Source organism: Hydra vulgaris, chromosome 06, assembly GCF_038396675.1.
Source record: "Hydra vulgaris chromosome 06, alternate assembly HydraT2T_AEP".
NCBI lineage: Eukaryota > Metazoa > Cnidaria > Hydrozoa > Anthoathecata > Hydridae > Hydra > Hydra vulgaris.
The window spans coordinates 18670464-18731411 of NC_088925.1; the positions used below are offsets into that span (position 1 = coordinate 18670464).

General features: G+C 28.5%; 3 protein-coding genes across 3 annotated transcripts; 2 read left to right on the forward strand and 1 right to left on the reverse strand.

Annotated features, from left to right (window-relative positions):
- Positions 1-2798: 2798 nt before the first annotated feature.
- On the reverse strand, positions 2799-5963 carry LOC100207854 (adenosine receptor A2b). Its single transcript, XM_065799447.1, has 4 exons — positions 5876-5963; positions 5511-5772; positions 3995-4157; positions 2799-3583 (listed from the first exon to the last, which is right to left on the reverse strand). Exons 2-4 carry the CDS (start codon positions 5731-5733, stop codon positions 2881-2883), a joined length of 1089 nt encoding a protein of 362 aa, XP_065655519.1. The 5' UTR covers positions 5734-5772; positions 5876-5963; the 3' UTR covers positions 2799-2880.
- A 19289-nt stretch (positions 5964-25252) lies between these two features.
- Positions 25253-26131, forward strand: LOC136081255 (zinc finger BED domain-containing protein 4-like). Its single transcript, XM_065798556.1, has one exon. The coding sequence runs from the start codon at positions 25253-25255 to the stop codon at positions 26129-26131; it is 879 nt and encodes a 292-aa protein (XP_065654628.1).
- A 6200-nt stretch (positions 26132-32331) lies between these two features.
- Positions 32332-60478, forward strand: LOC100200565 (general transcription factor IIH subunit 2). Its single transcript, XM_065799448.1, has 17 exons — positions 32332-32699; positions 39737-39814; positions 39954-39990; positions 41196-41285; positions 43547-43597; positions 49822-49876; positions 49989-50094; positions 50182-50272; positions 50359-50446; positions 50534-50610; positions 50853-50883; positions 55917-55962; positions 58319-58376; positions 58604-58649; positions 58768-58876; positions 59700-59739; positions 60143-60478. The coding sequence occupies exons 1-17, from the start codon at positions 32641-32643 to the stop codon at positions 60248-60250; spliced, it is 1170 nt and encodes a 389-aa protein (XP_065655520.1). The 5' UTR covers positions 32332-32640; the 3' UTR covers positions 60251-60478.
- Positions 60479-60948: the final 470 nt, after the last annotated feature.

Below are 60948 nucleotides of genomic sequence, written 5' to 3' on the forward strand. Positions count from 1 at the left end.
TAATGGAGGCAGGAGGAAAAGAGAAACAGCGTTTTAAAATTTTTAAATATTATAATTTCAATAACAAATAACTTTTTACTAGAAAACCAAAATTTATTAGAACTTTATTAACTTAAACTGTACTTATCAAACCAACGTTGGTTTGATAAGTATCAAATCATCCCAGTCTACACACTACATTACGCCAACGTTGAAAAAAGATAAAATGCACAATTGCATCGTTTGCTTGATAAGGAGGCATTTTAGCGCCTACAACCTTTTACCAACGTTGCGCCAATGTAAGACCAACTAAGTAAAACATCTTTAAAATGCGTCGCTAACTGTACCCAACTAGCCAACTTTGTTAGAAAAACGTCGGCCGTACGTTGAAACAACGTTTGAACCATTTTTTTTTATGTTGGGCCGGCGTGTTTTCAACAAAGTGTTCTAATATCAAAGCACTTGGTTTGGCTAACGTTGCGCCTACAACGTAACAGTAAGAATGGGCCAACGTATTGCCAAAAACGTTGAGTAGAACAATGTCAACATAATCTTAATGGATAACCAATCATATGCCAATACAACACCAACCTAAACATTTTGTTAGGCCAACTTCGCCGCTACAAACTTAGACCAACGGTGCACCAATCTAAGGTCAACGTAATATAAAATGCATTATGACTATGTGTTCCCAACTGTAGCAATTTGTTTGGGCCAACGTTGCACCAACCATTTAAAACCAAGAGTAGGCCGACGTTTTGCCAACAAAGCTAAGAATATACAATGCCAACGTAGGGACGATGGGCAGCCGATCATATGCCGACACGACGCCACCCTATGGCCAACCAAAGAGCTTCGGTGGGCCAACAATCACAAATACGTTGGGCTAAAGTTGTGGTGCTCGGGTAATAAGTAGGTGTAGAATTGTTGTTATGTATTAGTTAGCAAAAAGGTACAGTATGTAACTATCCATATATTGCAACAACATTGCAAGCAAAAAATCTACGATATTTAGCCATCAACGAGCTTTAAATTTGTTACTATATTCTAGTTAGCTACATACCTACAATCTGTAGCTATCGATATATATTAAATAATATAATATTGCTAGCTACAAAGCTGCAATTTGTAGCTATGTAGCTAGCAATTTGCCAGACTAACGGGAGACTTTATAATAGTTTGTCTTTTTAAAAGATGCTGCTGTTTTTTAAAGACCTCATTTAAGTTTTGAGAAGTTTGTCCGGCGCTAAATGGATAAAAGAAATTGGTCTATATTGTAAATTTTTATTGTTTCTTGAATATTCATTTAACAGTAAAAAAAGTGTTATTCAACAACAGATTTTTTTAGTAAGTTATTAATTTTTTATAGATCAAAAAAACATTCTGTTAAAACAATTGATACTTCTCTTGAAATATAAAATTGCATCATAAAATTTTTTTTCAGCATATTAATGTTAAGGGTTAACAATAAAGCAGTTAAAAAGAGAAAAATTAACTCAAGAGGGCGTATATTGACTAAACTTAATAATAGAAATTTAATATGTATTATATAAGACAAACGTTATGTTCAAACAGTGACAGTCAAATGTCACAGCATCATTGAGTGAAAGTTACAATCTAAATTTAAAACCCCCTCATTTTTGGTATTTTGAAGGAAGGGTGAAATTAAGAATTTGACATTTATTCTAGTATTTTTTATTATATTCTAAGGTATTAATTGTTTCAAAAAAAAAAAGATATCTTGTTTATATATATATATATATATATATATATATATATATATATATATATATATATATATATATATATATATATATATATATATATATATATATATATACTTCAAAGTAGGTGTAGAATTGTTGTTATGTATTAGTTAGCAAAAAGGTACAGTATGTAACTATCCATATAATGCAACAACATTGCAAGCAAAAAATCTACGATATTTAGCCATCAACGAGCTTTAAATTTGTTACTATATTCTAGTTAGCTACATACCTACAATCTGTAGCTATCGATATATATTAAATAATATAATATTGCTAGCTACAAAGCTGCAATTTGTAGCTATGTAGCTAGCAATTTGCCAGACTAACGGGAGACTTTATAATAGTTTGTCTTTTTAAAAGATGCTGCTGTTTTTTAAAGACCTCATTTAAGTTTTGAGAAGTTTGTCCGGCGCTAAATGGATAAAAGAAATTGGTCTATATTGTAAATTTTTATTGTTTCTTGAATATTCATTTAACAGTAAAAAAAGTGTTATTCAACAACAGATTTTTTTAGTAAGTTATTAATTTTTTATAGATCAAAAAAACATTCTGTTAAAACAATTGATACTTCTCTTGAAATATAAAATTGCATCATAAAATTTTTTTTCAGCATATTAATGTTAAGGGTTAACAATAAAGCAGTTAAAAAGAGAAAAATTAACTCAAGAGGGCGTATATTGACTAAACTTAATAATAGAAATTTAATATGTATTATATAAGACAAACGTTATGTTCAAACAGTGACAGTCAAATGTCACAGCATCATTGAGTGAAAGTTACAATCTAAATTTAAAACCCCCTCATTTTTGGTATTTTGAAGGAAGGGTGAAATTAAGAATTTGACATTTATTCTAGTATTTTTTATTATATTCTAAGGTATTAATTGTTTCAAAAAAAAAAAGATATCTTGTTTATATATATATATATATATATATATATATATATATATATATATATATATATATATATATATATATATATATATATATATATATATATATATATATATATATATATATATATATATATATATATAAAGTATTAGGTACCGAGAACTATTATTAAAATTAAAAATAGGTTATTTAGTAGATCAAAGTTTATTCTGCTATTTTATCAGCATAGGATGCTTCTTTTAGTTTATATTCTTTATTGTATGCAAGCTGTTGATGTGTTTTTGAATTCTGCGTCTTTTTAATTTTAACTCCGGTTGTTTTATTTTTACTCCGACTTTTAACGACATTCGGTAAATAATTCTTTTGAATTCGTTTCGAAAGTTTTTGTCCATAAAGCTGTAAATAAGTGGATTTGCTGCTGTACTAATGACTGGAAGAATTTCAATAAAAATATAAAATATAAGTTGTATTAAAAGTTTCTTTTTAGATTTTAAATTTGGAAAGTATTTTGGATCTACAAATATCATACCATTAATAACGCAAGAAGGGAAGTAAGATATTAAAAAAGATAAATAAATCACAGCTACAGTTTTTGTGGCTTTTATTTCACGGTTTAGCTTGACAACATTATTTTTTATTTCCGTTAACTTGATAGCTTTTATGTGACGATGAATAAGTATCATAAAGCTTGTATAAGAAATTGTCATGATAAATAAAACAGGTCCATATATTCCAAAAAACGAGGTTGCATAAAATACGTAGTTGTCGTTAACACAAGATTTATTTTCAATAGATATGGTTGAGACGGTTAAGCGGGTCCAGCTAAATATGCATAGTATACCCCAACCAAAAGAAAATATCCAAATAGATATCACAAGCAGCTTAGCTTTCATTGAGGATAAAAGGTTGTTATACCAAAATGGTATTTGTAAAAGAATAAATCTATGTAAAAATATTAATATTAGTCAGTATTATATAGTTAATACAGCGGTTCAACTAACCGTATTAACCATTCAAATACATATAGTTAGTACAACGGTTTAACTAACCGTATATCAACCATTCAAATACATAATCAAAATTTTTTAACAAATTTTATTTCCGTAAAAAAAAACAAAAAACAACTTCTAAACATTATTTTTGAAAATGGTGTTTGACCGGCTGACTAGCTATAATAAAATTTATATTTTGTCATCAGCCAATAATATTTGTGATAATCATTCTGCTGATGTTTTAAATATCAATAAGGCATATGTGTATTATGAGCTGTTTATTGATTTATAGAAAAAATTTGGCAAAAAACAAGGGTTAATAATTTAAGAAACTGTTTATGTCAAAAGTAATATAAAATACCTGTCAATGACAATTGCAAAAAGGCTTAAAATATTTGCCACATAACCAATGGCGTCGCTCATGAAATAATAATAGCAAACCGATTTATACCAAACATTTGAATTTAATTCAAAGTATATCTTCAACGGTATTTGACTGATGCCAATCGTCAAATCAGAGAATGCTGAAAAGAAACAAACCACTTATGTTTTAGTTTTATCATACAGTAAATTGATTATAGCAACATAGTATAACAAACACTAGACCCAATATACTTAGTATGTCTTGCAAGTGCTTTAGTGACATTCATGGTACATCGTTCGGACGTCTTACAGGCAATTCTGCGAAATCTTTTCATTTGTAGAAAATATATTTTTACAAATACGATTTAGAACAAGTTTAAATCTATTTATGATGTTTCGAGGTTTACAGTCAACATCAGAATATATACTTAAAATTTTAATTTATGTATGTTATTGAAAACAATAAGCTATAAATGTTTTTTAAAACATCTAATTAAATATGTAATACAAAATTTTATGCTATCAATGTAATTACGTTTTTAATTTTACTTATTAATAAAAGTAAATTTGTTAGTACTAAGAGTCGTAGCTAATAATGCATTCTGTTCTAGATTTTGACGGTTTTCTTTCGAGCTTTTTTGTGCTGTCTTTCTACCTGTTTAACTATGTACTGCGATTCAAAATGCACTATTAAATAATGGCTGCTGGTAAAAACGCTTTATTTAGGTTCAATTGGTTTTTGCCAACTTTGGTGTTTTGTATTTTTAAGACAACAAGCTGGAGGAAAATTAAGCACAATGTCAATAGTAATAATAACTGTAACAGTAGCTAGCTTTATTAATTTTGCCAAAATTTGTTGTCTTATTGACTGTTTTAACACCTAACTTATAACTGCTTCAGTAAAAATACTTTAGAAAAGTTGTTGAGCACTGCAATAAGTAGGTAGACTAAAAGTAATGCAAAAGTTGTTATAGTAGTGAAACAAATAATACTCAAACGTTAGGCTATTAAAAAGCAACTTATATCCCAATGCGATGCCAATCGTAACTCTACGTTAAACCAATCTAACACCTACAACTTAATAATAACAATGGTCCGACGTAACTTTAACATAGTGAAACATTCACAATGCCAGAATTAGCTTAATAAGCTACCTATCATATTTTTGAGGCGAAGCAAACACAAGACCAACAGCAACGCTTTGTTGACCGAACAATAAAAATTTCTTCACCCAATAGCGGACTAAATTAAGCTAATTAAAAAAGTATTAAATGCATGTTCGTTTTGAATTAAAGGATCTTTTAAATTACTTTATCATTTGCTATTTTTGTTTTAAACTAACAATGTATTGCATTGTCGTTCTAAAATTGATGGGGATTTAATAGCAAATAGTACCCAATGTTACCTTAATAACAGTTAAAGTTTTTAATTAAGAGTTCAACAATTGTAATACTTAATATAAAAAATTAAATCATTTAACATCTAAATCTTCATAACTATAACATTAATATTACCTAAACTAACAATAAATATTGTAGCAATTCTTTTCTGTAGTTGAATTGAATTACGTGCAGCCATTATTACTAACGAATTACCAACGACTCCTAGTAGCAAGATAACTATAAGTAAGATGGTGAATATTATTTTCCAAGTATAACATTTTGATCTATATGACTCGTTGAATGTTGTTGCTGTATATTTGGCGTTGTTAAAACTATTGTGCGTGTTGTTTATCATAATTTCGAATAATAAAACGGTGTTTTAATCAAGAGGTATCTAGAAACAGTTAAAAAAAAGTTCTTAAATTATAAACAAAAATTGAAAAAAATATTTTAAAAAATCAATAAATTGAAAAACAAGACTTTCAAAAAAGATTTACCTTTAAAAATCGTCAAAAGATTTACCATTAACTTCGTCATGCCATTATATATTTCAATATTTCATAAAACAGTTGTTGACAGTTCTCTGAAATGAATAATTTAACGTTTTAATTAAAAATCATCAAACAAAGATATAGGAAAATAAAAGACGTAAAACAAATTTTTCAAAAATGTAGATTAACAAATATGAAGAACTTTTAACACTTGTACGAGATTTACGCCTTTTTTTGTTTTGTTTTATTCCCTTAATTTTTTAAGATTTTTTTGCTATTCTTCATTTTAAAACCTTCTTTTCATTTTATTAATGAAAGAGAAGCAGTTTTGAAATAAATTTCAAATAAAAGAATGAATTTAATTTATTTTTTAAAGCAAGTATCGGTTAGCATTTTACTTTTTTTTGTAAAGTATCACAACATAAGCAATTTTTATTTTCTTAATATTATTTCTCTTTGTGCAATATCTAATATAAGAATCTAGTGCAATATCTTTCTTACGGGCAGATATTGCACTAAATGTTAGAATGTACAATTTATGTTTAATAAATTGTACATTCTAACACTTGTTACGTACAAAGTTTTACATAATTTAGTAACATACTAACCACATACAATACTGCGTATTGGTATTGTGGTTTATCCGCCTCCGGCTAGTTGCCATACAGAGGCTACGTTGCCAAGATCCAAAAAGACGAGTTCAGCTCACAAAAAAGCATCAAAACCCGCTTCGTAGACCAAGTGTAAGGGATTTTGAGGAGAACGAAGAAGTTAGAGTGAAATAGAAATATAGGACAGTGAAAGGGGACAGATGTTGCACTAGATGTTATAATGTGCAATTCACACTATTTATAAGGTTACCTAATTAATATATTAGTATATACGTAGTCAGCATTGCTATAACCGCATAATGCGTAACGTTGCAATAGTTGAAAACAAAAACGCTTAATTCTCAAAAATTGAAATATTTTTGATAGATTGATACTACTTGTGGCTTTAATTTTAAAGATTATTGAGATTAGGCGAAAAACACCTTAAAAAGTACGCGGATTTCCAGTGACAGATCCAGGATTTTTTGGTGGGGGGGGGGGGGGGGGGGGGGGATGTTGATACCATAAGTGGTTAGCGTAATTTATATATATATATGATAAAAGATAACATTAGCGTAATTTATATATATATATATATATGATATTATATATATATATATATATATATATATATATATATATATATATATATATATATATATATAGATAGATATATATATATATATATATATATATATATATATATATATATATATGTATATATATATATATATATATATGATATTATATATATATATATATATATATATATATATATGATATTATATATATATATATATATATATATATATATATATATATATATATATATATATATGATATTATATATATATATATATATATATATATATATATATATATATATGTATATATATACATATATATATATATGTATATATATACATATATATATATATATATATATATATATATATATATATATATATATATATATATATATATATATATATATATATATATATATATATATATATATATATATATATATATATATATATAATATTGTTTAAATTTACCTTAAAATTTAAATGTTTTCTAAAGTTTTTGAGTGCGAAAAAAAATAAAGTACCAGAAAGTAAAATTGTGCGGCGCAATGGTATCTTTTTTGTATGGTTAAATCAAAGTGAAAAAAAAATGAATGAAACATTAGGCATTTCTTATGGAAGAATTTAAGATCAAGAGCGCAGATTATTTCAATAGTTTCAATATTTGATTATTTCAGGGTATTTTTTTTCTGGTGGTGGTGGTGGTGGTGGGGGGGGGGGGATACATACCCCCATCTTCCCCCCTCCCCCTCCTGGATCCGTCACTGTGGATTTCCGCTTACTTTTCAAGGTGTTTAAAGGTTACGTGTGGCGTAAATTTTATGAAAATATTTTATAAATTTTTAAAATGAATTCTTTTATCACTGAATGATTTAATTTAAATAACTATTAGATTTTTTTAATTTATAATACTTCAAATATATTATTGCCGAACTTAATAGTTTTAATAGTAGTAGTAGTAGTAGTGTTCCTTCGAGCGTGTTTGACACAAAACCCTTTGCAGCCATTGCAACCGAGGTATTGGCGAGAAAGAGTTGCAGCTTTGCTTTATAAGAAAACGTGAGCGAACGTGAAACTTCGTACGTAAACTTCATATTATGTAATGAAGCTTACGTACGTACAAATCGTACGTACGTAAACTTCATATTACGTAATGTTAAAACATCAACCTTGATATAATCTAACAATATTATACACTTTAACAAACGAGAAGATTTTTAAAAAAGCGAAAAGTTCTAAAAACATTAAAAACGGGGTATTTTTGTTGTGTATGTGTCCTGATTAAGATACATATGTTATTTTAGTTTTACATTTTAAGTTTTTTTCCAACTAAGCTGAGTTTGTGCAAGAAAAATGAGTATTCAACATGTTTATATATAGAATATAAAATCTATCGAACTGTAAAGTTGTTGTTTTTTTGCAATAAAGCAAGCTGATGATTTAAACTTGCCACGCGGCGACCCTAACTTTTTAAAACAGTAAGGGGGTTTAAAAAGTATGTTTCATATAAGAACATAATTCAAAATTCTAATTTTATACTTAAACTAAACCATTTTATTGAATTAATTACTTTTGAAAATAATTAAAAGTTAAAGTTATTTAATATTGATACAATAAGGAAATTTTGAGTTTTACAGCTATTTGTTGTCTTTGCGCAACAACGACAGAATTTAGATAACCATCAAAATAGTATTATACTCCATTATTTTTTGGCTTTATATACCTTTTGGTTGATCCCTTATCTTAACTTTTAAATAACAGATCGTCCATAAATTACGCAACGCTAAATTTCACTAATGAACAAAACAAAGAAGATCAAAACTTTCCCTCGCAGAGTAAAATGTTAAATAAAAAAGAATAGCTCATGAAGTTTAATGAAAATCGCCACCTAAAAGAACTGAAGATCTCCTTCTTTTTTAAAAATAAATTTAGCGTTGCGTAATTTATGGACAATCCCTTAGCGTTTTAGTCTATAGTTTTTAACGGCCTAAGTACTTCTTAGTTCTGCTATTTGGATAGCGTTGCATACAAACGTCTGTAAGTGTAAACGTCTTTGCATATGTTGAATTTACAAGCAGTATATGGAACAATGGGGAATAACAAATTTATGAAAATGAGAAAACTTTTGAATTTTAACAATTAGAAATCTTTTTTGGTATATTATTATTTTTTTGCCATATATATATTTTATATATATTGCTATATTTATTATAATATATACTATTACAAAATTTTTCTAAAAGTATTGCTATAAATACAGCAAGATTGAAAAAATTCAATCTTGCTGTATTTGTCTTTAATCCTCCAAAACGACACTGATAACAGCGCACTAGACCACTGAGCTATCAATGACATGCGGTTAAGAGAAAAACAAATGCTGAAAGGGTGCGCTTGTTAATTTTTTTGCTCTTAAAGCATTTTTTTAAAATGAGTTATTTTAGGTAATAATACCATCATAAAATGGGAATAATGTCCTTTTGAAATATACGTTTTACGCAAGTTTCTGCTCAGTTATTTAAATTCATTAATTTTTCCGCTCAATAAAACTCTCTCTCTCTTTGTATATATATATATATATATATATATATATATATATATATATATATATATATATTATATATATATATATATATATATATATATATATATATATATATATATATATATATATATATATATATATATATATATATATATATATATATATATATATATATATAATATAAATATAAGACAATCACGATATACTTCAAAAAAAAAAAATAGAATTTATCTATTTAATAATGTATTTGCAGAGGTTTAATTTTGAAGAAAAATGAAAATATGTCAAGAAAATTGTGCTACACTTAAAAGAAGATAAAATATAAAAAATAAAAAAAAAATCCAAAGAATAATGATCCTTGTAAAGCCTACCATATTTTAATTTGATTTAAGGAAAACTTCAAATACTACTAATAAATTATGCGATAGTCGAATTGTATGAGTTTACATCAACTTTTATTGAAGCGTCAAACTTTAGCGGTTCTCATGACAAGACCTATAAGTCTTCATTGAGTTTCCGCGTTTTTTATTTTTATTTAATTTCTATCATTACTTTAACATAACCTTCAATTGTAAACTTTTTTAACTTTATATATTTGTATAAAAATTTTCATGTAGTAAAGAACATAAAAAAAAAGCTTACGTTATTACGAAATAATTTATTTTCACACGATCTGCAAAAATAACTAATTAATAAAATAAGTTTGTAACGCGTGCGGATTTTTTTGGTAAAGTTAATACTTGAAATCCCGAAAGTGTCTAATAAAATAAAAGCTAATGTAAAAGATGGTTGCTTTTTAACTAATCAGGGTGTGGTTTTAGTCAAAGATTTTTTATATTTATATTTTTAAATATCCCAAAGCAGCGAACTGTTTTATGAATGTGCTATGAAATGGAAAACCCTGCTTGGTGTCACTGACCCTAAACTTTCCAGAAACAGGAAAATGCCAGATTATTTCAAAACAACTCGTAACCCACAAAAAACCTATCACTTCCATGATTCACAAAAATAACATTATTGCTAGTTGTATTTTGAAGCTTTCGATCTTATTATCAGTTTTATAAAACAGAGGTTTGATCAACCTAATTATAAGGTATATATTGATCTTCAGGAAGTTCTTTTCAAGTCAATAAAAAGGGAAAGTTGGAAAAATGTAATCAGTTTGTCATTTTTACTGTCAAGACATTAACCAATCTTTAGCTAAAACACAAACTGCCCTTTTCCCAAGCATTGCAACATCATTAGGTTACGACATCAAAAAACTCACTTTAAAAAATCTCATCTTGATTTTCAAGAGTTTGGTTCACACTGAAAGAGCTTTACTGGCCAAAGTTGTAAAGATTGCCAAGCTAACTCTTGTCATGCCAGTTACTAATGTTCTTAGTGTAAGATTTGTCTCCGCTTTAAAAATAGTTAAAACCTACCTTTGATTGGCAGCAACAGGCTCTCACCTAAACAATTTGCTGGTTTTTCATACTCACGTGAAAGCAGTGGATAAAATTGATTTGGTTGAGATTGCAAATGAGTTTATTAATAATTGTCAAAGACGAATAAACATTTTCGGAAATTTCAGTTAGCGTTTTTGTAGTGATAAACAATGTTTGACACAAGTATTACATTCTTTATTTGTTTCATAGATGTGGAGTTTGATGTTCATTAAATATACATTGTAATTAAAAATCAAAACTTTTCGTTACCCCCTCCCTCCTTTAAAAAACTATACACCCCCTAATATCAAAATTGTGGTTACGGCTCTGGCATAACACACTGAAACCTAAAGCTTATGTTTTGCACAGCTAAACTGGAGAAAAATTATCATTAGATTATCAAGAAAAATTTTTCTAATAGAGAGTCAAGAGACTGAATTGTCCATTTTTGTAATTTTCTAAGAATTTAAAATGTTATCCAATATGTAACTGCAAAACTATTAGACAATGAAAGACCATTTGAAGAGCATAAGAAAATTGATAAAGATAAAGCAATTGAGTACAAACAGTGTATCTCAATAAATGGAGCAGAGCTTTTAAGTTAATTTTTACATTAGGTGAATTTATTGAAAGTCTTTGTGAAAAGTTTGAAAACCAAAGACGTAACTTTAGTTTGGAAGCCCCAAGGCAAACTTAAATAATGAGGTCCCTAATACGGCACTTTAAAAAAAGGAAAAACAAATCTAAACTAATATATTTTGCTATTAAACTTTCAATAGATAATATTGCTAAATATTTTAGTCTTTTGGTTGCCATATTATTTCGTAAATAGCTCTTTATTAATTTCACGTTAGAAAAACTTAATTCATTGGGTGCTGCAGAAATTGGAAAAGTTAAGTAAAGCATTAAGACCGTAGTAGTATTGGAAACTGATGCCTGTTTTGAAAAGACATCTAATAAGACTTATATATTTGCATTTTTTTAACTTCTTTGACCATATTATTGTGATTTCTTTCTACTAATAATTCAAATTCAAAACTTAGAGTGAAAAAATATTTCTATTTTTTTTTTAAATATTATGACGAATCAAAGTTTTTAACTGTTACTAAATTATTTGGTTCCAAAAAGCTAAAAAATTATTGTGAAACTATTTTTGATTTAGATTTTTTTCTAATTTGAGATATAAGCAAATCGAAAGTTTTTTTTTTATAAATGTTAATCATAAAAATATTTTCTTCACTTTAAAATTTTCTTTTAAATAAGGGTTATCAAAAATTAATACAAATTGATATTCGTTTAAATTCAAAATCAGTTGGTATTTCATACACTTCCGCCATTTTATTTGCGTCACTTTAAAATAAATCATAACTATTTTTATATATTTTGAGTATGTAGATGCATTTTTTCAGTGAAGAAATGATTGTCATTAAATTTGTATACTTTTTTGAAGAATTAGGTATACTGTGTTAAATTTAACTAACAATTTGTAAAATAATTGAAAATTCAATGTTTGAAATTGATTTTTTTAAAGCTCCTTCATGTTTTTCTGTTTTTTTAGGAGTCAAAATAGTTTTATTGAGTGCTCTAAGTACATTTACAACTCATATTTAATAACATAAATAAATTTCCATCTTCCAACCTATCAATTTTAATATTGTGTTGTCACTCTCATCAGTAAAAAAAATAATATATCTCATCTGTTAATGTTTTCTGGAATTTGTTTTATAATATCAATTATCACCAGATTTAAATTATGAGCCTTACAAGGAATATAGTCTGCATTTGACTGTAACTATTTTATTTTCTATTAAACACCAGCATGTATTGCTGACATAACATTTGCGCCGTCATACCTTGGCTCAATCAATTTATCAATTGATGCTTGTCTTTTTTCCATAGTGCACTAGTGACACCTTGTGAGGTTACTTCTTGAAATCCAAAAAATAACTTTTATCATTAACTTCAGATAGAATTCCCTTGTCGTCTTATTTAGTGTCAATATATATATATATATACTTCACTTAACACATCATTTTTTGTTGGGTCAATTGTTGTATCTGTAATGATAAAAGATAATTAAGCAGGCTTTATTTTTTTCTGTTATTTCTTCTTTTACCATATCGCCGAGACATTCGATAATATCATTTTGTTTCGTGCTACTCATTTGTTTTATTCTCCATTTGGTTTATTTATTAAATGTTTCTTGAAGGAAAGCAATTTCTTAAAAATTTCCAATAAATGATTTATATGATAATTCGTTATGACCGCAAAATGCCTTGTTACTTCTAGCTAATGTAATGTTTTTCAAACAATCCATGCAAAACTTCTACCCAAACCATTTTTTGTTTTGTTTTATGGTGATTTCCTATTGTTTAAGGAAATAAACTAGATAAATAAGAATTTTTGGAGCACTTAGGAACAGTCATAGTAAAAGGATGAGACTTAATTGAATGACATGTAACACGAAAATGAATTTTAGTAAATTACATAAGAAACGCTAGCACCTTAGAGCACCGCCCATTATAGAATTTAGCGCCCGTTATAGAATTATATTTATATAAAAGAGAAAAAGAAGCAACATTACGATAATGTGATAATGGTTGGAGGTTGGCTGCAAGAGCAGGTCCAACTATGTTTACAATGCGATTTTATACTTTGTCTAAAAGAGAAAGGGCATCATTAGAATATCCGTCCCAGATATGGCAACAGAATTCAATACAAGGACTGATTTGAAATTAATAGAGATAGAAAATAGAATCCGGAGTAAGAAAGTTGGAAGCGCGATAAAAAGATGCAACCTTATCAGATGTTAATTTTGCAATGGATTTGATATATGGTTTCCATGAAAGATCGGAAGTAAGAGTTAATCCTAGAAGATGAAGAGTAAATGACTCATCGAGTACATCACCGTTCATAAACATAGGAAGATCTAAATTATTGCGATGACAATTAGCTGAAAAAAATTGAGTTTTATCTGAGTTAAATAGCCACCGAGAGCCCCATGCTGTAGCAGAAGTGAGATTCTTTTCAAGCTCAAATGCCACCTCCAAGCAATCATCATCAGCAAACAATGCCACCTTAGACGTGAGAACATCTATAAGGTCGTTAATGTAAATTAAAAAGAGTTTTGAACCAAAAATAGAACATTGAGGAACTCCTGAACCCTGAAGTTCTTGGCAAACAATTCAGCTTCATCTTAAGATGAGGTGACAAAATCTGAACCATTCAAAAGAGGTGGAATAACAGATTTACCCTAGTTATAGATGCTGTTAAAGAATCTCTAGAAGTAACGAAAGCCTTATTTTTGAGATTAAATACGAGGTTTTGTGACCTGAGAATAGCGGGCTTTGGCATTTGACGTACCTTTTTTACAATGGTTTTTATCAGCACTAAACAGACGTTTGTTTTCTCGAGAATTTTTTTGCTGGTAGATATAAAAGTAATGGTTTCGATTGGAAATTGCAGCAACACAATGCAAGGAAAACCATGGAGAAGAGTGAGGCTTGACTTGGAATTGTCGAGAAAGAATGAAAGATTCCATGCCAGCCTGAATCCAAGGAGTAACGCAAGAAGCACATTTGTCAGCAGGAAGACGAAAGATTTCTACCAAAGGGCCATCACGAAGAAAATCATGGAAAAAGTTCCAGTCAGCTTTAAATTTTTTTTTTTTTGTCATTTAGGTGACCCAAGAAGACCTTACAGTCTTGTCACAGAGCACCGCGGAAGTACATTTAACTAGGAAGTTTACGCCTCCTTCCTTACCGTGACGCGAATATGTGTCCAGAGTTCGTTTTGAAACTGGATTTCCTGCTTCTAAAACAAGCACTTTAACCACTGGGCCATGGCCACACAAGTAGCTGTAAGAGGTACGAGAATTAGGGAATTTTGATGATAAAGAAGAATGAGATAATGGTTTTATAGAGATCAAATCGTGATCAGAAGCACCTAAGGGTGAATGTGGAGAAACTGAGCACTGACTAGGGTTAAAAACAAGACATAAGTCAAGTAGAGGAGGTAAATGATTCGGATTATCTGGAAAGCGAGTCGGAAAATTGACTATTTGTGTTAGAGATTGAAAATGGTAAAAGTTGTGGGCCTTCGAGCCTACAGAGTCATTGACACTGGAGCTAAGCCATTCAGTGTGATGAGCATTAAAGTCACCAACAGCACTAATATCGACTGAAGGATAAAGAAGGCTTGCTCAATTTGATCAGAAATAATATTGAAAAGAGTGCAGTCTTGAGATGAAGGAGAGCAATATAGAACAAAGTGGAAGGCAGTAGAGTAAAGTGGTGCTAAAAGAAAGTACATAAAAGAATAGTCTGTGGATTTAAACCTAGTTTGAAATATGGCCTCAGTACAAACAGGCATACCATCCATGCGCAACATAACTTTGTTATTACACTGATATTTTATAGCTGTTGATGGAATCAGCCTCACTGAGAGCTACAACAGAGCTTAGGAAACCTGACTACCAGCCGGCCTCAGAACTTCTAAAACTCATTAAACTGAGATTTAGAACTGTATCTTCATAAGAAGATAATAGAATGAGTTGCCTAGTAATAAAAACAGAGACACAAGCAAAACCTATGCATTAAGTCATGAAGATCCAAAATTTAATACCCTAAACTGAAAACAATGTTTTATAAATACATCTACGCAAGCCAAATAGATAAAGTAAAAAGGCTAATCAACAGTTAGAATCTGTTTATTCCTTAAGTCTTTGTCTGGGAAAATAAAAATGGCAAGCTTGGTAAAGACCGATTTTATGCCTTTATGAAAAGATGGTCGAAAGAAATTTCAACAAGAAAAGCGGATAACTTAGCATCTAAAAGAGCCGCTTCTTATACGCCAGAAATAATTGATTGTTATTTTGAACGCGTTGCCAAGCAATATCAACAGAATGGTATAACTTCTGGGTCGCATATTTGGAATTGTGATGAAACAGGTTTTTCGGGTGATTATTGCAAAGCAACCGTAGTGTGTTAAAAAGGGACAAGACGTGCATTTAAACTTACTGGCAGCGATGAAAAAAATCATTACACTGTAAACAATTGCTGCAACGCTGATGGGCGTTTTGCACCACCATTTGTGGTATACAAAGCCAAAAGAAACTTTTGTCCTGACTGGGCAAGAGGTGATCAACTTGGCGCCATATATTCAATTTCAAAATCAGGTTGGATGGAGCACGATACCTTTATTGAATGGCTGAAAGAAGTATTTATAGCCAAAACTGAGAAAATTGGTGGTATATATATTTTAGTATTAGATGGGCACACATACTACTCACATAGCTTTGGAAGCGGTATTGCTGTGCAAAAAACACAATATAATCTTGATTTGTTTACCAGAGCGTTCTTCACATATTCTACAATTGTTGGATAGAGGCGTCTATTGTCATGTCAAACAAGTATAGAAAGAAATTCTGATAAAGTATTACAAAGACTCAAAATGTAAGAACTTAGATAAACAAAATTTTCCACCGTTGCTCAAACTGCTGTACGAGAGTGGTAAATGTTTTACACGCTTGCATGCAATCACTGGTTTTCAGTACACTGGCTTATTTCCACTTAATAAAAACAACATAAATCATAAGGCGTTAGCAATCCCCTAAACGTTTAATCAACTTTAGCAACCTCCGCAGCACCTACACCATCTTGCTTAGATACAGCTTCATCATCTTCAACAGCCGCCACCGCACCCATTCCAACTACACATAATTACCATCTTTCTCAACTACGTTGGAAGCGTTGGAAAAACAGTATTGAGATAGAGTTGAAGCAGTTTTTTCAAGCAAGAAATCAATCACATTTTAAGAAATCGAAGCAGTGCAACATGTCAAAACTTGGCGGAAAATGTATTTACCGAAGAAAATGTGATCGAGTTCCTCAAACAAAAAGATAAAGAAAAAACAACAGAGGAAGTCGTGAAAGTTGCTAAACTTAACACAAAGCGTAGATTCTCTATGCCAAGTGCTCAAATGCCTGAGCATAACAATGCTGAGCAACCTCAGCAAAATAATAATGGAGAACAAGTACCAGCAGCCGAACAATTAAAAGTTGCAAAATGTACAAAGTTTAGAGTACAGTTACACACAGAAATGTTGCAATGCGAAAATTCGATGTGTTGGGAACAGTTGTGCAAGGAAACATGTTTACCAAAGAAATATATCTAGTTGGAACTAAATTTTTTTTGTTGCAAAAAATGTAAAAACCTTAATGTAGTTTACTAAATATAAGTTATGTTAAAAAAATAATTAGAAAAAAGTTAAAATTTAAAAATTTCGATGTTTTCTCAAGTGTGCGGTTTTATCAGAATGTCGCCTAAAACCGCACAAATATTTTTTCATTTAATATTTTCGATAATTTTTTTTTTTTAACATATATTTAGATTATCTTATGTAGTTTTTTATTACCTATCTAATAAAAATTAAAAAAATAGAAATAAAAAATGAAAAATAAAAAAGTTATTTAATTTTTATTGATAAGTGTGCGGTTTGACCCGGTTTTACTCTATATTCTTTGTACATGTTTTTTTATTTTTTGTTGTTATTTTCTTTGTACATCGGCCAGGTGATATTTCCAATCTTCTATGAGTTTTATTACATGAAAACAATCATTTCAATATTGTCAATGCTAAACTTTTTTCTTCTTTCCTATAGAACATTTCTACCAGTTGAAAATACTCGTTCCGAGGTAGCAGATAATGCAGGGATGCACAAAATCTTCCTTGCTAGTCTGCTGAGATGAAGAAATCTTATACGGTTGGTCTTCCAATATTCGATGATATCTGCGTTGTTGTTTGCAACTCCTTCTTCAACATAACGTACTATCTCGCATTTGGCATAAGTTAACGGACAATTTTTACTCAATGTTTTTTATTTTGTCCATGTAGCTTCTTTACAGCATTGGATAAATTATCATTTTTAGATCTTTGGTTAGAGTTTTCAATGCATGCAGAACTTTCACCCACTTCTCCTTGGCGCATACCAATTATGGCTTGAGTAGTGGTATCCTTGATATTTTCGTAGCTAGATATATTTCGATATTTTTAATGTTTTCTCATCAAGTGTGAAAATGATTGATCCCTTTTGTCTTGGATCAATCTTATGTTATGAACTTTATGAATACTTGTGTACTTTATGACTACAATCAGGAAAACGTTGTTAAAATCCTGCTATTTGAGCTTAAGTTATAGTCGTGTCACATGTAAGTGAACTTAGTTTTCCAATTTTAGCTAATCTTTTTTAAGAAGATAGGCTTTCGGTAATACCAAGTTGATTATTGGGTCTTTTTCAGAGCTGAAATTTTATCTATTGGATGAAGACATTCAATAATAACTTTAATGATATTACCTTCTTCAACAGTGGGCATCCAACCTTCAATTTTAGTTGACGTTTCTGCCATAATAGCCAAGCACCCTTTTAGATCAATAATGGATTTTAACAGCCTCAGGTCAGAATTCGAGTTGATAATTTCTGGATAAGTTTAGTTCGTGGTTGCGTATGCTCAATAGCAATTTTCCTCAAAATGCTTGTAGCCTTAAAAGAATGGCTGAAGCGCCCAACTAATTTGTTTAGTTTTAGTGAAATTTCTAACTACTCTGCAACACTAGCTACATCTTGTGTGACAATTAAATGTATCTGATGATCTGCGCACCAAAGATTGTTGTCGATAACTTCGCTGATGCGCATAGTTTTCATGTAATTTGAACCTCCATCAGTTGTTACTCATGTATATGTTTTTTTCTCCAAATTCAAGCGTTTTATAAAGTAATCTAGTTTTTCTACGATATTTTCGACATTATGCGCATCAGGAAATGGATCAAGTTTAACAAGAAGTCGTTTAAGCTGGAGACGTTTTGTAATAAAATGAAGTGTGAGAGATTGAAAAGCAAGATTATTACAAGGAGTCCAAATATTAGTAGTAAAGGCTTAACCCTCAAGGTCAATCTTCTCATTGTCAATAATTTTGTTCACATGATCACTGATAAACTTATATAAATTAGAAATTCTGTCTTGTGAAAGTGATTTAGATGAAACAAAGTTATACTTTCCTTTTATTGCTTACTTCATTATTTCATGAAATTATTTACTACCCACTATCTTAAAAAGTAATTGTTCTTGGACGATTCACTTAGTCAATGATGTAACTATATTTACATTTTCAATATGGTCTTTGGGCCATCGAGTAACAACACGAGGTGTTTTAGACGCTTTAGCAGTTCTCAGTTTGCCAGATGATGTTAAAAATTGAGCAAACAAACTAATAAGTAATAAGTTTTCTTACTTATTATATAAAATAAAATAACACTAACAAATTGTGATAACTACAAAAAAATTGTGGCTAAATTAGTAATTAAAAGATAAATAACGATAAATAATATAACAATTATATTATAATTTTATAAAAAGTACCAGAAATAAAAAAAAGAGGGAAAAATATTTTTTTCCCGTTTATAAACTTAGACATAAAAATTTAGACTAATTATATTCTGTAAACAAATAATATTCGTTGAACAAATATTTATTCGTTTAGGAAATAAAAGTAAACCAATATATTTGTTCCCGTTTACTTGTTCGACGAATATATATTTGTTAAACGGTTATTATTTGTTAAAAGAATATAGGTTTACGAATATATTCGCATCCTGCGAATAATATAAACGATTAGTTTTTACGAATATTCTTTAACGAATAATTTACCGAATATTGGTTCATCAATAATTGATAAACGAATAATCGTTTCACTCTAATTAGTGAGCGACAGTCGTAAGAATCAAGACAGCGATTTGGCTATGAAGATCGCTAGCATGATGCGAGCAATTAACTAGAAAAAATTGCTCTATTTTTTTATATATTGCTTGTTCATATTTATATCAAATACTGTACCATTCTCGTTACATGAGATTCATTTATGTGCATTTAATACTCGCAGGAAACTTTGTAAACTAACTTTACAGTACACGCTTTGACACGATACCAAAGCCAGAATTCTATTTATCCTAAAAATCTTTTATCATTTTTTGCTTGTGCTTATTTATTGAATTTTTTTAATTTTTATTCTTTCATTTCATTTCGTTTATCAATTATCGATATACCAATATTTGGTTAAATTATTCGTCAAAGAATATTCGTAAAAACTAACTAAAACAGTAGTTTAGGTTAGCTATCAAATAAATACAGACTTGTCGCTATGTTATAGTTAGCTACAATAATTCTATCCTACCCTATATTCCTATATTTATATACAAGATATTGTTATCGAACTTAGATAAACATTCGTGCGTGAAATCGTGATCTCATGGCAGCCATTAAAGCCGAGTTAATGGCGAGAAAAAGTCGCAGCACTTTTTTAATGAAAAAATGTGAATGAAAGATTATGCAAATATCTTGCAAATAACTTATGTAAACTTCAAATTATGTGATTTTAAAAACTATTTCAAGTGTTACAGTTACTTTTACTTAAATATTGCATTTCGGCCTTAATTTTAATTTATAGCATTTATTTGACGTTTATAAAGTTTTTTGTTTATTAAATTGTGTTAAAAATTACAATATGGATGTTTTAGTGACCGAAGTGGTTAGCTCGCTGCGTTTCTAAAGTTCATCGCGGAGGTTTAAACCCTTTCGCTTGCTCATTTAATATATATATGTATATATATATATATATATATATATATATATATATATATATATATATATATATATATATATATATATATATATATATATATATATATATATATATATATATATATATATATATATATATATATATATATATATATATATATATATATATAGAACCCTTAGATGTTGTCCGAAAGTTTTTTCGATATTTTGTTGACAAAAAGTAAAAATTAAAATGCAAGACCGGAATTTTTTTTTTTTAATAATGATAGACTGCCTGCCCCAACCAAACCCTCAGTCGATGTAGCAGCACGCCCTTGCGGGTCAGGCTATTTGTCAGTCGATGTAGCAGCACTCCCTTGCGAGTCAGGCTATTTGTCAGTCGATGTAGCAGCACTCCCTTGCGAGTCAGGCTATTTGTCAGTCGATGTAGCAGCACTCCCTTGCGAGTCAGGCTATAAGATAGTCGATGTAGCAACACTCCGCGCATGATTTACAGTAAAAAAAATAAAAATAAAAACATTTTATTAAAAAAAATAAAAATAAAAACATTTTATTAAAAAAAAATAAAAATAAAAACATTGTTTATATTGTTAAAAACATTCAAAATGTTATAAAAACATTCAGAATGTTTTTAAAAACATTCTGGTCAATTAAATTAGCGTTTTTGTGGTTTTTTTAAAAAACGATTAATTTGTAATTAAATTAATGGTTTTTACTTTCGTCCAACACGGAAATGTTGGACGAAAGTCAAAAGTAATTAAAAGTGACGTATGTGTTGGCGTAAGAATCACTTTTTTCCTTCCGCTCTTCCTAAAGCCAACAAACTATAGAACTATATATATACATATATATATTTCTTGGGGCACTTGTGTTTTGTCTTAAAGATATATCACTTCTTTTGTATTCACTAGAAGTTCTCTGTCCAGATTGTATAATTTAGTTAAATATGGAGGATTTAAACCACCAGGGTGGTCATGGATATGTGCTTTTTTTCCTCTTAACAGACCACTCACTTGAGGCTTTCTTCTACAAGCTGAATTGCAATGTACAATGTAATGTCAATGTAAAATAGATTATAATGCTTATTTTGCTGTGGTAAATTACTAGGTATAATGGAGCTGAAGTTGATTTTGTTATTTTTGATGCCTGTACGATTGATTATTCGAATATGGACACACCATACCATAGCAGTTTTTTTAAAATTGTTAATTACAACAAAAATCATTGACTATTGACAGTGTTTTTGTTTTTTTTTGACAAGATTTTGATGTAATAAGGCTGAGATTCCTCTTCTGAATCTGATTTTTCCTCGTGGAGGTTGTTTGGCATGCTGCTATCATGAGGAAGATTGTCAAAGAATGCATGCTGCTTTAGTTTGCAGAACGTTTTCAACACCTGCAGGTCCTCGAACTTGGCCAGGAATATTGGTAGTGGTTGAAGGTAATTCCTCTCCACGTTGGACTTCAACACCGCTTTAATATTTGCTGAAAGAGTATTTCTTCTAAGAGATACAACTGCAGACTCTTAATGCCCATACCAACTGTTACTGAAATGCATGAGCATATGATGGTCTATGGAGAAAACAACTTCCCTGATTGGACGGGTTGGCACAGTACAGATTGATTTGAACAGTGGTTTCAGGTAGACTGCTACTTTAAAAAAGCCTTCTGGTCCATTATGATCACATTGTAAGGGGAAGGCCTCACGCGGGAAGTCTTAAATTCTTCCACCCACTGATCAGGAATACCAATAGGGTTTGTTTTGTTAACCAAGCTCTGATCCCGATTGTATTCCATATAAGTGTGACCACGGATTGGAAAGGTTATTTTCACTTTGTCAAACTTTTTCCAAAGATGCACAAGGGCATATAGGAACCTAAAAACTGTCAAGTTTTCGTTTTGGCCGGCACAACCATCACAAAAGATTTCAATTTTCCTCACAATATGTGGAACACTATGTCAAATGGAATGATGAAGGATTGAAGGCACATCGTCTGATCCACGTTTGTCAACTGTTTTATTATATGTGTAGATATATACATTGATCCCTGTAAGCTCGTGAATGTTAGACGAGTGCAGGGACAGCTGGCGTTGATAAAATGCATCGTTGGTGGTCTAGTTTGGTACCGACAACTCCTTCTGAAAATCAAAGGCAATTGCGAGAGACTTTTGATCTTGTTTATCTGCGTTCTTTGCTGCCTTTTTTCGCTCATAGAATATTTCTGCTTTGCGTTGATGAAGCTCCTTTTCCGCAGAGAGCTTAGCCTACTGTATCTGTAAATCAGCTTCATCACCAAACGTCCGAAAAGCTGAGAGTCAATACTGCTAATTTTTGATTGAAAATCATCATAGGCAGAACATGTGTCAGACCTAGGGTACCAGAATGGAATATTAAAGTTCTCGTTCAATATGGTTCTGTAGAACTCATATGAAAAGGTAACACCAGGATGCTGCTTACAGAAAAGATTAAACATTTTTGTAATGTTGAGTGTTTCTTGCAGTTAGAGGTGACTAGACTTTTTTGCATGAGTAGTGGGAGTAATGCCTTTTGAAAGAGCCAATATGAACAATCATAAGCTCTCACATATCTGCTGTCAGCTTTCGGGCATGGTTGCTTTGTTTCCCTCGCTTACCTTTTGGTGAGAATCCTGTAAGAAACACAGAGGACCAGAATTGTGATACCACAGACAAAAAATTTAGAGCAGCAACAACAGTAAAACTACAAAAAGCACTAACAATAGCATATTACAAATTTGAGTTGTGAGGATTAGCTGCTGTTAGCATAACTAATTTTCGCTAATCCATTACAAATAGTTAGGGATTAGCGTTTGCGCTAACAGAAGTTCATTAGGGATTAGCAAAATTCCACTAGACATTGTTTGTTTTATTTTTCCTCTTGCTCAAACTGATATTACTGGGGAAGGTAGGGGGGGAGGACATTCATGTCAGCAATTCGTAGCTTGCTGTCAGCCTTTCATAATATCTTTTTTGCTTTTATTTATACAAATCAATGTTCTTTGTAATTCTATATTCTATGTACTCCATGTTTGTAAAGGTATCTGTTTTTACATTTCTTTACAATTCTTTTTCCCCTTTGAAGTTATCGATTCCATTTATTGCGACAATTAAAATTGGTAACTTCAGAGCAAAAAAAATTCGAAATTCGAAAAAATTAGTCGTTGAAATATTTCTGAAAGATTTAAATTTATAAAAATACATACTTAATTAAAAATTGAATTATTTAAAGTATTTAATTAATAAAACTACCTTATTAACATAATATAATATTTTCTTTGATAATTTAAATAAAGTTTATTTATTACAAACAATCTTTAGAAGTAATTTGTTACTTTATTTTCGCTTATTAATCAAATCATTCACGCTTATTCAAAATATCAAATTTTTAAAGTTGTTTATTTCAAACATAATTAAGAATATATTATAAATAATTTTCTAACGTTTAGCTATATTTATGTTAAGATATTACATTCAACTACTTTGCAAAAATTGTATAGTCATTCATAAGATTTGTTTTAACTAGATGGCAGGCAAAGGAAAAAATGATAAAAGCAGTCCAGTTTGGGAATTCTTCAAATTAAAGGATAGCGACAGCTCAAAATGCCAGTGCTTGCTGTGTCCCAGCATCTTGTCACGTGGTAAAGCTGGTGAACCTAAAAAGTTTTCAATTTCGTCTATGATAACACATCTTCGTTCAAAACATCCTAAAGAATACAACGAAATGCAAATAAAAACTGCTGACTCACAGAAGAAAGCTGAAACTGTAGCACTATCAAATGCTAAGCCTGTTGCAACTGCCACAACCATTAAAGCCATGGTTCAATACACAATTCCAGAACAAGTTGCACGCATGAAAATATGGGATATCAACAACAGCTCATCAATTAGAATTCATCGTGTCATTGCTAAGATGATTATAACTGATATGGAACCGATTCAGGTTGTTCAGAAGACAGGCTTCGTTGAACTGATGAGAGTTTTAGAGAGGCGGTACACTGTTCCATCACGGAAATATTTTTCAGAGCGATTAATTCCTGAAATAAACAACGAAGTGTGTGCTCAACTATTGGTAATACTAGATCCAGCAACTTCTCCATTTCTGTCATTTACCACGGATACATGGACATCAGGCAATACTGTTCAATCATTCATGGGTTTAACTGCCCACTGGCTAACAGAGCACTTTGAAAACATGAGCTTTGTGTTGGATTGTAAGCCATTCATTGGACATCATACTGCCCCTGCACTGATGACTGCCTTTCAGCAGATGCTTGACAAATGGAACATTGACGTTAGACGCTGTCATGTCGTACTTTGAGATAATGCGGCAAACATATCAAAATGTTTCCGTGATGCCAACATAGATAGCCTTGGGTGCTTTGCACATACTATTCAGTTATGTACATGATGGCTTGTTCAACCAGCGGGCAGTATAAGATATAATAAGTATTGCTGAGAAATTAGTTAGTCATTTTAGGCATTCTTCGTCTGCGACTGGTCGGTTCAAGGAGCTGCAGGCTGAACTTTGTTTACCAGACCACCAGCTGATACAAGACGAGAGTACAAGGTGGAATTCAACGTTTTACATGCTGCGTCGACTATGTGAACAGTGTCTTGCATTAACTGTCTACTGTTCAGAAGTTGATGGAACTTATTGCCCAACTGCATATCAATGGTCTGTGGCAAAGAATGTAGTTTGTGTGCTGGCTTCGTTTGAAGAGGCTACTCGCGAAGTAAGCTATGAAACAGCACATATATCACTGGTTATCCCTATTATAACAGCTCTGCGGAACCTGTTGAAAAATGATGGCAATGATGCAGGTGTAAAGACTATGAAGTCAACACTACTTAAGCCATTGGATGAGCGTTTTAAAGGCATTGAGGAGAAACTTCTTTATACAGTGGCGACGTTGGTTGATCCACGATTTAAAACTAAATTCTTTTCATCACAGGCAACACTGACAGCTGCAAAGGCAGCGATTCTGCTTGCATTCAATAAAGTTACAGTGCAGAGGGTATCAATGCAAGATGAAAGTCAATCTGAGCATGCTAAGCAGCAGATTAACAAAATTGAAGAAGTTCCAGCAAAAAAAATCCGGCTGGATAATTCTTCAACATCATCATCATTACCCTGGCGATGTATCGATGAAATTGTTCAATCTACGCCAACACCTGTACAACAATTGCCAACAAGCATTGAAACTCAGGTAAGCCAGTATCTGGCAGAGCCAGAAATAAACAGACTCGCTGATCCACTACAGTGGTGGAGTAAAAATATGCAGAGATTGCCAGCTCTGGCGACAGTAGCTCGCATTTATTTGGGTGCACCGCCGACAAGTGTACCGTCAGAACGTTTGTTCAGTGTTGCTGGGGAGGTCCTCAATGATCACCGCAGCTCACTCCTTCCAAAAAATGCAGCTCGTCTAATATTTCTTAAGTACAATTCGAAACTGATCAAAGACTGAATACTATTTAGTCTTATGCATCTCCAAGATAATTATTTGACAAAGTGTTTTTATTGAAATCTTCATTGTGAAATTGAAAACAGAAGTTATCTAAATCTGAAATCTGAGCTGTCATTATTTAAATCATTGATTTCTTTATTTTATGGATTTAAAATACTTAGCCTACATAAATATAAGTCTATCTTTGAAAATGATTTGCTTAATCTTTCTTGATACTTTTCAACTGTAATAGTTAAAATATATCAAGAAAAAAAACTTTTCAACTGTTAGAAAAAGTAAAAGCTTTTCAACTGTAAGAGTTAGTGCCTGGAACATACTCAGCTATTTTATTATCTGGATATCGCAGAACCCAGTTATTGCTATCAAAAAATTGGTTATGATATGCATGTTTTCTACTAGCAATTTCAAAAACCGTCTTTGCATTACCTTGCCTTGGGACATGTATAGGCAATTTACTCTAATATTAATTTCATACTTACTGTTTCACTCATAATTCCAACATTTATCGTAACATTTTCAATAGAACGTATTTTTTTTAGAGAACCTTTTTTTTTAAAACAGATTTTCCTATTTGAAATATATTTCGAGATATAAACAATGTTTCGCAAATAAAAATATACAATTGTGGATTTAAAATAAATTTTGCGATTTAAATATACACTTGCCGATTTGAAATATATTTTGCAGTTTAAACAATGTTTCGCAATTAAAAATATACATTTTTGGATTTAAAATATATTTTGCGATTTAAAATATATCTGGATTTAAAATATATATTTCTTGATTTGAGAGATATTTCTTTGATGAGCCTATGGATATACTATGGAAGCCTTCTCGACCTCCATAACATATTTTTCACTTTAAAAGTTTTTTCTTTGATGAGCTTTTTCGGTTTCCATACAAGAAAGTTGAATTGTTAAAATATTGTTCAAGTCAATTAATCTATAAATAAAAATAGGAAAATTAAAATGAAAAAAAGTATAATCTATTCATATATATTCATATAAAAGTGGAATAAACGATCAAAAAGCGTTATTGACATAAAAATTACCAAAAAAGATTTATTGACTTAAAAAATTGCCCTAAAAAAGTTTTATTAGCTTTTTTAATTTTGAAATTAGAAAATTTTGCAAAGTTTTAAATAAACATATTTTACATAAAAACATTTGAAATTCAAATAAAATCAATTTAAATGATTTCAACTCAATGTTTTACTCAAAAGTGCTGTCACAGTCTGTCATGTTTTAAAAACTCCTATCACTAAAGTGAAGTCAGATAAAGAGGCGTAATTTATTTTTATATATAATTGTTACACCTTTGTGTTGTTAAATTCAAGTTAGTTATGTATTGTTAGATAAAGTTATATTATAAATCAATATCACAATATAAAATGATATGGACGTAATGAACTAGTTAAGAATTTTTTAGTTATGAATGTTAATGAGAATTTATTTTTTTTAACAGGGAAAAGACTTGTTAATTTTTTTTTTCATTTTAAGTTGTAGAGAATTTTAAGTTGGATTTAAATTTGAAAAACTAAAATTTTTTTTTTTAATTTTATTAGAAGCTTTATTCTTTATAAAAGTAAAAAAAGCAGCTAAGTAAGCTAGAAAATAACAAAAACTTGATAAGCAACAAATAAATAAAACAACAACAGCGAATCTAACATCAACAAAAGCAGAAAATAAAGTCAAATGTAAAAAGTGCTTTAAAATTGGTTAATTTTTATAAGCTTTATTTACTTTCTTGTATGGAAACCGAAAAAGCTCATCAAAGAAAAATAAACTGTTTCGTCTTACTCTTACATTTTGGGAGAATGAAAAATGCAAGTTGTTGCAAAGGAACTACTAAATAAATAAAAAAATTAACCAATTTTAAAGCACTTTTTACATTTGACTTTTTTTTTCTGCTTTTGTTGATGTTAGATTCGCTGTTGTTGTTTTATTTATTTGTTGCTTATCAAGTTTTTGTTATTTTCTAGCTTACTTAGCTGCTTTTTTGCTGTCAGCATTTCTTAGCCTCTTAAGTATCTAAAATTTATTGAGGCAACCCCCTTTAAATCGTAGGACGTTTAAATTTTTTTTTTTTTGTCAATAATTTTTTTTTTATCCAACATATTTTGTCAATATGTTGGATGTGAAACACTTGTTGCAAAGCTGCAGCAAGCGATTGGACTGATTGCAATTGTTGTTTAACTTCTTTTTAAATTTCTTTTTGAACAGTCGGAGTCACTGCAATATTGAAGGTTGGTTGCAGGCAAGTTAATTTTGGAGTTAACTTTGGTGTTCACGCTAAAAAAGGCATTTTGAAGCTAAATGTGGCTGAGATGGTATAGTTACTGGTGCTGGTGATGGTAGTACTGACATAGATCTTGGTGGTTGAGATAATGAAGACTTGTGTGGTTGAAATAATTATTTTTTAAATTTGTAAGCCATTTGTAATTTTGACTGATCAACTCTATTGATGTCGAGAATAAACAAACTGTTATTTATAAATCTCATAACTATTTGCGTGCATGTAAAACCTTAACCAGAGTTAAAAAATTTTGCTTGCATATGACTAAAGCATTTTTTGATGATTGACAAATTTTATCGTTGCATAAAACTGACGAAGTAGTTTGCGCCAAACTCTTTTAACATGGTTAAAATTACCAGTATCTAGTGGCTGAAGAATCTGTGGCGAATGAGCTGGTAAGAGACATGACTCCATCAGTTGCAGAAAAGCTTTGACCAATCTTTCCCTGCCATAGCCGGTAGTGTGATGACGTCATGATAAATTCTACCAAAATCTCAATCACATAACTTAATCTAGTATCTACTCAAGCTGTTGCAACAATCTTGTGTTTGAAACATTGCCAATTGTTTCATCAATGGCGTGACACGCTTGTAAAGAGCTATTACTGGTATGCTGAATGATTGATCAGCATTGTTGAATAAAAGTTCGCGGCTTTGTACTTCAACGACTGCAACCACGACTTGCTTTACGGGGTATAATTTTTCTAATTTCTTTGAGGCATATTTTATAGGAGATAAGATTTGGTTATTATTATTAACTTAAAATTTATACAACGAACTTATAGATTCGTTAAAAATTACATGAAGAAGATTTTAAACACATTTTATTTCTTGTTTAACTTGTATTTTGTCCATATAATCAAAAGTAGTTTGAAAATAACATGTCTTTACATTACCAAAAACTTTTTTTGCTAGTGTAAAGTTTGCAGAGATAGAAACTACAGATATTATTGACAAATATGGATATGGTTGACAAATTGTACTGATTGTAAATTACTTTTATAAATTTGACGAGCGTCAGGTAAAAACCAATTATGAGCTCGAACAGTATAAGCTTAACTCTCATTATGTTACAATGAACTGTTAGATGCACAGTGATACCTTCAGACTAAACTTTTTTTTGTTAAATTTTTTTTTTTTTCTCGCAAAAATGTACATTCTTTTAATTTTTTTTTGTGTTGATTTGGAAAATAATTACAAATAGTTTATTTAAAAATATATAAATAGAGCATAGAACTTTATGATAATCGTTATTTTTAAATTCAAACAGTTATCAATTTTTTCCACATATAAATTTTTTAAGTGGTTTTTGTAATACATGAATACCACTTATTTAATTTTTTTAGTCCAGGGATGTTAGTGTGTATATTATAAGAGTGCGTAAAGATGATACAATTTAATTAAAGTTTTGAAATTATTTTCAATGATTCTTTATTCTAATTTGAGAAAATGTTGCTTGTATTTGAATTTGGAACTTTGAAAATGCTAACTGTATCTTCTCTTTTTTATAACATATTTGTAACTCCCTCAACAATATTTTGAACAGTTTTTTTCAGGCATGAAAATTCACAATCAAAGAATTTAGTTCGACTCCAGTTTATAAAACTTATTTAATGAACTAAATGATATGAAAACTAATGAGCTAAACTGATTGAAAGATCTTGCTGATAGTAAGTAAAGATTTTTATCACTCAGAAGTTTTACCAAAATTACAACAATAATATATATTTCAGAAAATCACACCCAAAAAGACTGCAAGCAACCACAAACTTAACTAGAAGATAACAGAAAACAAAGAAAAAAATAAAAGTGCAAAAAAAGTCTTAAAAAACAGTTAAATTATAAGAAAAAAATGCAAGTGAAAAGTTGTAAATGAGAAAAACATGAAGACAGAAATAATTCCATAGAACTGATGTTGAAAGAAATAAACTAGATATGTAAAACTTTTTAGAACTTGAAAGAACAGTTTAAGTAAAAGAGTTTTTTCCAAAAACCGCAAATCCACATTTCTAAGAGTTGGCGTTTTTGAGTGCCACCGCTACAAACTGTTCATGAAAAGATTTATTCAACACACTTAAGCGGATCAAAAGCGCTTCACGTATATAATTATACAGGAGAGAATGTTGCTTCAATCATTTACATTGAAAGTGAAATTCTCAAAAAAAATTGGCTGTGAAAGTCTGATTGTTTTGCTCAAATCAAATGTCGTCGAAAAGTGTTTCAAAGCTTAACAAAGTTAAACTGATATTTTGTACTTTGTGATTATGCTGGTGATATTCTAATTGTTAAATTGAATATCACCAGCATAGAGGCCTAGTAACGAGTTTTAATTTAAATTAAGAGTTTTCGGGGCTTCGATTTATTTTAAAGTAGAGGGCTCTAAATTACCATAATGTCATTAAAAACAACTAAGAAAAAAGCCTTCTTAAATAATAGGGTCCAGGGGATAAACCCCTCTTACTAAATCCAGCACCAAGCACTGCTTGAGGCCTATTCTTTAGAAAAAGAGGAGGAATAGCCAGAGATAAAGACGGTTTTGGTTGTCTATCAAGGACAACTTTTTGATAAATCAGTGAAAATAAGCATACTAGGGCTCATCGAAGATAAATCAAGAGCAATAACTCTTGACTTACTGCTTCTATCTAATTTACATTAAAACCTTTTAAATACAACAGTTAACAAGTTAGCAGTAGAACGGGAGGTATAAAATCTATACCGATTGTCAGAAAGTATGCCGTTAGGTAATAGTTAGCGGAATCAGGACAACCTTCATAGTTTTTTAAAATAAAACCACAGACGATATTTTCCAGCAGTTGGGAAACTAAGGTTCAATTAAACATTTGCCAAACAGTTTAAAGATTAAAGCAGAAATTTTATCTAGAACATAAGCTAAATAAAAGTTTAAGTGAAAAACTTATCTGAGTAAAAGCTAGAGAAAGGCAAAAGATTTAACCTTTAGAGCCAGCAAGTTCAATGGTACTAGAGCCTAGCCATTCAATGTGATGAGAATTAAAGTCATGAACAATATTGGCTAAGGATTAATAAGTGCTGAGTTCTACCACAGAGTTTGGTAACCTTACTAAACGTCGGGCTTCAATACAGTTGCCAGAATCCGGCTACTGTTCTGGACAGGTGTTAACGGCATCTGTCTGCTGGATGCCGTCAACACCTGTCCAAGGTGAGAATTTTTATTGAGATATAACCTCTAGTCTTTCCTCAACTATGAGCCCGAAACTGAGAATATTATAAGTCTTAGTTAACTTCATCCTTTTTCTAGAAAAGCGAATCCTATTAGGCTGTACGTCGCAATACAAGTTGTACTAGATTACAGTTACCATTATATAGATCCTTTTTTGCAATAAATATATACAGCAAGACTGAAAAATGTATTATGCTAGGAGGTGAATTTGAACCCTCGAAAATGACACTGATGACAGCGTACTAAATCACAGAAAAAGTGTAAAAAAATAGGTTGGTGTGGAATAGACTTACAAAGAACCGTATGTTAAAGGGTCCTGTCAGCCAGTATGTATAATTTCTAGAAAATAAGAAAAAAGTTATAATAGTAATAATAAAAAAATAATAATAAAATAAATGAACACTTTAAGATTGCGATAGTTGAGGTAGTTAAATTACTTTTCTGAGAAGAAGGTGTAAAACATCGCTCTTTTGTTTTCCGTGCTCGTTTTAACAGCCCCGGTGTTCAATCCAGCTTGTTGCTCAGTTCATGAAACCAAATGCTTACGGTAAAAGAAGTAACCACTAGAATTAAGGTCAAACGATGCTTTTAAAGATATGTTTTTGATTAAAAAATTTGATCTTCATAGCTATTAAAGTCTAACACAATTTTTAATAAGTTCCTTAAAATTACACAAATAAATTTTTTTTTTTTTGAAGTTCCGCCTCACCGAAAACTGAATCCGCCTTTGCGTATCATAATAAATATGCTGCGAGAATCTCTATTAAAACTGCGATATAGTGAAGCTTTTTTTTCTTCACAAAATTACATTATTGTCATCGTTTTAATTAAAATGCAAAGAAGTTTCTTTTAGAAAAAATTGTTAACAACTTTTTAGTTATTTTCTTGATTGTCCGCGTAACGAATAAAAGTTATTCGAATAACAGCAGTTACAAAATTTCGACAAACTTCGTGTGCAGACGCAGTACTGCTGGGCATTACAAAAAGCAGGTTGTAAATAATTACTTATCTAGAAAATGGGGACTGCTGAAGACGAAGCAAGTTTTCGCTGGCTAAATGAATATGAGAAAACATGGTGATTTTTACTTTTCTTTGTTGTGCTATGCTTTACTATTTGCTGTTGCTACATCTCTATTAAATTGCCAAATTTTAATTTAAGCTATAATTTAAAGATTTTAATTAAATCTACTCTTGCATACACAAAAATTTAAGTTTAAAAATTAATATATATCTATATCTATTTATCTATCTATATATATATATATATATATATATATATATATATATATATATATATATATATATATATATATATATATATATATATATATATATATATATATATATATATATATATATATATATATAATATATAATTAATTATTTAGTATGTATGTATGCATGTATGTATGTACGTATGCATGCATGTATGTATGTATGTATGTATGTATGTATGTATGTATGTATGTATGTATGTATGTATGTATGTATGTATGTATGTATGTATGTATGTATGTATGTATACATGTATATTTATACATTAGTAATGGATCCAGGGGGAGGAGATGGAAGAGATGCATCCTTGCCCCCCTCACCAGAATCTGAAAGTCCTAAAAATCTTAAAAAAGGAAAACCATTTTTTTTAGGAGAGGCAAATGTGATAAAAAAACCAAAATGTTTTTGCATCCCCCTCCCCCACACCAAAAATTCCTGGATTCATCACTGGTATATATATATATATATATATATATATATATATATATATATATATATATATATATATATATATATATATATATATAAATTAGTAAAAACACTTATCTAATTTTTGATTTCTTCTACACTGTGTTTCACCATCAGCAGGTTCATCAGGAAGATTCTTCCTGATGAACCTGCTGATGGTGAAACACAGTGTAGAAGAAATCAAAAATTAGATAAGTGTTTTTACTAATTTATATATATATATATATATATATATATATATATATATATATATATATATATATATGTATATATATATCTATATATATATATATATATATATATATATATATATATATATATATATATATATATATATATATATCTATATATATATATATATATATATATATATATATATATATATATATATATATATATATATATATATATATATATATATATATATATATATATATATATATATAATTATCTATATATGCAACTTACTAACCTTTTGAGCTTTTGAAAAATTTTAGTTTTTAAAATTTTTTGCCAATAACAAGCTGCTGTTTATAAATAGAACAAAAATTAAGAGCAGTTAGTTTATGTAGTGTCCCAGAAAGGCTGCTTAAAAAAAAAAAAAAAACTTTTAATTATTAATAGTTACTATTAATAATTAATAATCTTTTGTTTATTAAATTGGTTACTTTAATATTATGAATTTATCAAGCACATATTAGGGCCTAAAAATGACTGTTGTTGAAGGCTATTATTTTTAAATGATAAATAAAAGATATCAATATAATATATAACAAAGCGAGATTCCGACTCAAAGGGTTGACTACTGTAAAAAAAAATGAAAAAGTTGTTTGATCAATATCAGCTGCTAAAGATGAATAGGAGAAAAGCATATGAATGTTGCAGATTTAAAGAGCAAATGTTGAAAGATAACCTGAGTGAACAATGAAGACAGAAAATTCTATGCAGTGATGATGTCAACAATTTAAATATGGCTGTATAATTGCTGATGCAATATTTTTACTCTGTTTTGACATTTTTTAACCCCAAGTGTGCCACCCTTGAACATTGAGTCAAATTTTTTTTCTATATTTTTTCTCATAATGAATAAATATAGATGTAAATATAGAATAAATAATATCAAAAAAATTAGGCACTCTCTCTAAACATATTTTTTTTAAATTTAATTAAAAAGTTGTTAAAAAAGACTAAAGATTGATTTAGGCTAAATTGTTTTCATGACAGTGTTGTGATTTTATTATACTAATGTATTAGCTCAATTTTCAACATTTGCTGTTTTAATAAGATAGATCAAAACTTTAACATGGGTAAAATCTTGATTTTGTAACTATAGATCTGTAGTGTTATAATATACTATTGGTTTTTGTATGATGTTTAATGAATTTTAAAATAAAAAGTTATACTAAAGATTCGTGGAAATATAAGAAATAGAGGCAAAGAAATTTTCTGAGTTTCAAAAACTTGGAAGACACTATTATCTAATCATTTTTTAACTATTGAAGAAATAATCCAGTATTATCTTTACCTACGAGAGTCTAAACAATCTGTTTCTCTCAAAAACTTCTGTTTATAGTTATAGTTTTCAAATTTATAGTTACAAAATCAAGATTTTACCCATGTTAAAGTTTTGATCTATCTTATTAAAAAAAAAGTCTGTTGTCCAAACAAAAGTTTTACAGTTACACTAAGTTGTCCAGAAGCAGAAGGGAACTGCTGCATTATATTTTAGCTGAAGGTTCCCTTGGAACTTGAAGGCTACAGAACTCATAGCATACAATGCGTTTTATGGTTAATATTATTTATTAAATCTAAATTGTAAATAAATTATATAATTATCTAATCAATATTAATTTTAGGAATAAAATTGAGGCTCTAATAAGGAAATATAAAAAGCTGCAATCCCTTAAAAACAGGCTGACACCATAAGCAATCAAGGATAGAGAGACCTTTGTAATAGAATCTAAAAATGTATTTTGGTTGGGACATGACATAAAAATTATTATTGATGAAATAATTACAGATAGAAAGAGAACTGAACAAGCTAAATGTATGTACATTATGTTTTTTTAAATGCAGAAGGAAAAAGGACAGGATTGTATAGGCAGTTTTGATATTAGCTTTAAAAAGGTCACTGAGGTCTGCAAAATAAAAATCTAAAAGGGAATCCTTAGAAAAGAAGATTTTTTATATATCTTATAGGTCAGAAAGTGATGTCACAGGTTATTTAAACTCATAATGCAATGGCTCTGATCAAGTGAGCTAAATACCTAAGGTAATACCCAATATAATATAATGTTCATAATATAAAAATATAATATCCAAGAAGAAGAAGAACAAAGTATTAAAGTTTAAAGGTATTACTAACTGCTGTAAGAAAAGGACTTTCTGTCAACCAACAAACTACTATCATAAGCAGTTTTATAACTATCTCAGGAGGAGAAATTAATGAATTTCTTATATCTAAGTCATCATCTCTTTGAGTTGAAGGTAAAGTGATAAGTTCAGAAGCTCAAAAAATTAGACAATATAAAAAATACTTGACTATTTCCACATGTAAGATTATTTCTGTTCATTCTGACAAAAAATTGTTTAAAGAATATATGGATAACATTCCAGCCACAAGAGAAAAAATTAGCTGTACTAGTGCAAATGAACAGGAAAAGTGAGCTACTAGGCATTCCTCATATTGAGTCAACTACTGATGAAATGCAGTTTAAAGGAGCTTATAATCTAATAGAATCTTTTAGCCTCGGTCATCATATACAGTGTATATGTTTTGATCCTACTGCTTCCAACACTGGAAAGCACCACATAGTAATAAAAAAAAAAGGCATATAAGCTTGGACGGCTAATACTTCTCCTTGCCTGTAGACATCATGTTTTGGAAAGACATTACTTACTTTAACAAGACTTATCCCGGTAGTAAAACCTTTTGTCCAAATAATCAGCTCTTTAAACACCTAAAATCAGTCTGAAGTGATCTTGAAAAAGACAAATTTCATTAACAAGGATTCAAACTTCAACAGGAACTTCTATAAATAAACAACATCTTGAGGCTGAACAGTTTTAAAAAGATGTGATAGCAGAGTGTTAGCCGCTGTGTATAAAAATTCCCAAAATTCAATGGCATTTTTTTTTTTTTAAATAGGACAATATCAATAAAAATTCCCAATATTTTGTAGAACAATAACAGTAAATATTCCCAATATCGCAAAAACACAGTAAAAAATATATTCTTGGCTATCTCCCGAAATAGGTATTAGGATTTACAAAAAGGTTAAATACAACTGCATTGTTTTTACTAGCTTGATACAAATAATTTAAACAATCTGTTTTGTACAATCAAAATACATAAAACTAAATCTTTTAATTTTAGAATAGTAAATCAAGAAAAGATTATAAGAAGTTAACTGACCTACCATTGATGGCAGTTTCTTAAAAAGAGAGGTTTAAAATTTGTATTCCTGGTCCATTGCATCATGCAAGGTTCATGGCAAAAGCATTGTGTTACCCTAAAATGTGTTTACTTCTGGAAACCATTCCAAACTTATCTGAGGAAAATATAAAAAAGATTTGTGATTTTAAATCTTTTACACTCAGTGGTTTCTTAGAGCAGTATCTGCAACTGCTTCAGCATTAAAATCATTGGACAGGTCAGTAACTGCAACTTCAGCATTAAAATCATTTGACAGGCACAGCTGGTATCTTGAACCTGCCTTAATTGTGCTTTCTTTAGCAGACAAACATTGCCCAAACACAGAAGATATTGCCAAAGCATTGTACAGTACAATTCTCGCAAAACTGATACTATATCCACTTGAACGTGTTATAGTCAATAAAGAGCTTCTTCATTCTCTAGATTTTGCACAAGATCAGCCTCAATCTATTTGTGCTCTAAGCCAAAGCAACTCACTCTTTTCATGTCCAATCTTATCTTTGATAAGATTGGACATGGAAAGAGTGAGTTGCTTTGGCTTAGTATCCCTTCTCAGTTCTGGAAGTTCAACAATATTTATCTTGTTTAAGATTATTATTAAGTCCCTTGATGTGGTTAATGACTAATCATAGAGGGCCATTAAATTAAAACTGATTGAAAAATCAACCAAGGAGGAGAAAAGACAGAATTTTTTCTTGCTTAACCGTATGTTTATAAAAGAAGTAAGTAAGGGGCAAAGAAAACAGATTTAGCATCAAATGCAACTAATTGTATTTTGAAAAATAGTTTGTTAATAATTTAATAAAATTCTTGCATCAATTATGTTTTTCTCACCTCTCCACGGCTCCTGGATTTTATGAAAAATAATTTTCTATTACAGTTTTTCTATTCAGATTTATATTAGTTGATTTTTTTTAGAGCTATGTTTTAATTTTTTTTTTAATTTCTCTTTCGTTAAGATTTCTTTTTTTTTTTATAGCTTGGCATGTTTATAATTTTTTTCCTTTGTTGGTTTTTTTCAGTGCAATTTTAATTATCTAAAGAACCGTGGTCAAGCTTTTAAAAAAAAACAATTACATGCGTGGTCAAGATTGGAGTGTGATCGCACGCCTTTCCTGTCCACAACTGATATATATATATATATATATATATATATATATATATATATATATATATATATATATATATATATTAGAATTTATATATATATAATTTGCTTAATTTTGTCTAAAAACTATAAATTATATATATATATAAATTCTAATATATATATATATATATATATATATATATATATATATATATATAAATATATATATATATATATACATATAGTTCTATAGTTTGTTGGCTTTAGGAAGAGCGGAAGGAAAAAAGTGATTCTTACGCCAACACATACGTCACTTTTAATTACTTTTGACTTTCGTCCAACATTTCCGTGTTGGACGAAAGTAAAAACCATTAATTTAATTACAAATTAATCGTTTTTTAAAAAAACCACAAAAACGCAAATTTAATTGACCAGAATGTTTTTAAAAACATTCTGAATGTTTTTATAACATTTTGAATGTTTTTAACAATATAAACAATGTTTTTATTTTTATTTTTTTTAATAAAATGTTTTTATTTTTATTTTTTTTACTGTAAATCATGCGCGGAGTGTTGCTACATCGACTATCTTATAGCCTGACTCGCAAGGGAGTGCTGCTACATCGACTGACAAATAGCCTGACTCGCAAGGGAGTGCTGCTACATCGACTGACAAATAGCCTGACTCGCAAGGGAGTGCTGCTACATCGACTGACAAATAGCCTGACCCGCAAGGGAGTGCTGCTACATCGACTGAGGGTTTGGTTGGGGCAGGCAGTCTATCATTATTAAAAAAAAAAAATTCCGGTCTTGCATTTTAATTTTTACTTTTTGTCAACAAAATATCGAAAAAACTTTCGGACAACATCTAAGGGTTCTATATATATATATATATATATATATATATATATATATATATATATATATATATATATATATATATATATATATATATATATATATAATTTATAGTTTTTAGACAAAATTAAGCAAATTAAATATATATATATATATATATATATATATATATATATATATATATATATATATATATATATATATATATATATATATACAACCCGTAGATGTTGTCCGAAAGTTTTTTCCATATTTTGTTGACAAAAAGTAAAAATTAAAATGCAAGACCGGAATTATTTTTTTTTTATTAATTGAGAGACTGCCTGCCCCAACCAAACCCTCAGTCAATGTAGCAACACTCCCTTGCGGGTCAGGCTAAAAGATAGTCGATGTAGCAGCACTCCCTTGCGAGTCAGGCTATTTGTCAGTCGATGTAGCAGCACTCCCTTGCGAGTCAGGCTATAAGATAGTCGATGTAGCAACACTCCGCGCATGATTTACAGTAAAAAAAAATAAAAATAAAAATATTTTATTAAAAAAATAAAAATAAAAACATTGTTTATATTGTTAAAAACATTCAGAATGTTTTTAAACATTCTGGTCAATTAAATTTGCGTTTTTGTGGGTTTTTTTAAAAACGATTTATCTGTAATTAAATTAATGGTTTTTACTTTCGTCTAAAACGCAAATGTTGGACGAAAGTCAAAAGTAACTAAAAGTGACGTATGTGTTGGCGTATGAATCACTTTTTTCCTTCCACTTTTCCCTAAGACAACAAACTATAGATCTATATATATATATATATTTATAGATATATGTATATATATGTATACATATATTTATATATATATATATATATATATATATATATATATATATATATATATATATATATATTTAATTTGCCTAATTTTGTCTAAAAACTAGCTATTAAATTTGCTGTACCTATCACAAGCTATATATAATCATAGTTATATATAATTTAGGGAAGCAATCCAGGAAGATGATGATGGACTTCTTCAATCTTCCATTGATGAAATTGTTCATCAAGCTAAAAGAAAAAGGTGTCAAATCAGAGTTTAAGAATTTTTCTTTTTCTTTTTTTCTTTGATTTTTTGTTTTATTAGGATGAGTCACAATAATTAGTAATTAATAATTTAATAATTTTTTCATTAAAATATTTACAAATCTTTAACCATTTAGGCTTCTTGTTCGCAAAGGAAATGTCAGGCTGGGTATGGTAAGCATATTACATGATTTATTATTAGTCTATTTTTAGGAATGATTTATGCTATTTAAATTTTATTTTTATATTTCTCAAAAAAATAGTACAATTTTTTTAAATATTATTTGTTTTGACTCATAGCAAGTTCTTAATGTTATTTAAAAAAGAGTTTTAAATATAGTATTTCAACATAAGTTTCAAAGGAAGTTATCTTCTAACTTAAATATAAATTATTATAGAGACATTCGATCAAATTCTTGTAACCTTATCCTCTTTAGTAAACAATCAGAGCTGAAAAGTTAAAAAAAAAAACAGGGTTTGGTTTGATAAACCAAGCCGGAGCAATTGCCAGAGCTACAAAAATATTGATAAGTGCTAAAAGTATATTATCTTAAAATTTACTTGTTATCTCTCTCTCATCATTTAAAAAATAAAAGTTACTGATAAAATCTAAATTTGGTATTGCAAAAAGTTAATATTTCTTTATAATTTTTAATTGTTATTATTATTATTGTTTTTATTATTATTATTATTATAATTATATATATATATATATATATATATATATATATATATATATATATATATATATATATATATATATATATATATATATCAACTCTCGGAATTTGGGTCGGCATTCGGCAATGCCGACCTAACTGCCGACGCGAAAGTATTTGAGATCGGCAAAAAATTGCCAACCTCATTTCTGTTTTATGGTTAGACCTTTGTATCAAATAATTTTGGCCGACCTCAAAAAGATTGTGGTCGGCAAATTATTGCTGACCTCATTTTTCCTAATTCCGAGGATTGATATATATATATATATACATATATATATATCTTCTTAAGGTCGGCATTCGGCAATGCTGACCCTAATTCTGAGGGTTGTTATAGTAATATGTAATTTATAGTAAATTGATATATTAATAGCATATATCAATATTTAAGCAGCTCTGGCAATAGCTCTGACTTTTCTTTTATAAAATAAGGGTCAGCGTTCAACATTGCCCACCATATAGTTGATCTAAGTGTCTGAATTTGGAAATCTAAGTGTCTGAATTTAGAAATATATATATATATATATATATATATATATATATATATATATATATATATATATATATATATATATATATATATATAAAATCAAATAAAAATAAATAAAGGAAGTTTTCTTTAATTTTTAATAATAAAAAGACCATTTATCAATTGTCTAGATGCGACATTTATATATTATTTTGGATATGTCAAAATCTATGAAAGAAAGTGATTTACTGCGCCCTTCACGACTGGCGTGTCTTACAAAGGTATTAGTTTTAAGGCTTGTATATTGTATATTACTAATAGTGTTTTCTTATGGATAATTATGGATATTGTCAATTTTGTAGTCAAAGATGACCTAAAACTATCTTACTAAATTTTACTTTAAAAAAAAATTATGAGACAAAGTTAATCAAATTATTTACAAAAAATAACAGTCTACTTTATTTTGTTCTATACATTGAACCTCAATAAACTATTATTGTTCAATGTGTAGAACAAATACAGCCCAAAGTATAGAACAAACAACGGTCCAAAAGTTGAACAACTGAACAAAGTGATATCAACAACTCAAATAGCAATAGTTTAATAAGAATAGGTGTTTCTTACTAAAAAAATACAATACAGCTTTATGTCAAAGTGATAGAAAGTGATATTTGTTCACTGTTAAAAAAGTTGTGTCAAAAATGTATTAGGGGACACTGCTTGCACTGTTATACTTTAGATGCTTCAAAAAAATGTAAGTATCAGTATAGTGTTTTCCAACCCTCTATTACATGATGCTAGTTAATGAAAAGCTGTAAATAAGAAGTTTGGCTTAAAGAAACAATATTTAGGACATACCCAGTGGTTTCAAAGTTTTTTTAAATTTGCTTTTTTTGGAATTTGAGCCATCTCATGTATCCCAACAAAAGTAAAACAGAATTGTCAATACTTTCCTTTAACTCATTTTCTCATTGGTGTGATGGTATGACAAAATCTTTAAGGCATCACTGCATGGCAGAGGTTTAGAACTTTGAAAAATTTTCTTTTCTCACACAGACTAATCAATATAACTTTCTGAATGTGTACTGTATGCGGTAATTGCATCAGAGTTCTGTTCCAGATTTAGTTTCATTGTAATGCATCTGAAAATCTTATAAATGTTTTTAATTAAAAAAATGCATCAAACAGTAGTATTAACTGAGTTAGTAAGGACAATGTGCAAAATAAATGATTCCACTGGTTTTGTCAAAAAATAAATAAGCTTTTAAAAGTTGCCGATATAAAATAAAAACTAAACCAGAGTAGACTATGGTCCAGAGTACATTTTTTTTTTATCGTGATCATACAAACAGATGTCCATCCCTAATGTCACAAGAAACATTATTATGTGCAAGTATAATCAAACAATTTGCCAATACAAAAACATAGTTATTAAATAGATTGTGTCATAAATTTGTTGTGTTGAAAAATAACCTTACCTATGTTCACCATATGTACATAGCTCAAAATATGATGCAAAAAGAAAAAAATTGACTAAAAATACAACTTTTGAATTTTGAGCACAAATCTATATATGTATGTATTTTTTATTTTGATTCCAGTTGGTTCTTGTTTGGTTTGCAACCAGTAGGAGTTAAGTTCTAATTTCCTTGAACTTACATGATTTTGCTTAAACAGCGCGTGTGTTTAGTGTTTGTAACCAATAGGAGTTAGATTTATTTAGGAACTTGAGCTTGGTTTGATTTAGTTAAGGCTCTTATTATATTTTTTTTAAATAGTTCGCTTTAGTTGTAGCGCTGCTCAGTAAGCTTCAGCAATGTTTTTGCTTGACAGGGCTTAAAAGAGGGTTATTACAATCAGATTTTGCATATTTGGACATTTTCTGGACATTTTCTCCGATATTTTTTTATTGCAATTATGTTTTTTGTTTTTGCTGTTTTGTAATTTTTTTAACTTTTTTTTTTTTAATTGTTTTATTTTGTGGTTATATATTTATTTTAACAAAGAAAAAAGAAATAAAATTTTTATTAGGTTTTAATTATTAAATTGCATTTTTAGTTGTTTTTTAAAAGTTCATTTAAACAAATAATACAAAATTTTGTACTCAGAAACAATTTACTTGCAACTGTTTGAGTCAATACTTTTAATTGAAATTTCTACAAATGTGTGGAACTGTGCTAAAAAATTTCTATTTGACTTTTTTTTATTAAAATAAAGACCACATTGTTATTTGTTCAAGAAAATAACAACCTGTTTTTAAACTTTTTTTTGCTAGAGAATATTTGACATCTATGTGAAGTTTTTTATTTTTTTCCCTTTTTTTTTTATATATATTATCTAAAAGTTATTAAATTCTTTAATTTTTGAATCCACCTAATAGTATGCTGGCCTAAATGTTGAATATTGGATATTTATTACAGCTATGCAATATTCATTTTAAATTATTTTTCGTTTAATACCCAATAAAACAATAGTTAATTATTGTGTTGTTTTTTGTTGTTGTTTTTTTTTTTGTTATTTTATTGTTTTCTTTTGATTTTAGCTTCTGGAGAATTTCATTGTTGAGTATTTTGACCAAAATCCAATATCTCAGGTATTTTTTTATGATAAAAAAAAAATAAAAATATTTAGTTATTAAAAAATCTTTTAAAATGTATCAAAAATTGTTTTGTTAAAAAAGTTGAATAAAATAATTGTTAAAGTGATATGTGACAAAATTGTCACCATGTTTGAACAAAGAAGCGTCTAATATTTTTTTTAATAAAAAGGCTGAGAAGAAAAATGAAGTATTATTAAGTTTTATTAATTAGATTAAAGACATAAGTCTTTAATGTAATTAATAAAACTAAAACTGAAAATATTACTTTTTTAACTGAAAATATTACTTTTTATTAAGTTAAGAGGATATTGAATTTTTTTTGTTGTAAAGAGCTACAAGTGACAATTTTGTCGCAAATGAAAGCAGTTGATGTAATTGTCCACAGTAAATTGCGCATACAACATAAATTAATAGCTTTATGACTAGTATGATTGAGTTATCAACTTTCCAAAGGTTTTTAATGATTAAACATAATTTAAAGTTAGATTTTGTTTACATAACAGTAAAAAAAAATATTGTTGTTATCATCATGATACAAATTAATCTTGAGTTGAAAAAAAAAATTGCGGAAAGACTTAAATCTGGAAAATTTTATCATGAAATTGCAGGTGAGTTTGGAAAGTCTCATCTCATAATCTTATATATAAGTCTCATAATCTCATACATAAAATCAAATTGCACAATGGTTTACATGTAAATAATGCTAAAAGTGGTTGAAATAAAATTTCTACACCAAGAAACCGAAGAACAATCGCTCGTCTTATTGCTTCTGGAGAGTCTAAAACTGCTACAAATTTAATGAATAACAGCTATGGGACATTCCAACAGTCTATCGAGGGCTCAAAAAAATTGGTTGTTAATTCAGAAAGAAGCCTTTGTTAGTTACTTGGCACTGCCAAGCTTTTTTAAATTATGCTACACTTTGTGCAAACAAGGCTTTTGATGACTTTTATAACTGGATTTGGATAGATGAAAGTAAAATTATTATATTTGAATCAGATGGTATAAGATATACTCTGAGAAAGTCTAATTCACCATTAATTGCTTGAGATTATACACCAACCAATAAATATAATGTAGAAAAACTCTTATTTTATGGATGTTTCTGTGGTTGTGGAGTTAGAGAATTAGTGAAAATAATGGAATAATGAAAATTAATGGAATAATGAACGCTGATGACTATATCAGCATTCTTAAGGTCTGATATTTCAAGTCACTTTGAAAATAGGGCAGAACTTTACACAACACGATTTTCATGCAAGATCACGACCCCAAGCATAAGGCTGATAAGACCATTAAATTCCTTCACAAAAACAAATTGAAATTCTTTAAGTGGCTAGCAAAGTCCTGATCTTAACCCACTCGAATATTTATGGGCAATAGTTAAACAATGGGTCTACAACTTTCTCTACTCCACATGAAAAATACAGGTCTTTAAATGTCAAGAGTGAAAACTATTGCGGATGGGTTTTGAGTTTTACAGAACCAAATTATGCTATCGAAATCTAAATCATGTTATTCAGTTTATTTAATGTAAGTCTAATGAAGTTTTAGTTTTTTTTCTTCATTATATATATATATATATATATATATATATATATATATATATATATATATATATATATATATATATATATATACTTTTTTAAACATCTTCGCTTCCAACAAGGCTGCAGGCAACCACTAATTAAAGTTGGAAGTTACTGAAAGAAAAAATATGAAGATTGTAGAGCAAGTAACGATTGACAGATGAATTAAAGGATTGCAAATTATATGAATCAGGAAAGCAAGATGAAGGAAGCGAATTCCAAAGAGCTGATGTTCGAGGAAAAAAACTAGACAAATAAGCGTTTTTGGAGCACTTAGAAACAGTCACAGAAAAAGGATGACACTTAACTGAATGACGAGTAACACGAGAATGAATTTAAGTAGATGGCACAAGAGGCGCTAGCTCTTTAGAGCAGTGCTCATTATAGTATTTGTAAAAAAGAGAAAGAGAAGCAACATTAGGACGATGTGATAATGGTTAGAGGTTAGCTGCAAGAGCAGGTCCAACTATGTTTACAATGCGTTTTTGCACCTTGTCTAAAAGAGAAAGGGCATCATTAGAAGAACCGCCCCAGATATGGCAACAGTATTCCATACAAGGCTCAAATGCCCCCTCCAAGCAATCAGAGGGTGTTGGTTTCTTATCACGACAAGAATAAATGGTAGTATCATCAGCAAACAATGCCACCTTAGATGTGAGAACATCTGGAAGATCGTTAATGTAAATTAAAAAGCGTATAGGGCCAAGGATAGAACCTTGAGAAACCCCTGAAGTTACAGAATAAGAAGAAAAGTGCTGTCCATCGAGGACAACTTTTATACTACGATTGGAAAGGAAGGATTAAATAATCTTAAAGCTTTTGAAATGTCGAGAGCGATGGCCTTAACCTCTCCACCTTTATCTAATGCACGATAAAACCTATCAGTTATTACTGTTAGCAAATCAGCTGTAGAACGGGAAGATCGAAATCCATATTGATGGTCAGAAAGTAAGTTATTAGATTCAAGATAAGAAATTAAGTGTTTGTTAATTAAAGACTCAAAAACCTTGCTTATGATAGGAAGAAGACTTATGGGATGGTAGTTAGACGAATCAGATCGCTCTCCAGAATTTTTGAAGATAGGGATAACAGATGCCGCTTTCTAGCAGGCTGGAAACAAGACTCTGATAAGCACTTGTTGAATAGCTTTGAGAGTATAGACGACAGCTCCGGAGAACACTTCTGCAAGACAATAACAGGTATGTTGTCCGGGCCACAAGCTGTAGAAGCGTCTAGGCAGGAAATCACTTTAGATACAAAAGCTGGAGTGATATGAATGTCAAGCAATGGATCAACCTGTTTCTTGGCAATATCAGGTAGAACGCAACTAGTGGAATCAAGAGATGATATTGATGAAAAGTTTTTAGCAAACAATTCAGCTTTGTCTTTAGGTGAGGTGACATAAGTCTGAACCATACAAGAGAGGTGGAGTTAAAGATTTACCCTTATTATTGAAATTATTAAAGATTCTCCAGAAGTCACGAGAGCCTAATTTCTGAGATGAGATACAAGATTTCATGACCTGAGAATAGCAGGTTTTGGCGTTAGACAAAACTTTTTTACAATTGTTTCTAGCAGTAATAAACAGACGTCTGTTTTCTGGAGAATTGTTTTGCTGATAAATATGGAAGTAACGGTTTCGATTGGCAATCGCAGCAGCACAGCGTGAGGAAAACCATGTAGGAGATTGAGGTTTGACCGGGAATCATCGAGAGAGAACAAAAGATTCAATACCAGCCTGAATCCACGAAGTTATGTAAGAAGCACATTTGTCGACAGGAAGACAAAAGGTTTCTACCCAAGGGCCATCAAGAAGAAAATCACGGAAAGAATCCCAGTCAGCTTTACTGTAGTTGTAAGAGGTTCGATAATAGTGGGATTCAGGCGATGAAGAAGTATGAGATATTAGTTTTAAAGAGATCAAACTGTGATCAGAAGCACTTAAGGGGAATGTGGAGAAACTGAGCACTGACTAGGATCAGAAACAAGACATAAGTCGAGTAGAGAAGGTAAATGATTCGGGTTGTCAGGAAAGCGTGTTGGAAAGTTGACTATTTGAGTTAGGGATTGAGAAAGGCAAAAGTTGTGGGCTCTTTAATGCCTGCAGAATCACTGACACTAGAGCCAAGCCATTCAGAGTGGTGAGCATTAAAGTCACCAACAACAACTATATTAGCTGATGGATAAAGAGAGAGGGCTTGGTCAATATGATCAGAAATAACATCAAAAAGAGTGTAGTCTTGAGATGAAGGAGAGCGATATAGAACAAAGAGAAAGGCAATAGAGTGAAGTGGTGCTAAATGAAAGCACATAAAAGAATAGTCTGCGGATTCAAATCTAGTTTCACGACAGATGGGTGAATTCTTACGAATGTAAATGCCCAGGCCAAGCATGTGACTATTGGAGTCTTTACAAATTAAAGGAAGATAACCATCAACATTAAGATCACAAGATGAGACAGCTGAACTCAAATTAGTCTCACAAAGAGCAGGTAGGTCTGGTGAACTTTGCAAGAGATAAGACTCAACAGAAGAAAAGTTACTTCGAAGACCACAAATATTAGTGAATTATAAGTTTTGAGAACTTGGTGATGATGATGGTTTTTTGTGTTTTATAGTTTTTGTGACTTTATTCATTTTTGAACTAGATTGAAGAACTTGACTCAAAGCATAGATAGTACTTAGAACACTGTTTAATAACCCAAGCAATTGCCTCATTACTACTAATAAACTCTAAGCCGTTACAAATGTGGCCTCTGCAATGCACACCAACAGTACAAACTGGGACACCATCCATGCGCAACATGGCACTGTTAATACTTTGGTATTTTTCAGCTGTTGATGGAATCAGCCTCTCTGAGAGCAACCACAGAGTTCCTGGGAAACCTGACTACCAGCCGACCTCAGAACCATAAAATTGAGTTTTAGAGCTGTACGCTCATTAGGAGATAATAGAATGAGTTGCCTAGTCATAAAAACAGAGACATAAGCAAAACCCATGCATTGAGTCAAGAAGATCCAGCATTCAACATCCTAAACTGGAAACAATGTATTAAAAATACATCAGTGCCAGCCTAATAGATGAAGAAGGGGTGCGAGGCTGGTCAACATATATATATATATATATATATATATATATATATATATATATATATATATATATATATATATATATATATATATCTATATATATATATATATATATATGTATATATATATATATATATATATATATATATATATATATATATATGTACATACATATACAGGCCTTGTTTTAAAGCGTTACGCGTAAAGCGATTTTTACATACACCTAGAGTAATTTTGGTTAAGCTACTTTTTATCATTTTTTAACTTTTAAATTTGCGGTAAGATAAAAGAGGTAATAAATTTTTAAAAAAACCATATTTACTTTTAAATGACATTATGTAAAAATATTTGTTACAAAAGTTTGAAAATTATTTTTGTAACTTTTTATCGCTATGATATTTCTTATCTCTTTATAACGATTCAACGTAATTTTATGCTAACCTTTTTCCACATCTCCACATCTCTGATATATATATATATATATATATATATATATATATATATATATATATATATATATATATATATATATATATATATATATATATATATATATATATATATATATATATATGTATGTATATATATGTATAAATATATATATATATACATATACATATATATATATATATTTATATATATATATATATATATATATATATATATATATATATGTATGTATATATATGTATAAATATATATATATATACATATACATATATATATATATATTTATATATATATATATATATATGTATATATGTATATATGTATATATATGTACATATATGTACATATATATATATATATATATATATATATATATATATATATATATATATATATATATATATATATATATATATGTATGTATATATATATATATATACATATATATATATATATGTATATATACAATCCTCGGAATTAGGGTCGGCATTCGCCAATGTCAACCTAATTGCCGACCTAAAAGTGTTTGAGGTCAACATAAAGTTTCCAATCTTGTTTCTATGTTTTATGGTAAGACCTTTGTATCAAATTTTATTTGCCAACCTCTAAAAGATTATGTTGGCAAATTTTTGTCGACCTTATTTTTCTTAATTCCGAGGGTTGTATATATACATTCAGCAATGCCGACTTGACAGTGTCTGAGGCCAATTGTTGACCTGACAGTGTCTGAGGTCAACATTTTTTTGCCGACCTCAGAATTTTAAAATCTAATTTTGTTTGCTATTTCATATAAACTAAAAATGGCAAAATGAATGTTTTATTTACATTCTAAATAAAAGAATTAAAGTAAAAATGGCAAAAAAATGTTTTATTTTAATTCTAAATAAAAATAATTAAAAAAAACCAGCAAAACAAACATTTTGTTTTAATTCTATATAAAATACTTAAAATACAGAAACACATACTATTTTTTTTCAAAGTTTATTTTAGTTTTTAATTAGTTAATATTATTTGTATTACTATTTTAACTTTTAGAATTAGTGTAGCATAAATATTACTTTATTATCTTTTAATTAATTTTAATTAATAGTTAGGAATAATTGCTACACGTAATAAAAGAGCGGAAAAGATAACTGATTTAAGTGGTAAAAAAAATTTTCTTTTGTTGTGAGCGTTTTTCTATAACTATGTCATAATAAGTTAAATATTTGAGAAATTATTACAATTTTATAAAATAATTAGTTGTTTAATTGTTAGGTAATCCAAATATTCACATAGCTGCTCTGCAAAATTTTGTCAAATCAGGCCCAGAAGGAGAACCATCTCTTCAGAACAGTCTTGATATGGCATTACAATTTTTAGGGTAGAATTTATATTGCAACTGGTCATATTAATGAGTGCTACATTTTTTTGTGCCATATTTTATTAATTGAATGAAGTATCGTTTTAGCCATCTTCCGAAACATGCCAGTAGAGAGATTCTTATTGTGTTTGGTAGTTTAACAACCTGTGATCCTGGTGATATATTTACTACTATTAATGTAAAAATGAGTTATACTTTTTCTTTTTTTAAATATAATAAAAAAAGAAATTTGTTAAATAATTTTAAATTATTGACCATTTGTAGAATTTAAAAAATGAAAACATACGTTGCTCAGTACTAGGATTATCCGCTGAAATTAAGCTTTGCAAAACCATTTCATCTGAGACCAATGGTTTGTTTAACAGTTTTTTTTTAGTTTCTTTGTCTAACTTTTATTTAGAATCATCAATATTAAACTTATTTTTTTAAACTGTTTTAGGAATATACAATGTGATCTTAGATGAAAAACATTGTAATGATTTGCTTCTGGAGCATATTCGTCCTCCTGCTGCAAAGGTTTTTAAGGCTACTTTGGTTTAAAAGTTTAAAAAACTCTAAAAATTTAATAATATGTAGAATCATTAGGCAAAGTTTTATTTTAATAATAATAATAATTAGTATAATATAAGTTTTTAATAACATATTTAATATATATTACAATAACATATATTACATATTAGTTATTCCAAAGGGAAGTTTCTGGAAAGTTTAAATTTAAATCTAATTGAATTTAAAATATTGTTTTTTTTTAATTTTAGTTAAACGTTGAAGCTTCTCTTGTTAGAATGGGTAGGATACTTAAAAATATTTTCATAGATAGTTTTATGTAATATGTTTTATCAAAATTCCAGAGTTTAATAAAATTTTCAAAATATTTTTAAATAAACAAAGTTATGATTTTTTATAAACTTTGCACTTGAAATAAAAGTATTTTAAGTTAGACAAGTTACATTTTTGCTTCCAAAAGCTTATAGAAATCTCTGTTTTTATAATATGTTTGTTTCTCCTTTTGCTTTATTTATGAGACCATTTGCAAAGTTAAATGAAAAAGTTTACAAAACCTAATAAAGACTTTTCTTCAGTTTTAAAGACTGTCTGTCCAAACCAAAACTTCTAGTTGATGTATATACTCTCACTGCGCATATCTATTATAAAGTCAATAGATGTGTGTACATCTCCCTACACATATATTTCAACTGAAATTAAAACAATAGAGTAACAGAGCATAAAAGTACTTGCACATTAACCTCAAATTTAGTTGTCTGTTACTTATTTCAAAAAAAATTTAGCTACTAATAAAATCTTAAATCGTATTAAAATATAACTTTAACAAAATTAAACAGTTTAAATAAAAATTAATTATAAAAATTAATATCATATATGCAAAATATTAGTTTTATTCTCCTCCTAATAATATATAAGCCCTTCTAAAATAAAATCACTGTAAAATGTCACAAAAAAAACGTATATGAAAAACTGTCAAGAAGACAATATAAAGATGAACTGATGTAAGGTAAAAACTATTTTGAAATTTTTTGAAGAGGTTCCCAGCTATTAGATGCAATTTTAACACTGTTGTCCATGTTCAAAATAGGTGGGAAGTGCCTCATCTCGTAATTCCTTCTAGCATCATTTATCTCAAGGGATTGTATTATTTTTCTTTTATGGTAATGAGAATTAGGTTCAATTGTTTTGGGGTGCATCCAATTAAATGTACCTTGGTTACACATTTATGTAACCCAGTAGGAGTATTCAAAACTAAATATCCGGATATTTAAAAGATATTCGGCTGGACAATGTTATTCATATCTTAAAATATATATTTTATTATGACAAAATATTACCATAATAAACCTTCAAAATGGCAAGTTTTGTTTGGAAGCTTTTCAAAATTATATTAGCTGTGATTTCACAGCAATTTGCATTTCATGTGAGAAGCAGATAAGCAGGAGATGTATTAAATCTGTTCTCAAGTCATTTTCCACAACTCCACTGCATAATCACGCACAAAAAAAAATTCGTTGTAAATTGTATGAAGAGGAAAAAAAAAGTTAATATTGAATCTTCTTCAATATTAATTTTTTTTTTATTTCTTCAATATTAATTTTTTTTTATTTCTTCTTCAATATTAATTTTTTTTATTGGAGAAATGTCAATTTCTCCACGTTGAAATAAAAGGAAATATAAATGAGTGGTAAATTGATGTATGTAATTTATATACATGATTTTGCACCTATATAATTTTAGTAGTATTTTAAAAATAATAATATTATTGAATAGAATCCATTGACATTAGATTTTAAGAATTAGCATTTCTAGATTTCCTTCAATTTTCAAATGACATGAACATGAAATATCCGGTATATAAAAAACCGGATAAAGTTATTATCCGATTAGATATCAGATACCAAATAATACTCCTATCTGGCCCGGATACCTATTCATGCACCCCTATTTAAAACCTTTAAATCACACAATCAAAATAATTTAATTAGTAACTCTATTGTGAGTTTCTCAATTAAAATAAATAGAAGAATTAGTCATGACCTATAGTTAACTAGATTTGATTTTATTTTATCAATAATTTTTTTTTTTTTAATTTTTAATTATATAATAATATTTTTAATTATAAAATAATAAATTAAAAATATTAATTTATTTTATTAATAAAATTTTAAATTTTAAACTAGTTACTTGCAAAATTTTAAATTAAAGTCTAAAGTCAAATATAGGAAGAAGTTGAGAATAGAAAATGCATCTAATTGGGTATGGTGATAAAAATAATGGTGCTAAAAGTTATATAAATATATATGTGTGTGTGTGTGTGTGTTTGTGTGTGTGTGTGTCTATATATATATATATATATATATATATATATATATATATATATATATATATATATATATATATATATATATATATATATATATATATATATATATATATATATAAATTACTAATTTAATTTATTATTGCTTTGTTCTTTAAGAATATTGAGCACTCTATTTGTAGAATAACATGATTTATTTATATATATATATATATATATATATATATATATATATATATATATATATATATATATATATATATATATATATATATATATATAATAAAATAATTTATATATATATATAAATTATATAATTTACTAACATAATTTATATATATATATATATAAAATTATATGTGTGTGTGTGTGTGTGTGTGAGTGTGTGTGTCTATATATATATATATATATATATATATATATATATATATATATATATAAATTACTAATTTAATTTATTATTGCTCTGTTCTTTAATAATATTGAGCACTCTATTTGTAGAATAACATGATTTATTTATATATATATATATATATATATATATATATATATATATATATATATATATATATATATATATATATATATATATATAAATTATATAATTTACTAACATAATTTATATATATATAAAATTATATATATATATATATAGTTTGATTTAATGTTGTATTAAAATAATACAAAACTCTTGTTCGTTGAAAAGTGCTCAATATAGAAAATTTATTTTGGCTATATATAAATTTCAAAACAGAGCGGTTTATAATTATAATTAAAAAAGATAAAGAAAAAACTTTTATTATGGAACTTTAAGTTTCATGCCTAACGGCAATCATCAGCCATATATTACAAAATTAAAAATTAAACGTTAAATTACAATTAGAATTACGGTGGCGTGAGTTATAATGACTCCATGGAAACCAAATTTTAACGTATATATAAATTTAGTATAACGTGACGTAAAGGTGACGTAAACCAACCAGGATCAATCTTCGGTATCAAAAGAGGAGATAAGGAACTTATTTTTGTGCCTGCACTTCGATATTATTTCGCTCCTTGTATTTAGTAGGTTTTCTCCTTTATACATCAAAATTTAAAACTTCTCGTTCAAACAAAGGTTACAAATTCTTGATATTGGGTTGTATGGTTTGCATTTTTTATCAATCCTCCATCTGACAAAAGGTATAAAGTTTTTTTCTTTTAATTTCCATACTTCTTTTGATAGCTCTGTATCATTTTTGTACCTAACTGCATTAAAAGATTTTAAGTGGTTTGCGTATCGAACTTTAAAAGGTGTTTCGCTAAGTCCAAAATACACTTTTTCTTTATATTCCGGATTATTTGAATAGATGGTGGCCTGATAAACAATGTTGTTGGAAAGGCAATGGTTGTTTATGGGACATTTGGTTTTTTCAATGCAGTTGCATTTCATTTCATTAGGTTTTGCCTCCTTATGTAAAATGCTTTTATTGTGAGAGTTAATAATGGATTTTATGTTTGGCATGCAGGAATAACTTATTTTGATTGTGTTTCTATTAAATATTTTATGAAGTCTGTGGTTAACTGGAAAGTGGAGGTCTATGAGGTTCAAAAAACATTTACCTATTTTTGTAACAACATTTGCACTGAAAGGAGGATTATACCCAATTATCTTGCGTTTATGGTTGCCATTTGTTGATTTTATATTTGGATGGTATGCAAGTTCGTAATTGTAACCCGATTTTTTCAAGGCTTTTTGATAAGGAGGAATACGTTCTTTAAAAATCGATTCACTCAACGATGCTGCTGATAATCTTAATTCAATAGTCTTAGGAATACTTTTTATTACACTCGGTGGATGGTTAGAACTAATATGCATATAATTCAGTATATTATCTGGTTTGCAATATGGCTGAAAAGAACCATTGTTAAGGTTTAGCGTTAAATTGAGATAGTTAACTATTTTCAAATTACATTTAATAGAGATAAGAAGATTGTTATTTTTAAAAATTTGTACTAAATGTTTCTTTATCCTCTCCATTTCCTGACCACTTTTATTCCTAAACATAGCTAGTCCATCATCTCGATATATACCCAAATTGCTTTTATCATAAAACTGCGAGATTTGATGCAAAATAAAAATCCCTACTAATTCGCAAATCTCCGCGCCATTAAAGGCCCCCTATTATATAAAGGAGAAAACCTACTAAATACAAGGAGCGAAATAGTATCGAAGTGCAGGCACAAAAATAAGTTCCTTATCTCCTCTTTTGATACCGAAGATTGATCCTGGTTGGTTTATGTCACGTTTACGTCACGTTATACTAAATTTATATGTACGTTAAAATTTTGTTTCCATGGAGTCATTAGAACTCACGCCACCCTAATTCTAATTGTAATTTAACGTTTGATTTTTAATTTTGTAATATTTGGCTGATGATTGTCGTTAGGCATGAAACTTAAAGTTCCATAATAAAAGTTTTTTCTTTATCGTTTTTAATTATAATTATATATATATATATATATATATATATATATATATATATATATATATAATATATATATATATATATATATATATATATATATATATGTAAATTATGTTAGTGTATTTTACAAATAGAGTGCTCAATGTTCTTAAAGAACAGAGCAATAATAAATTAGTAAAAAACACTTATCTAACTTTTATCTTCGACTTGAAGTTTCACCATTGCTGGATCATCAGGAAGAGTTCCTGAGACCAAGAACTCTTCCTGATGATCCAGCAATGGTGAAACTTCAAGTCGAAGATAAAAGTTAGATAAGTGTTTTTTACTAATTTATATATATATATATATATATATATATATATATATATATATATATATATATATATATATATATATATATATATATATATATATATATGTGTGTGTGTGTGTGTGTGTGTGTGTATAGATATACATTTGCTAAAGTTATGTTTAATAGAATTTTTCTAAAATTTTAAAAATAAAGTTTACTTTATTACGTTTAGGTTTTCCTCAACACATTTCTAATACCTATCCAGCTCTATGCCTTTGGTAAGTTTATATTTTTATTAAGTTAGTTTTATTATTCTTTTAATAAATAATATAAAACAACCTTAAATTGAAAAATTACCTAAATAGTTATGAAAACTAGTTTTATAAATTTATGCCTAAATGGTGTATCAATTATCCTTTAAAGTTATTGCTGTAATAATCCTTTGCAAATCGGAACTTTTGATTACGATATTTCGATTAATACGATTTTTAATACAATTAAAAAATGTTTTTTAAAAACTTGAAAAAAGTTTAAATAGACTCCTAAAAACTTTGTTAAAAAAGTTCAGTAAATTAACAATGTACTATCTCACAAGCTTTTGTAGTGTCATCAATAACAATAGTTCATCAGAAAATAAACTATCGTGTTTAAATGCACAATTTGGAGAATCTAACAAAAGTGTAGACTATTTGAATGGGGTTAGTGAAAACAACCTTATTGTTTATATTTGAATATATTAAATAATATTTTATATTTGAATATATAATTTGAATATATAGTATATTATTATAGTTGAATAGTATTAGTGACTTTTTATTTTTTTGCATAAAAAACTCATTTACAAAAAAAAAAAAAAATACAATTAGTTTCTCACATTCCTGTGCATTAAATAAAACAGTAAAGTTTAGCAAAACTATTTGAAAAAAAATTCTAAAATTTTCCTTATTTCTAGCGCAAATAATAGTATTTTCTTAACAAACTGGCTGATTAAAGTTGCAAATAAATTTTATATCAAAAAATGCTTTTATTTATTACAAAATGCTTTTAAATTACAAACGTCCTGAAAAAAAAAGAATACAAAAACAGTAAAATATTAAGGTATATTACTTTTTGGACAGAATTTTACTTTTTTTAATTTATCATATTAATGCTTTTTAAAGGATTAACATTATAATTTTTTTCTCAATTTTTTTAATTAAATAATGATAATAAAATACTTTAGAAATTTTTATATAGTTTCACTCTATTTGAGACCCAACATGACACTTTTAGAAAACTTATTTTTTGATAATATTAGGAGTCTGTTTGATGTTTAAGGGTCTTTTGGCACCCTTAAAAATATTTTTTATTCATAAAATTTTAAAATCCAGTATTATTTGTTTATATAGAACACATTTAGGAGGTGTCATCAGACATTTTCAAAAAAAGTTGTTTTTAGCACCACTCTAGTATGTATGTATGTATGTATGTATGAATGTATGTATGTATGTATGTATGTATGTATGTATGTATGTATATAATTAGATTTTATTGCATTCAAAAAGTTTTTATACGGCTAATTACAATTACAGTACTTTATTTATTGAGTAAAACAATGTGAAAAAGCTTGATGCATTTTCTTAAAAAAATAATCTTTATATTAAATTTAGATGTTTATTTGTTAGGACTATGTATTTAAAAGTGTTTTAATCAAGATTTATTTATTTGTTAGGACTATGTATTTAAAAGTGTTTTAATCAAGATTTATTTATTTGTTAGGACTATGTATTTAAAAGTGTTTTAACCAAGATTTATTAAAAGATGTAGTAAAAGTAAAATTTCATTGTTTCTTCGGAACAAACACTGTATTTAGTCACTGTTTTATTAGCCCACAGGTGGTATTTTGTAATATAAGTTTTATACTGAATTATTTACTTTATATGCTATGACCAGCACAACACTAATTTATACTATTTTTTACCAACTGAATTGCCAACACATTGCCGTTAATTAGTGGGGTTCATTTCATTTGAGAGACGCAAGGTTCTTATTGTGCCAGGGTATCTCATTTACAGTAGCTTAGTTTTTTATTGCAGTTTGCCACCCTATGCAATTGACTTTATTTCAACAATAAAGTCATTTGCATAGGGTGGTAAAAGCACTTGTTACCCCTCCTCCCTTAGCATAAATGTATTATTACTCCACTTAAAACATCCTTTTTTCACTTTGACTGAACAATTTTATCTGTTATCCATTTTCAAAATCACTATCATAGTGTCATAGAAACAAATTAATTTATTGATCTAATAATTTTTTCCTGAGGTTTGGTTTGCCAAATGTTTAATATTATAAACAAATAATTTCATTTTTACAAATAATATTTGCTATTTTTTTTATGGCTGATTTGTGATTCTGTCCTCCCTTTACTGTGACTGTCAATATCTGCTAAGGATAATTAATTCATAATGTGGTTTTCATGGCTGAATTTTATAAAATTAATAAAGCTTTTATAAATTATATCAATAACATAAACTTAAAAAAGTTCTGATGATAGAAAAAATTTTTTTTTTTTTTTAATAATTTATTGTTATAAAACTTATTAACCTTAATAAAATAATCCGATAGACAATGTTGAATTTTATCTTAATTTTGTAGTCACATTGAACTGAAAAATATGCAAGGTTTCAATTGCACTGGCTACTTTTGTCCTCAGGTCAGTGTTCACAAACTGTATTAATTACTTCAGATATATCTAAAAGAAACCTTTGCAATAAAAGTTTAAGATTATTTGAAGTTTATTTTTCACTAGATTTTTTATTATAAAACTTTTAGGTATTTGGAGACTGGTTAATGCTCTAGGGAAATTCTTTATTATAGTAAATCCAGAATTTGTGTGCATTCTAAATATTTATTTGTGTTGTTAAAATAATTTTTCTTTAGTGCAAGAATAAATATTGTGAACTTCCTGTTGAGTGTAAAGTTTGTGGTGAGTTAAAGGCTTATGGTTGTTATTAGTTACATTAAAAGATTACTTCTTGTTAATTTGCAATTAGTTCAAAATTATTCTAGAAAAGACTTTATTATACTGTTAATGCTTTTTAAAGGATTAACATTAGTCTCTGCTCCTCATTTGGCGCGTTCATATCAGCATCTTTTTCCTTTACCACCATTTGAAGAAGTACGACGAATTGAGACTGCAACTAATAAAAATAGGTATTTTATTCTGATTAATTCAATTTTTTAGTTCTTTTTTTCACCCTTCTTCGGTTTGTGTATATTAAATATTGCTTTAGATCTAATATAATAAAATTTAACAAATATAAGCTCCAATCAGAAGCAACTTGATGATGGGTCATATCAATTTAGAACTAACTTGACGATGGTTCATATCTTTACATTCAGATACCTATACTCTCATCAGTTAAATGCATTTTTCTTATTATGAACAAAATAGACAAATAAGCTAAAAGAAAAAATATACTAAAAGCTTAGTGCTTTTTATGTTTTATTAATGTTTTATTGTTCCTAGAACAATTAAAATTTGTTTGATTTTTATAAGTCTTTTTTTAAAAGAAAATTTCTTAAAAAAAAAAAGTTTGACCTTTTTATGGCACCTAAAATGCCATAAAACCTTGTGCCATCTATTAAAATTCAATCTTGCGTTACTCTTCATTCAATTAAGTCTCATCCTTTTTCTGTGACTTTTCCTAAATGCTCCGAAAACTCTTATTCCCTTAGTTTTTTTCCTCAAACATCAGTTCTTTGGAATTGGCTTCCTTTATCTTGCTTTCCTGATTCATATAATTTGCAATCTTTTAAGTTGACTGTCAATCGTTATCTTACTCTACAATCTTCACCTTTTCTCTTCCAGTAACTTCCAACTCTTATAGTGGTTGCTTGCAGCTTTGTTGGAAGCAAAGATGTTTAAAAAAAAAAATTTTAAATGGATGTATATATTTATATGTTGTTAGGTAATTCTATATTAGTGTTTTTATAGCAGATTATATTGAAAGTTTTTTGATTTACATATATTTAGCATATGTCAGGGATGTCAAAGGAACTGTATTGATGCCATTGTAAGTGAATATGAGTGTTTATTTTTTTAGAATTTTTCTTAAAAATGTTTACTATATGAAAAGTAAAACATCATTCTATTACAAAAAAGCAACTAAAATTCTTATATTAAAACGAGGCTTGTATAAAACAAACGTTGCTACAAAAGTGTGTACTAGGAATATGGAATCTAAAAAAATATTATGCTGAGTATTTGTAGAAAATTGCTGTTTATCAACACTGATGGTCACACTTACTATTACTAGAGTATTTATAGAAAATTTGTAACACTTGAATCTATATAATGATTGTAATATAACGATGGAAGAAATTTGCTGTTTAAATGATTTTATTTGCATTAAAACTTTAATATGCATTAAAAATAATTAAATTACATTATAATTAATAATTTTATTATTATACTAGGTATATATCTGTAAAGAATGTAAAGAGATGTTTTGCAATGATTGTGATATGTTCATACATGAAACTCTTCATACATGCCCAGGTTGCACTAGCAAGCAGCAGTTATGATAGCGTTACTACTTAAGAATGTGGTCAAAATGATAGAAGTGATACTAGTGGCAATCACTGAAACAAGCATGCTTTGAAATATTTAGAATTTTAAATTGTATCGTGCATGCTTTGAAACAGTATTTTGAATTTTGAAAATTGAAAGGTTAAAATAAAAGTGAACATGATTTTTAAAATCAAACACAAGTAATAATTTGTAAGTGATGTAAAAGAGTATATTTTGTATTAGTTTCTTGTAGATTTTCTCACCCATTCAAGGTATATTGTTTTTATTTTTTTGTTTTTTATTTTATTATTATTCATGGTTGGTCCTTGAAAGTTTTTTGGAGTGTAATATCATGCGGTGATTTGCTACCAGCAGAGTGTATTTAAACAAATGTTTGTTGAGTAATTTTTCATTCAATAGAAAAAAAAAATGAAAATGAAAATTGTTTATAACTCTTTCATGTAGTTCTAGCATTAAAAATTTTAACTTATGTATACAAACAACGATCTAGGAAAAAATACTTTTGGAGATGAAGAGCTGTTGATAGAAGCTTCACGACTAGAAAATAGTGCAGGAAGTATTGTGGCAAAAGCTATATTTGCCACAGTTTATCAGTGGAGAGCACTTGAAAAATTAAAACAACATCTTTTAATACTACAGTTGCATTTACTGGTCACTAGGTTGCTTATTTTTTATACAAATAGTAAGTGCG

Coding starts and splice junctions, on each gene's coding strand:
- LOC136081255 (XM_065798556.1), top strand. CDS start 25,253: ATGCTGCGTCGACTATGTGAACAGTGTCTTGCATTAACTGTCTACTGT.
- LOC100200565 (XM_065799448.1), top strand. CDS start 32,641: ATGGGGACTGCTGAAGACGAAGCAAGTTTTCGCTGGCTAAATGAATAT. Junction 39,991..41,195: donor GAAATGTCAGGCTGGGTATG/GTAAGCATATTA, acceptor TCAATTGTCTAG/ATGCGACATTTATATATTAT. Junction 59,740..60,142: donor GGAACTGTATTGATGCCATT/GTAAGTGAATAT, acceptor TTATTATACTAG/GTATATATCTGTAAAGAATG.
- LOC100207854 (XM_065799447.1), bottom strand. CDS start 5,733: ATGATAAACAACACGCACAATAGTTTTAACAACGCCAAATATACAGCA. Junction 4,158..5,510: donor AATATTTATTGTTAGTTTAG/GTAATATTAATG, acceptor GTTTCTTTTCAG/CATTCTCTGATTTGACGATT. Junction 3,584..3,994: donor TTTGCAATTGTCATTGACAG/GTATTTTATATT, acceptor ATTTTTACATAG/ATTTATTCTTTTACAAATAC.